Source organism: Triticum aestivum, chromosome 6B (assembly GCF_018294505.1).
Source record: "Triticum aestivum cultivar Chinese Spring chromosome 6B, IWGSC CS RefSeq v2.1, whole genome shotgun sequence".
Lineage (NCBI taxonomy): Eukaryota > Viridiplantae > Streptophyta > Magnoliopsida > Poales > Poaceae > Triticum > Triticum aestivum.
The window spans coordinates 493,139,528-493,211,616 of record NC_057810.1 but is presented as its reverse complement, the minus strand read 5'-3'; the positions used below and the strand labels follow the sequence as shown (position 1 = coordinate 493,211,616).

Here is a 72,089-nt window from a genome sequence, read left to right as displayed (position 1 = left end):
AAAAATAAAGCAAAAAACAACAAAAACTAAATAATGCAGAAAACAGAACAAAAAACTAAAAAAAATAGCAAAAATAAGTATTTTGTTGTAAGTAGAAACAAAATAAAATAAATAAAGCAACAAAGAAAACAAAAAAAGAGTTTTCAGATTTGAAAACTAATGGCACTAACAGAAAGTTTATAATTTTTCTAAAACTAAAAGCAAAAAGAATTAAAAAATAAAGCAAAAGACCAAAAGAAAAATAAACCAAAACCAAAATAAACTAAATAAAGCAACAAATAAAACAAAAAAAAATGCCACCTACTGGGCCCCCATGGCCTGAATATGACTAGAAACCCTATGGGCCAGGATTCAGGCCCGTGGAAGGCCCAGTAGGCCCACAGGCACAGATGGCAGAGTTAGGCCCGAAAGCCTGCTTTAGAGAGGAGCTCGAGAGGGGAGCCGCATCGCACCTTATAAACTGGTGCGGCTCCCTCTCAACTAGCGAGGTGGGACTAAACATTTGGCGCGGGGCAGCACAAGGCCTTTGGTCCCGGTTGGTGGCACCAACCGGGACTAATGCCCCCCTTTAGTCCCGGTTGGTGCCACCAACTGAGTCCAAAGGCCGCCGCTTCCCGCCCTTTGGGCTGCTGAAAATTGGCCTTTGCTCCCGGTTGTTGGCACCAACCGGGGCTAAAGGGGGGCATTAGTCCCGGTTGGTGCCACCAACCGGGACTAATGCTCAGTGTATATAAACAACACTTGTGAAAATTTTCAGTTTCATCGCGCATTTGCCCCCCGACGATGCCGCTAGGCTGCCCCGCCGCCGTCGCCGTCGCCCGTGCCCCCGAGCCCACGCCGTCGCCGGCCGCGCCCTCGAGCCCAGACGCCATCGCCACCCCGCGCCGCCCCGACACCGTCGCCACCCCGCGCCGCCCCGACGCCGTCGCCGCGGGCCACCCCGGCCACGCCGTCCCGACGCCGTCGCCGCCCCGCCTCTGCCTCGCCGTCGCATCTGCCTCGCCGTCGCCTCTGCCTCGCCCCGCGCCGCTTTGGTCAGGGCCGGCACCGCCCCCCTCTTCCCCCTTTTTTTTGAAAATATAGTTTTTTTCCTGATTATGTGTGTATATGTATGAGTATATATGTATATGTGTATATCTGTTTATATTTCTTTTTTTTAGATTTTTTTGTTTTTTGCATTTTTGTAAAAATGTATATATGTTCTCTGTGTATATATATGTTTTCTGTTCATAGATTTTTATTTGAACATTATTTAAAAAAAACAAGCAATACAAGAAGAAGAAAAAGAATGAGAGGAAAAAGGAAAAAAGAAGAGGAAGAAAGGAGAAGAAGAGGGGATAGGAAGAAGAGGAGAAATAAATAAGAAGAAGAAAAAAGAAGAAAAAGAAGAGGATAAGAAGAAAAGAATAGAGGAGAAGAAGAAAAAATAGAATTTTTTTCTATTTTTTCTTCTTCTCCTCTATTCTTTTCTTCTTCTCCTCTTTTTTTTCTTCTTTTTTTCTTCTTCTTCTTCCTTCTTCTTTCTTCCTCTTTTCTTCCTTTTCCTTATTTTCCTTTCTCGAGGGATAAGAAGAAAAGAAGAGGAGAAGAAGAAAGAAAGGAATAGAGGAGAAAGAAGAAACTTTGACACGAGGGGGGGGTACCGATACCCCCTCCCCGATAACATTATTTTCCCATGTATATGTATGTTGCGTCGTTGTCGATATAACGAGGGTGTCGAGGATCGCCGAGGGGTCGAGGGTCGGGAACTAGGGTAGAGGGTCGAGGGTCGTTAAGGGGTCAAGGGTCGAAGGTTTCAGGGTCGAGGGTTCCTATAGTGTCAAAGTATTGAAGAAATCCAATAGCTTGTGGGCGTCGATGCCCACGTCGATGCCCACGTCGATGCCCACGTCGATGCCCACGTCATTTCTGATATCAAGTAATTGTTTTCTTTGTATGGCAGGGCTTGGAGAAAATTCACCAAAAAAGCTCCGGGACTACCGAAGAAGCTGCAATTTAGGCACCCGAAAGTAAGTACTATATAGTAGCATATTCCAGGCATCTCCTAGTGATTCAAGCGCTAGTTTCATCAATACCATTTAGCATTCTTGCTAATTATCAGTTTGATTGACCTCTATTTCTTGTAAAGTGGTTGTGGCAGGAACAAGGGAATGATTTCTGTGGATACTACATTCGCGAGTCCATCCGCCACACGACCTGTGAGCGGGGCTACTCCGACAAACAATATGAAGTGCGTAAATAACAATATTCACAATTTTATTTTATTACCATCATTTGTGTTGAGTTTCATTCATTCATATATATATATATGTATTGACCCCCTTCTTAAAATTAGATGTTTCGGATGCGGGATGAACTCCTAGCACCAGATCGCATGCGAGCAATTCAAGAGGAATTGGCGGCATTCTTTCTTGACCACGTGATCGCTGAAGACGGAGAATACTATGTGGACCACGCGTCCGTATTTTAGGAGATTATATATTTGTAAAAGATAATTATTGTATATATGTAGCCAGTAGTGTCGGATAGATATACGAGAACTTGTTTGTTCGACCAATCTCTCGGAGAAGGAGAGGTGGTCGATATCACTTCTCTCTATATGCATATATGTTCATGACGATCTTCTGTTTGCTTACTAGCTAGCTAGCGTGTCTAGCTAGTCCTCTCTATACGTATGTATGTATGGTACGTAGCGTCGACCAAGCACGGACAAAAGAGAGGACACTTCTCTCTATTAATTAGCTAGCTATAGCACAATATATGAAACACCTAAATTAACCCCCCAAAACCCCCCAAACCCCCCCCCCCTTTCAAAAAAAAAACAAAAACCACAGCCACATAAACGCTGACGCGTGGATGCCTATTGGTCCCGGTTGGTGCCACCAACCGGGACCAAAGGCCCTCCTGCCTGGGCTCAGGGGACAGGCCACGTGGAGGCCCTTTTGTCCCGGTTCTGGATTGAACCGGGACTAAAGGGGTCAGGGCATTAGTACCGACCCTTTAGTCCCGGTTCATGAACCGGGACTAAAGGCCCTCACCAACCGGGACAATAGGCCCTTTTTCTACTAGTGAAAATAGTTTATAAACCATAGTGAAGTTGGAATACAGTAGTTTTAGAACCAAAATAAATAAAGAATGAGTTCATTACAGTACCTTATGTTGTGGTTTTGTTTTCTTTCACTAACAGAGCTTATAAGATTTCCTGTTGAGTTTTGTGTTGTGAAGTTTTCATGTTTTGGGTAAAGCTTTTATGGACTATGGAATAAAGGGTGGCAAGAGCCTAAGCTTGGGGATGCCCAAGGCACCCCAAGATATTCAAGGATAGCCAAAAGCCTAAGCTTGGGGATGCCCCGGGAAGGCATCCCCTCTTTCGTCTTCGTTCATTGGTAACTTTACTTGGAGCTATTTTTTTATTCGCCACATGATATGTGTTTTGCTTGGAGCGTTGTGTATTATATTAATCTTTGATTTTTAGTTTACCACAATCATCCTTGTTGTACACACCTTTTGGGAGAAGCCTGTTTGATTAGAATTTGCTAGAATACTCTATGTGCTTCACTTATATCTTTTGAGCTTGATAGTTTTTGCTCTAGTGCTTCACTTATATCTTTTAGAGCATGGTGGTGTCTTAATTTTGAAGAAATTATTAGTCTCTCATGCTTCACTTATATTATTTTGAGAGTCTTTTAGAACAGCATGGTATTTACTATAGTTACAAAGTTGGTCCTAGAATGATGAGCATCCAAGTTGGGTATAATAAAAACTATCATAGAAAGTGAATCGGATGCTATGATCAATTTGATGCTTGATAATTGTTTTGAGATATGGAGGTAGTGATATTAAAGTTATGCTAGTTGGGTGATTATGAATTTATAGAATGCTTGTGTTGAAGTTTGTGATTCCCGTAGCATGCACGTATGGTGAACCGTTTTGTGATGAAGTTGGAGCACAATTTTATTTATTGAGTGTCTTCCTTATGAGTGGCAGTCGGGGACGAGCGATAGTCTTTTCCTACCAATCTATCCCCCTAGGAGCATGCGCGTAGTACTTTGGTTTTTGATGACTTTTAGATTTTTGCAACAAGTACATGAGTTCTTTTGACTAATGTTGAGTCCATGGATTATACGCACCCTTTCACCCTTTCATCATTGCTAGCCTTTCTTGTGCCATGCAACTTTCACCGGTACCATACACCCACCATTTACCTTCCTCAAAACAGCCACCATACCTACCTATTATGGCATTTCCATAGCCATTCTGAGATATATTGCCATGCAACTTTCCACCGTTCCGTTCATATGACACGCATTACTTTTGTCATATTGCTCTTTGCATGATCATGTAGTTGACATCATATTTGTGGCAAGGCCACCTTCATAATTTTCATACATGTCGCTCTTGATTCATTGCATATCCCAGTACACCGCCGGAGGCATTCATATAGAGTCATACCTTGTTCTAGCTTTGAGTTGTAAATCCATAAAAGTGTGATGATTTTCATTATTAGAGCATTGTCCTAGTGAGGAAAGGATGATGAAGACTATGATTCCCCCACAAGTCGGGATGAGACTTCGGACTTTACAAAAAGAAAAAAAGAGAAAGAAAAAAAGAAAGGCCAAAAAAAAGGAAGGCCAAATAAAAAAAGAAAGAAAAAAAGAAAGAAAAGAAAAAAAATAAAATGAGAGAAAAAGAGAGAAGGGACAATGCTACTATCTCTTTTTCTACACTTGTGCTTCAAAATAGCACCATGATCTTCATGATAGAGTCTCATATGTTGTCACTTTCATATACTAGTGGGAATTTTTCATTATAGAACTTGGCTTGTATATTCCAATGATGGGCTTCCTCAAAATGCCCTAGGTCTTCGTGAGCAAGCAAGTTGGATGCACACCCACTTAGTTTCTTTTGTTGAGCTTTCATATATTTATAGCTCTAGTGCATCCGTTGCATGGCAATCCCTACTCACTCACATTGATATCTATTAATGGGCATCTCCATAGCCCGTTGATACGCCTAGTTGATGTGAGACTATCTTCTCCTTTTTTGTCTTATCCACAACCACCATTCTATTCCACATATAGTGCTATGTCCATGGCTCACGCTCATGTATTGCATGAAAGTTGAAAGAGTTTGAGATTATTAAAGTATGAAACAATTGCTTGGCTTGTCATTGGGGTTGTGCATGATTAAATACTTTGTGTGATGAAGATAGAGCAACAACCAGACTATATGATTTTGTAGGGATAACTTTCTTTGGCCATGTTATTTTGAGAAGACATGATTACTTTGATTAGTATGCTTGAAGTATTACTATTTCTTATGTCAATATGAACTTTTATTTTGTATCATTTGGGTCTGAACATTCATGCCACAATAAAGAAAATTACATTATAAATTATGCTACGTAGCATTCCACATCAAAAATTTCTTTTTTATCATTTACCTACTCGAGGACGAGCAGGAATTAAGCTTGGGGATGCTTGATGAGCGCAATGAGCGTATTATGAAGTTCACTGATACGTCTCCAACGTATCTATAATTTTTTATTGTTCCATGCTATTATATTACCCCTTTTGGATGTTTATGCGCTTTATTTTACACATTTATATCATTCTTGGGACTAACCTACTAACCGGAGGCCCAGCCCATATTGTTGTTTTTTTGCCTATTTCAGTATTTTGAAGAAAAGGAATATCAAACGGAGTCCAAACGGAATGAAACCTTCGGGAGCGTGATTTTTGGAACGAACGTGATCCAGAGGACTATGAGTGCAAGTCAAGAAGCAGCTGAGGCTCCCGCGAGATAGGAGGGCGCCCCCCCTATAGGGCGCACCCCCTGTCTCGTGGGCCCCTCGGGCGGCCACCGACGTACTTCTTCCTCCTATATATACCTACGTACCCCTAAAACATCCAGGGGGCAGACGAAACACAATTTCCACCATCGTAACCTTCTGTATCCGTGAGACCTCATCTTGGAGCCTTCGCCGGCACTCTGCCAGAGGGGGAATCGACCATGGAGGGCTTCTACATCAACATCCTTGCCCCTCCGATGAGTTGTGAGTAGTTTACCACAGACCTACGGGTCCATAGTTATTAGCTAGATGGCTTCTTCTCTCTTTTTGGATCTCAATACAATGTTCTCCCCCTCTCTTATGGAGATCTATTCGATGTAAACTCTTTTTGCGGTGTGTTTGTCGAGATCCGATGAATTGTGGGTTTATGATCAAGTTTATCTATGAATAATATTTGAATCTTTTCTGAATTCTTTTATGTATGATTGAGTTATCTTTGCAAGTCTCTTCGAATTATCAGTTTGGTTTGGCCTACTAGATTGATCTTTCTTGTCATGGGGGAAGTGCTTAGCTTTGGGTTCAATCTTGCGGTGTCCTTACCCAGTGACAGAAAGGGTTGCAAGGCACGTATTGTATTGTTGCCATCAAGGATAACAAGATGGGGTTTATATCATATTGCTTGAGTTTATCCCTCTACATCATGTCATCTTGCTTAATGCGTTACTCTGTTCTTATGAACTTAATACTCTAGATGCAGGCAGGAGTCGGTCGATGTGTGGAGTAATACTAGTAGATGCAGGCAAGAGTCGGTCTACTTGTTACGGACGTGATGCCTATATACATGATCATGCCTAGATAATCTCATAACTATTCGCTTTTCTATCAATTGCTCGACAGTAATTTGTTCACCCACCGTAATACTTATGCTATCTTGAGAGAAGCCACTAGTGAAACCTATGGCCCCCGAGTCTCTCTCTTATCATATTTGCTTCCAATTTACTTTTATTTGCATCTTTACTTTTTGCATCTATATTATAAAATACCAAAAATATATTTATCTTATCTTACTATCTTTATTAGATCTCACTTTTGCAAGTGGCCGTGAAGGGATTGACAACCCTTTATCGCGTTGGTTTTGAGTTCTCAGTTTGTTTGTGTAGGTGTGTGGGACTTTTGAGGAGCCTCATACTGGATTGATACCTTGGTTCTCAAAAACTGATGGAAATACTTACACTACTATTGCTGCATCACCCTATCCTCTTCGAGGAAAACCAACACAAGCTCAAGACGTAGCATCCACTGACCATATTTTTACAAATATACAGTGACAGACAGTGTATTTATCTTGTTTGAAATTAAGCCATATTAACCGGAGAGGAGGCAGTATGGACTAGCATTACTTTGTTGTGTCCCGTCAACTTGCCGAACGAGGAGAAGGTTGCAGGACGGGAGAAGCTTGCGCGCGGTGGCTCACAGGACAAGGAGAAACTTTTGACTAATGCAAGCTCTCCGTCGCTCAGACGATGGACGTGCAACAGTTAATTCGGTGTCAGATTGCCAGAAGCATACACTATACTACTAGTGCTATTATTGTTCGACTTCTCGAATAGGCGAACAGCCAAGCGCAAAGTTTACTAGTACTAGTACTACTACTATAGTCTATAAAGGTACGTACTATACTAGTACTAGGAACCGGATGGAGGAGCGTCTGCACTCTTATTATAATTTTAAAATGTAATAAAGCAATCTTCAACACATTTGGTTCTCATCGAGGGTTCTCGCATGTGATAATGGAAGTTGATTGCATGGAACACTCGCCACAATTCTCGCTTAATTCTGTCTCATATCATGTTACGAATAGTAGCGCTCGGTAATATTTCCTCTTTTTTTGTTATTCAGCATGTAAACAGGTCAGCAAACCTTGCAGCGCATCTTCGTGCGAACCGTGCTTGCTGCACTTTGAATGTGGTTGAGAGCTGGCTTGATTAAACACCTCGCTTCCTACTTCTTTTTTTATGGGGTACCTCGCTTCCTAGTGACCAGTGTCTTGGCTGATCGTCCTAAGAATGCTTATATATGAATAAAGCTCTCTCATTTACCCACAAAAAAGATTAAGCCATATTAACCGGAAAGGAGGGAGTATGGACTAGCACTACTTTTTGGTGTGTCCCATCAACTCGCAGAACAAGGAGAAGCTTGCAGAACAAGGTGAAGCTCGCTTACGCCTTTTGACTAATGCAACCTACCCTCGGTGGACATGCATCAGTCCATTCGGTGTCAGATTGTCAGAGGCATACACTGTAGTACCCAACATGCAGAGTACCATCATTGTTCGACTTCACGAAGAGGCAAAGAGCCAAGCGCAGTAGTACGAGTAGTACTACTACTAGAACCGCATGGTGGAGCGTCTGTACTCTTATTTTTTCATCTCTGATAAAGTACACGTTTATTCCGGAGAAGGGCGGAAAACGGCAGCCCAACATGTAATGAATGATATCGATCAACCAACCATGCTCGAATATATCTTGGCCTCCGTGCGAGCCCGTCTGTGTGTTCTCGCTCCTCGTCTCTCTCAAGGAACGGCGAGTTGGCTCTTTCCGTCAATTGAGGTCGGTTTGCTCACACTCTTGTCCCACATGTCAGTGATATGCCAAGAGGAGGTGCGTTAACCGACTGGCCATACGCGTACTTGGTTTTGCACCTTCATACTACTCCTCCCTCCGTCATAGTTTAGAGGGCGCGCTTCATTATGATGCATTTCTCTCAATGTGTTTCCACCACCAGAGAGACTTTAGACGCGTTTGGTTTAATGCTCAATTAATTAGGGCGTGGTAACCATAATCAAGTCCACAATTTTCTCTCCATGTACTCTGTACTACTCCCTCCGTTCCTAAATATAAGTCTTTATAGAGATTTCAACTAGTGACTACATACGGAGCAAAATGAGTGAATCTACACTCTAAAATATGTCTATATACATCCGTATGTGGTAGTACATTTGAATCTCTAAAAAGACTTACATTTAGGAAAGGAGGGAGTACTACGGAGTGGAGTAAGTGCATGCATGTGTGTACCCGGGGTGGAAGCACTGCATGCATGTGTGTAGGCATTATTCCCTCTAGTAATAGACGCCGTGCTATAACTACCAATGCTATTTTTCAGGCTGATCGCTAGTTGCCTTGGTCCCACGGATTTTTTTTCTTTTTTCTGAAGCGCGCTGTATAAACAGTGACGGATGGAGTAGTATGAGCGGATTCAAAGAAGAGCGTATTGATGGTTGCTTCTTCAGAGCAACTTATAGTGGGAAAGGTGGGGCTTATGATTTGACTGCTCATTACTTACTATTAATGCGGCTCAATGACCGGACTGAGTCTCCCATGCGGTTGTGCACTACCCCCTCGGTTCTTAAATATACTCCGGAGTATTTGTCTTTCTAGAGATTTCAATGAGTGACTACTCAAATATTTGTCTTTTTAGAGATTTCAAATGGACTGGCACATACGGATGTATATAGACATATTTTAGAGTGTAGATTCACTCATTTTGCTCCATATGTAGTCACTTGTTGAAATCTCTAGAAAGACAAATAGAATATTTAGGAACGGAGAGAGTACACATACGAAGTAAAATGAGTGAATCTACACTCTAAAATATGCCCATTTGAAATTTGTAAAAAAAACAAATATTTAGGAATGAAGGAGTATAACTTTGTACATGGTACATGGACCGGGATGATGAAGAGGCTTCTGGCAATGCTATCAAGCTTCCATTGTTTACATAATTGACGTACTATACAAATAATTTTCCAGCGACATGAAATAGTACAATGGTGTGAGCTTTCAGCTTTTGTTTCGGGTGTCCTGCCATCGATGCTCTTTCGGAAACAATAAAAAACTAACTTCCTTGCTAATGCGTGTCAATTATTAGCAGATCAGAGCTAATAATTACATCACAACTGAAGACAGAGTTGTGAGAAGGTGTTAAATTAAAATTGATCCATGCTTTCATTGGCAGCAACGTCCCCCCAGCTCTGTCTAAATCAACAAGGCATGTTGGGAAAAAAAAGTAGATGTCTGGAGCATGCAACATTCCGATCATTTTGTGCAGTTCCACTAAAATAGAGTTGAGCGTCCCTGTTCCAAAGATATTAAGTGTGATTACGATAATAGAGGACTCCTGATGAAACAATAAACACATAAATAGAAGCCGGTCACCTTTGCAGTCTCTCTTAAGACTAACTAGTTGGAGAAGATTAGGCTCGGAGTTGGATGAGGAGGATAGAGCAAAACCAATCTCCCTTTATGCAGTCGCACTGAAATGTAGAGACGTTGCCCGTGTGACATTTTAGTACAACTGCACAAAACACTCTTAAGAAAAAAGTGATTTGTGCAGTTCACCAAAAGGTCGCAATAGCAACGAGGTGAAATGGATAGCCCTGTTTGCAAAAAAGAGGTAAAAAGGAAACAATTACTAGCCAATAATAGTTGATGACACATGCGACGACAAAAAAGAAGCATATTCCTTGTCCTAAGGGAAGATAACAACACGGTTGTGTTTGTCTAAAACGGTGTGAGGACGAGAATGCTGTAGGGGAACGTTGCATAAAATAAAAAAAAATCCTACGTTCACCAAGATCAATCTATGAGTTCATCCAGCAACGATAGAGGGGAGTGCATCTACATACCCTTGTAGATCGCGAGCGGAAGCGTTCACGAGAACGGGGTTGAGGGAGTCGTTCATGTCGTGATCCAAATCACCAGAGATCCTAGCACCGAACGGATGGCACCTCCGTGTTCAACACACGAACTGTCAGCGTGACGTCTCCTCCTTCTTGATCCAGCAAGGGGGGAAGGAGAGGTTGAGGAAGATCCAGCAGCACAACGGCGTGGTGGTGGATGTAGCAGGGATCCGGCAGGGCTTCGCCAAGCGTCTGCGGGAGGAGGAGGTGTAGCAAGGGGGAAGGGAGGCGCCAAGGTGCAGGGTCCGGCTGCCCTCCCTCCCCCCCTCTTTATATAGGGTCCCCAGTGGGGGCGCCAGCCCTAGGAGATGGGATCTCCTAGGGGGGCGGCGGCCAAGGGGGGAACTTGCCCCCCAAGGCAAGTGGAGGCGCCCCCTCCCCTAGGGTTCCCAACCCTAGGCGCAGGGGGGGCCAAGGGGGGGGCGCACCAGCCCACCAGGGGCTGGTTCCCTCCCCACTTCAGCCCACGGGGCCCTCCGAGATAGGTGGCCCCACCCGGTGGACCCCCGGGACCCTTCCGGTGGTCCCGGTACAATACCGGTGACCCCCGAAACTTTCTCGATGGCCGAAATAGCACTTCCTATATATAATTCTTCACCTCCGGACCATTCCGGAACTCCTCGTGATGTATGGGATCTCATCCGGGACTCCGAACAACTTTCGGTTTGCTGCATACTAATATCTCTACAACCCTAGCGTCACCGAACCTTAAGTGTGTAGACCCTACGGGTTCGGGAGATATGCAGACATGACCGAGACGCCTCTTCGGTCTATAACCAACAGTGGGATCTGGATACCCATGTTGTCTCCCACATACTCCTCGATGATCTCATCGGATGAACCACGATGTCGAGGATTCAATCAATCTCGTATACAATTCCCTTTGTCAATCGGTACGTTACTTGCCCGAGACTCGATCGTCGGTATCCCAATACCTCGTTCAGTCTCGTTACCGGCAAGTCACTTTACTCGTACCGTAATGCATGATCCCGTGACCAGACACTTGGTCACATTGAGATCATTATGATGATGCATTACCGAGTGGGCCCAGAGATACCTCTCCGTCATACGGAGTGACAAATCCCAGTCTCGATTCATCCCAACCCAACAGACACTTTCGGAGATACCCGTAGTGTACCTTTATAGTCACCCAGTTACGTTGTGACGTTTGGCACACCCAAAGCACTCCTACGGTGTCCGGGAGTTGCACAATCTCATGGTCTAAGGAAACGATACTTGACACTTAGAAAAGCTCTAGCTAAACGAACTACACGATCTTTGAGCTATGCTTAGGATTGGGTCTTGTCCATCACATCATTCTCCTAATGACGTGATCCCGTTATCAACGACATCCAATGTCCATAGTCAGGAAACCATGACTATCTGTTGATCAACGAGCTAGTCAACTAGAGGCTTACTAGGGACATGTTGTGGTCTATGTATTCACACGTGTATTACGATTTCCGGATAATACAGTTATAGCATGAATAATAGACAATTATCATGAACAAAGAAATATAATAATAACCATTTATTATTGCCTCTAGGGCATATTTCCAACAAATGCAATATGGAAAGTACGCCGGACGAGCTACGTTTTGGGCAAAGAACTATGGAAGATCCACATGCAGCAACGTGGGAAGACGGGCAGTGGAGCAAGGCCGGAGGGATACCTGGAGGTCGTCGAGATGTAACTAGGTGAGCAGCGGCGGGCGGAATCTGCGAGCAGGTGGCATAGGCCCTGCCGCGCCAGAGCTTGGTCAGAGAGAATGGTGTGTACCGCATATCAGGGCGTGTTGCCTCGGCGCCGTTGAACGGAGAAATGATGCACTTCCTCCCTTTCCCCCGGCGGACGAGATGCGGCCGGATCAGTGACCAACGGTGAGAGAGAGAGAGAGAGAGGCCACCGCACTCCCTTTCCCCCGACAGACGGGATGCGGCCGGATCAGTGACCAACGATGAGAGAGAGAGGCCACCGCGGCCTTGTGTCAGATACTCTGAAGAGCGACAAACTAGGTAGGCAGGCTCCATTGTATATAGTGAGCGGACTACCTTTTTCTCCATAAAAATTGTTTTATATTCTGTGTACGTACCATTGAGCGCTATAACTTTATTTAAAAATAATGTGGCAACACGTCAAGTTGAACTTTGTTTCGTGCACGCGTGGTACACGACCTCCCTAGGTAAACAACCACTACAGGCATTCAAATTAGCACATGGGCTGCCATTTCGTAAAGAAATGAGCTCCACCGTGTACCTGCGTGGGTGTGGCTGGGCACGAAGCGTGAGTACGTGCATGGTGCACCTATTCTCTTCTTGTATACGTACACCACCTACGTGGGGTTGTGTGAGAGAGATACAAACCTAGAGAGATATAGTGTGTGGGTTCTTGAGAGTTTTTTTGGGGGGGTCAATCAAAAAATATAACATATGCAATGTCTGTGAAATAGAGTCCTGGATAGAAGATAGTGGAGGTATCATTGGCTTGAGGTGTCCATAGAATCGAAGAGAGGAATGATGTGTGTGTGTGTGTGCGCGCGCGATCGATAAAGAGTGCCATCGAATTTGTGTGTGCCCACGTCAAAGATATAGAGTGGCTGGCCTACTGGAATGTGAGAGGGGACATGTGCAGTTTGTCTCTGTGGCATGGCTACCTACCTGTAGCTCTCGACTATCGGTGTGTGGTGGGGGAAGAGGGAGGCCCAATTAACTATAGAGGTACAATGGCTGGTATATGTGTGGAGGAGGAGAGAGGCCTACCTCATGTATTAAGGAGATCGATTTGCCTCATGTATTAAGGGAGATCGATCGGCATACATGCATATGTGCAGGAGAGGAATAAGGTTGGGAGAGAGACAGAGCTAGAGTTTTGGAGGGGGTGGTAGTGGAGTTGCTTCTAACAAATGGTGGGATAGGCTTGCTAGACAAACGGAGGGCTCGCCCGCAATATCAATAAGAGAGGAGATATCTGCTTGTTGTCTGTGCACGTGCGTGTGAGAGACGGGTCAGGAGGCATGCACGAATGATGAAGGGAGACGATATGGATGTGGTAAGCAGACGTAACTACACAGGAAGATCAATCACCCTTCGTTAGAGAAAATAGAGACATAACTTGTGAGGTACGTCGATCGATGGGGGGGGGTAGTTAAAGTCGATCTAGGTATATGTTGGGAGATCGATCGGTATACATGCATGTGTGTGTTAGAAGCAAATGAGGCACGAGGAGAAGGATAGAGAGAGAGGGATGCATGTAGGAGGTGGTACGAGAGGCATACTATATCGAGGGGGGAGGAGTGTGCGAGTACGAGAACGATGAAAAGAGTGGTGGGAGTGAGGCATGGACGGTGACAAGAGAAGAGGGGAAGCTTGTGTTTGTGCTAGGCACACCTGGCTAGAGAGGCATATCAATTGATGTGTGCCGTAAAGAAGAAGCTGGGGGGCCTACACACACCGTGGGTGAACGACCTAAAGTGAAAGACGAATTTGCGCGATGGAGCTAGAGAATGCTAAGGGAGGGTGAGAGGGATGCGGGCGTGTGCATGCACAAGAGAAAGTTAGCGCTAGCTACAAAGATAAGAGGGTTGTGTGGGTGTAGAAGACGAATAGGGATCATATATACTTCATTATAAAAAGCAAATTTGGATATTTGAAGAATTTATCATAATGTTTTAAACCGACGCATGTGTGAACATATATAACAGTGATACACATGGTGTGTTTATGAACATGTTATACTACATTTAATATATTTTATCTCTACTCTTATAAAAAACGGAGTTGTTGATGATGGTGTGCCTGCCATCCTGCATTATAGGCCGTCCGATTTATATCTGGCGGATAGCAAGGAAACTATGATGGTTGAAGTTGGCAACAATCATGATTGTAGATTCTTATTGAAATAGAGAAACGAATTCAAATTTAGTTCGAATTGCAGCGGTAGTATAGACATTTGGAATGCACTAAAATGTTGGTATGAGTAAGTTACATGCATTATACATCAAGCGAAAAAAATTAATCGGACATAACATGGATTCATACTCCCTCCTTCCATCTATGTAGGGCGTAATGAGATTTTTAAGACCGCCTTTGACTATTGACAAGATTAATAGTACATGACATGCACAATGTGAAAATTATATCATTGAAAGAACCTTTCACAGACGAATTTAACGGCGTGCTTTGTGTAAGTTGCATGTCATATATCATTGCTCTAATATTTTGTCAAAGCTAGCATCGAAAAACGCATTAGGCCCTATATAGATGGAAGGAGGGAGTAGCTTTGAATAGCATTTGTATAGTAAAACGGGGCAAGACTCTCTCTTTGTGTGGTGTGAATAGTTTTTTTCCTTTTCTTTTTGGTTGAGGGAAGTGCGAATTGATTCGGTGCGTACAAGTACAATATTACTACATGTTAGGCTTGTCCCTAAAATTCAACCCGCGTCTTGTTATATCCCGAAAATTCAGATATCGTGCTCCCAAAACTGGCGCCTTCACAACCCGCGCCTTGCTATCCCGAAATTACAACGCGCGCGAAAACTCCCTCCAGGTGCCAAATCCCGACACGCGAAATCCCCCTTCTAACCCTGAGCCGCAAGGGCCGCTAGTTCAAATCGGTGGGGGGTACTTTTGTAACACACCCTACATTTTGGACAAGCGCGTCCCTAAGTCATGCTTCACCCCCTCCCATCGCCCCCTTTTTGCCATTCGAAATCCCAGGCCGCCATAACCTCTCCGCTCCAGCCGCGAAACCCCACCCTCCTCCGTCTGCCACGTCACCGCTGCCCAGCCGGAGCCTCTTCCCTGATGACGTCGTGCACCGCAACAGCTCAACGTCCCTCGTCCACTTTCCCGGATGAGGATCCGTCGTCCATCTCGCTGTCCCACCGGTTCAGCCACCCCGTCCTCCACCTCCAAGGAGCTGCTCCGACGATCGCCTCGTCTATTGCGGCTGCTCCATCCCCACAGCGCCGCCTTAACCTGCTCCACCGGAACCGCAGCATCCTCACCGACTCCTCGGACGAAGCCGAGGCCTACTCGGCACCACCAAAGAGGTTGTACACTCATCGCATCGCACCTTCTCCTTAACTCGACCTCCCGACGCTGATGGTGCTCCATCCCGCACCCCCATGGAGCGGCTACCTTGAAGCCGGCGCCGCCGGCGACATCTCCACGATGGCTCTCCCCCAGTGCGAGGCCCCTTCGGCAGCGGCATCCATACCATCCGGATCTGATGCTGCTGCTGCTCCGGCTCTCGCTCGATCGCTCGCTCGCCCAGCTGCTGCTGTTGCTCTCCCCCTCGCTCGTGCTATTGCTCTGCTCCGATTAAGCCACACTTCAGTTGACTGGATCGACTTTTGGGTCAGTCGAATTTCAGGGGTTGGGGGGAGGGCTCGCCGGAGTTAAGGAAGAACCACCCACAGCGGGGACGGGGGCTCGCCAGAGAGGTACCCCAGTATCTATCTTAGGGTTCAGGGTGGGGGGCGGGGGGCCTAGAGGGCTGGCCGGGGCGGCGGTGGCGAGTTGTTTTGGGGCGGCGAGGCGGCGCTGGGGCCGGCGGTTCAGCCGGTGGTGGCTGGCAGCTCAGGGGGGTGCAGGTTGAAGATGAACTGCAGGCCCTCCCTAAACTACATGTCAAGTGCCTCTCTGCTACCATTGCGTTCAGTTTCGACAGTAGCATTCAGATTCCACAGTAAATTTCAATTCCGACAGTTAAGTTCAGAGTCAACATTTTTTACCTCATTTGTTGTAGTCAGGTGGTTTTTGGTGATGTTAATTTTACATCCATTTTACATCATCTATTGGAGATGCTATTAGAATCCCACTTGAGATTGACGATGTCTGTCTTGTGCTGCTTCAGCCTTGACATCTTACGGCTCACCGGAGCTGCTCCAACGACAGAACAATCCATCACAACAAAGCAGTGCCCTGGATGCCGTCTATAGATTCCTCAGATCTTCCTCCACACCTCCGACAACCACCTCTGCCTCAACTGCTTCAGCGACCAACCCAATGATGCTAAGGTCGACACGGCTACGGCAAAGAGGTTGTACACTTGTTGCATCACTTATTACTATACATTCACGTCGATCCATTAGGGCTATTTTGGTTCAATGGAAAAACGTCGATCCACTGGTTGTTACCATCACTCTAAATTTCTGCATGCTCTCCTTACATAATCTCACCATATTTTTTTGTATGCATGTCAGATATTGTACACAGTCATGCTGAACATGTAGAGAAAGAGAGAAGAGTTTTGCGCGGCAATACAATGGCATGCAGACATCGCTCCATGGTGGGTTCAATGGCAAACCCTCCCCACCCCTCTCTAGATTGTAATCCAGAGGAAGATATTTGTTCTGAGGCAGATTCAGACGCCGCTGACCACTCCTATTTACCCCCCAAGGTGTTTGCTCTACCTTGGCATGATGATGTTAGTCATATCATGCATATGTTGCCTTGTAGTGCCTACTTTTGACATATATGTCATCTGCTTAGTTTAGACATGTTCTGTAATGCCACCTGTTTAGTTTCTATATCATATATGGGAATTATGCAGTCTCATGTCTTTTAGCCAGCCATAATATATGTGAAATGTGCAATGCCATCCTGTTTAACCAGGCATCATATATTTGAATGATATCTTGCCCATCCTTTTCTTCATTACATTTCCATTTGTCGACAATGTTTGTACATTAAACTACTCTTCCTGTGAATCAGCCATTTGGGTGGGAGATGGAAAAATCTGGAGTGAAAACAAGGCCTTCGGAGCAGACAGTGCTACCTGTCGAAGCAGATCTCTTGTTGGGTCCCGATAGCTCCTCAGAGACGGATTCAGAGACAGATAACCAGTCCTATTCCTCCACTGAGGTGTATGCTCTAACTTGGCACGGTTATACTGCTCATATCATGTATATGGTGTCTTGCATTGCATAGTTTAGACATCATATACACAATATTCAACAGCATGTTCTTAGTTCAGACATCATATCGAATGCCCTCTATTTAGCATATAAACCACATATGTGAATTAAATGATGCGATCCTGATTACTTAGATAACATGTAGGTGAATTATGTCATGCGATCTTGTTTAGTTATTCATCATATCTTTGAATTATGTTATGCTATGCTATCTAGTTTAGATAGACATCATATATGTGAAATTATGTCATGCTATCCGTTTTAGTTAAACAATATACATGTCAACTATTTCATGCCCTCTTTTTTCCACACTATCTATTGCATCTGTCTATCATATAATGTATATAAATTCAACTATGTTTCCTGTTTATCAACCATTTGAATTGGAGCGGGTGATGCCAGTATCTAGCGGAATAAAAACACGGTCTTCAAATAAAACAGTGCTACCTATTGGTGGAGATAGCACCCCAGTTGTACATGCACAAGAACCAGCCCTCTACACATAACCCAAACTCTCACAGATTGTACCCCTACTGCGATGGACAGAGAACCAGCTTCACCCAATCTAACCCCAACCCCAGCCGATAGTAACCCAGTTCCTGTTGACACAGCACCATCTCCACCACAGAGCTCCCAAACAAGAACAGTTAGTAAGGCAGCTCCAGTGCCCAAAGGGCCAGTACTATCACGGCGAACCCCAACTCCACCAGTTAGTACTCCTATTCCTGTGGAGGAAGCACAACCAGCTAGTCATAGTTTAGCATCTATCGCATTTGATGTTGTTAAATCGTATGTGCATATCTTCCCATCTTGGAAATATTATACTGAAGATGAAGGAAAATGCCAGTTGCAGGTGTTTGTCCAGGAGTTATGTGTAAGTAATGTTATTCATGGCAATTACTTTGCTTCGTCCCATACATCCTACCTCCATGATGGTTATAATACATCAAATTTTCCCATTTTTCTCTATAGAGAAGGACCGATTTGGAAACTCAGGATGAGGTAACCTGTGCTAATACCTCTGCTATCTTCAAGAATGCTTGGTGGCAGTATCGGAATTACCTGAAGAAAACGTACTTCACCGGCAAAGAAACTCATCAAATTCCCTTACGTTCTCCCGAGACACATTTACTGGACGATGACTGGGAACGCCTTATTCTATACTGGTCCCAAACCAAGAATGTGGTAAGGTCTATGGGCTCATTTTCTATTTTTAAGTATTATATTATTGCGTCTTGCTGTACTCTGTTCATGTAGAACAAGTGCCTAAACCTGAAGAACAACTGTTCTAATTTAAGATTCCATTGCTATCATAGTTCAAAAAAGCACTAGGCGTTAATTGTGCGTTTTGCCACCGCCTTGCGCTTTACTGACCAAAGCGCATGCTTATGCGCAGTTATGCACAGATTATGCGTAGTTATGCACAATGCGTTTTGCAAACGCCTAGAGCCTAGGCACACTTAGGTGCTCGCTTAGGCGCGCCTTTTTTAACTATGATTGCTTTGCTCTTGTATCATTGTATTTACTCATACAAATTTATTTTTAAATTGAAGGATCCAATCGAAACTCCAATGGCACTGCAGGTATGTTCATGCATATTTCTTTAACAGGTTTGCTCTTATCAATAGCTCTGTTGATTTCAATTTCAATTGTGTATACAGTTGACTTTCATATCATGCACATTACTAGCATCAAAACAGAGCCAATAGTGTTGTTGTACATGTAGACCCGTGGTACCCATCTGAAATCTTGTTGTGTTGTGTAGTTTCCCACGCTTTGTATTCTTTCACTACTGCTTTGTCTTGAACTGATATGATTTGAACCGTGTCTCTATTTTGATTTGGCAAGACAATGCAGTGACCATAGGACATAGATATATGTTTGTTTGATGCTTTTATTATGTACTAGTACTTGGCAATAGAAGACTTGGTAGTTTAATCCTGTCCACCTTACTAATGAACTGGTTCACCGAAATGAGTTTCATATACTAGTGCATGCTAAACTTCTTATGTGTCTGCTTGTTTCTTCTTTTAGAATGCTGACAGAATATTGGGGAAGAGTGCCTTATTAAGCAATGGTAAAGGAAGTAATGCAGATAAGGTTCAGGATAATGACACATCCTTGTTGGTCTCCAACAAAGCTGATAAAACAGCTAAGGAAGACTATCTTGAAGACAGCGAGACAACCCCAAAGTCCTGTCTTGGTTTAGTGTTTGAGTTACTGGCCACTACGCTTGCACAAGCTATTCAAACTCACTGTCTGAATCAGTTTGGTTTCTTGAGTCTCAACTACAAGCTGAAAGACATCGATCAGATGTGCTGCGACAAGAAGCGAAAGGACTGCGGAAGTCCCTGGAGCATTCAGATGCATACTTTCTGGTGCAACAGCAAGCGTTGGAGGATTTTAGCGCCAAACAGGACAAAGCTAATCAGCTTCCCAAGCTTATTGCCAGCATGGTGGATACCCAGGATAACGTTTCTTGAGCTCTTCTGAAGTTGTTTCAGTTATGCTCTTGTTTTGCTGCCGCGTTTATTTGCACTAGTGGCCAATTTTGACGGCCAGTGTATGTAATGTGCTGCTTTGTTCCCTATATTTGCACTGGTGGCAAACTTTGATGCCCAATGGATGTAATATGTGTAATAGCGGTAATAGGCTAGCGTTAATTGCTTGCTTATTTATTTCCTTATTGTCTTGTTTAGTTGTTTTCTTGTAGTCACTGCAGTTCTTTTTCTGTTTTTTTCTAGTGGCCACAATAGCCTATTTTTGGTAACTAGGCCAAAATAATCATGGCAACACACGGACTGTTGTAACCATGGGCCTCCTGCAGGCCGTATGATCCATGGGCCTTCGTCCGACCGTAGGATCCATTGGCCTTCTATATGGGTCGTAGGATCCATCGGCCTTCTATACGGGCCTTAGGGTCCATGGGCCTTCTACAGGCCGTAGGGTCCATGGGCCTTCTACGGGCCGTACGATCCATGGGCCTTCTACGGGCCGTACTATCCATGGGCCTCATACGGGCCGTAGGATCCATGGGCCTTCTACGAGGCGTATCATCATTTCGCCAATCATGGGTCGTACTATTCATGGACCATAACGGGCCATTAATAGGCCGTATTTGATAACTCTATGAAAACAGCCCAACGGGTTTTTTGACACGAAAACGGCCCAACGTATTGACGGTCCGCAAATGGGCCGACTATAACGACGGGTTGAATTTGGCCCACAAGCAGGAAATGACAGTAACAGCCGTATGTAACCGAATGCTGCAAATGAGCCCAAGAATCAATGGGCCCTGAGAAGGCCGAAAGATAACTTGGGCTGGAAACGGCCCAATGGAATAATGGGTCGTTAATGGGTATAAAGTGATACATTGTTCATTACGGGCCAGTTTCACCATGGGCCGTTAATGGGCCAAGAGTTACAAAGGTCCTCATATGGTCCGAAAGAAGTCATGGGCCACACATGGGTCGGAAGTTAAAATGGGCTGAATCATATTGGATGGCCCAGATGACGCTACTGGGCCTAATTCAGATAGGGCGTAATGGGCCCTGGGTTAGCGGGCTGTAAATGGGCTATATGCGAACAGGCCGTTAACAGGCTTTCCCTGGGCCGACCCGCCACCTTTTGACCAAGTCAAACGGGCCGGCCTTTTCATAGGAATGGGCCTCTGTTGGGTCGTGCCATGTGTCGCCGTATCATAGGTGCCTTCGGTCCAATGAGCGGATGACATCTGTCCCAACGGTGAGCCGACACGTGTTTCCTCCAGCCAATGATGATTTTACATGTGGAAAATCCCCATTGGTCGGGGCTGTTAACGGGTTATCGGATCCAAAACCTGACCCGATAGCTTAACGGCGTTCCGTTACGGTGGATGCCATGTGTCGGTCACCCTTGACAAAAGCACTTCTATGATGCGCGATTTATCTTCATGGAAGTGGACACTTCCATGATGATAATTTTGGTAATGTCATGGAACACTTTTACGACAGCACAGGTATGACTATCTTGATTCTGTCATAAAATCGTCATGGACGTACATGCATGAAAAAAAATGCGACCTACTGTGACAAACACGTTTCATCACGGAAGTGTATTTTTTTGTAGTGCTAAGCTTGGGGATGCCCCGGAAGGCATCCCCTCTTTCTTCAACAAGTATCGGTATGTTATCGTATTCGTTTCGTTCATGCGATATGTGCAAGTCTTGGAGCGTCTTTTGCATTTAGTTTTCACTTTTCTTTTATGCACCATGCTGGTATGAGATAGTAATTGGTTGATTTATAGAATGCTCATTGCACTTCACTTATATCTTTTGAGTATGGCTTTAAAGAATGCTTCATGTGCTTCACTTATATCATTTGAAGTTTGGATTGCCTGTTTCTCTTCACATAGAAAACCGTCATTTGGAGAATGCTGTTTTGCTTCACTTATATTTGTTAGAGCGTGGGCATATCTTTTGTAGAAAGAATTAAACTCTCTTGCTTCACTTATATCTATTTAGAGAGATGACAGGAATTGGTCATTCACATGGTTAGTCATAAAATCCTACATAAACTTGTAGATCACTGAATATGATATGTGTGATTCCTTGCAATAGTTTTGCGATATAAAGGTGGTGATATTAGAGTTATGCTAGTGGGTGGTTGTGGATTGTAGAGACACTTGTGTTGAGGTTTGCAAGTTCCATAGCATGCACGTATGGTAACCGTTGTGTGACAAATTTGAAGCATGGGGTGTTTCTTTGATTGTCTTCCTTATGAGTGGCGGTCGGGGACGAGCGATGGTCTTTTCCTACCAATCTACCCCCCTAGGGGCATGCGTAGTAATACTTTGCTTTGAGGGCTAATAAACTTTTGCAATAAGTACATGAGTTCTTTCTGACTAATGTGAGTCCATGGATTATACGCACTTTTACCTTTCCATCATTGCTAGCCTCTTCGGTACCGTGCATTGCCCTTTCTCACCTTCAGAGTTGGTGCAAACTTCACCGGTGCATCCAAATCCCCGTGATACGATACGCTCTATCACACATAAGCCTCCTTATATCTTCCTCAAAACAGCCACCATACCTACCTATCATGGCATTCCATAGCCATTCCGGGATATATTGCCATGCAACTTCCATCATCATCATATACATGACTTGAGCATTCACTGTCATATTGCTTTGCATGATCGTAAGATAGCTAGCATGATGTTTTCATGGCTTGTCCGTTTTTTGATGTCAATGCTATGCTAGATCATTGCACATCCCGGTACACCGCCGGAAACATTCATATAGAGTCATATCTTTGTTCCAGTATCGAGTTGTAATATTGAGTTGTAAGTAAATAAAAGTGTGATGATCATCATTATAGAGAATTGCCCCATGAAAAAAAGGCCAAAGAAGCCTAAATAAAAAAAGGGGGCCAAAGAAGCCCACCAAAAAAAGAGAAAAAGAAAAAGGGGCAATGTTACTATCCTTTTACCACACTTGTGCTTCAGAGTAGCACCATGTTCTTCATATAGAGAGGCTCCTATGTTAACACTTTCATATACTAGTGGGAATTTTCATTATAGAACTTGGCTTGTATATTCCAACGATGGGCTTCCTCAAATGTCCTAGGTCTTCATGAGCAAGCAAGTTGGATGCACACCCACTTAGTTTTCAGTTTGAGCTTTCATACACTTATAGCTCTAGTGCATCTGTTGCATGGCAATCCCTACTCCTCGCATTGACATCAATTGACGGGCATCTCCATAGCCCGTTGATTAGCCGCGCCGATGTGAGACTTTCTCCCTTTTTGTCTTCTCCACATAAACCCCCACCATCATATTCTATTCCACCTATAGTGCTATATCCATGGCTTGCGCTCATGTATTGCGAGAGGGTTGAAAAAGCTGAAGCGCGTTAAAAAGTATGAACCAATTGCTCGGCTTGCCATCGGGGTTATGCATGATGGGAGCATTTTGTGTGACGAAAATGAAGCATGGCTAAACTATATGATTTTGTAGGGATAAGCTTGCTTTGGCCATGTTGTTTTGAAAAGACGTGATTGCTTTATTAGTACGCTCGAAGTATTATTGTTTTTTATGTCAAATAATAGAATATTGCTTTGAATCACTCGTGTCTTAATATTCATGCCATGATTAGACATATAATGAAGATTATGCTAGGTAGCATTCCACATCAAAAATTATCCTTTTATCATTTACCTACTCGAGGACGAGCAGGAATTAAGCTTGGGGATGCTGATATGTCTCTGTCGTATCTATAATTTTTTATTGTTCCATGCCAATATTATTCAACTTTCATATACTTTTGGCAACTTTTTATACTATTTTTGGGACTAACATATTGATCCAGTGCCCAGTGCCAGTTTCTGTTTGTTGCATGTTTTATGTTTTGAAGAAACCCCATATCAAACAGAGTCCAAATGGGATAAAAACGGACGGAGAATTATTTTGGTATATTTGTGATTTTGGGAGGAAGAATCAACGCGAGACGGTGCCTGAGGGGGGCACGAGACAGGGGGGCACGCCCCAGGGAGGCAGGCGCACCCTAGACTCTCGTAGGCACCCCGTAAGGCGGTGGACGCTCTTCTTTTGCCGCAAGAAAGCTAATTTTATGAGAAAAATCTGGGCAAAAGATTCACCCCAATCGGAGTTACGGATCACCGGATATAAAAGAAATGGTGAAGGGGAAGAATCCGAGAACGCAGAAACAGATAGAGACAAAGAGATAGATCCAATCTCGGAGGGGCTCTCGCCCCTCCCACGCCATGGGATCCAAGGACCAGAGGGGAAACCCTTCTCCCATCTAGGGAGGAGGTCAAGGAAGAATAAGAAGAAGGGGGCCTCTCTCCCCCTTGCTTCCGGTGGCACCGGAGCGCTGCGGGGGGCCATCATCATCACCGCGATCTTCACCAACACCTCCGCCATCTTCACCAACATCTCCATCACCTTCCCACATATATATTCAGCGGTCCACTCTCCCGCAACCCGCTGTACCCTCTACTTGAACATGGTGCTTTATGCTTCATATTATTATCCAATGATGTGTTGCCATCCTATGATGACTGAGTAGATTTTCGTTGTCCTACCGGTGATTGATGAATTGCTATGATTGGTTTAATTTGCTTGTGGTTATGTTGCTATTCTATTGTGCCCTCCATGTCGCGCAAGCATGAGGGATCCCCACTGTAGGGTGTTCCAATACGTTCATGATTCGCTTATAGTGGGTTGCTTGAGTGACAGAAGCATAAACCCGAGTAAGGGGGTTGTGGCATATGGGATAAAGGGGACTTGATGCTTTAATGCTATGGTTGGGTTTTACCTTAATGATCTTTAGTAGTTGCGGATGCTTGCTAGAGTTCCAATCATAAGTTCATATGATCCAAGAAGAGAAAGTATGTTAGCTTATGCCTCTCCCACATAGAACATGCTATCGGTCTAGTAAAGTAATCAATTGCTTTGGGGCAATTTCACAACTCCTACCACCACTTTTCCACGCTCGCTATATTTACTTTATTGCTTCTTTATCTAAACAGCCCCTACTTTTTATTTATGTGCTCTTTATTATCTTGCAAACCTATCCAACAACACCTACAAAGTACTTATAGTTTCATACTTGTTCTAGGTAAAGCGAACGCTAAGCATGCGTAGAGTTGTATCGGTGGTCAATAGAACTTGAGGGAATATTTGTTCTACCTTTAGCTCCTCGTTGGGTTCGACACTATTAATTATCAAAAGAGGCTACAATTGATCCCGTATACTTGCGGGTTATCAACTCTCACCTGGGTTGGCCTGGTATCTGCTTGTTAGGCTTATTGCAAAAGCAACATCGGGCCTTGTACATATCATGGCATACATTATGGATTCGATTGACGAGGCATACGGAATCCTACTCATCCTGCTTCGCTCATAAGATGTCGAAGGACTATGAGTATCGCTTAGCCTTATACCATCTGAGAGTGGCAAGAACCCTTTCTTCGCCTCACTCATGTTGAACCGCTTCAACACTTTATCTATGTACGTGCTCTGGCTCAAGCCGAGCAGCCTCCTCAATCTATCTCTATAGATCTTAATGCCTAAAATATAGACTGCCTCACCATGGTCCTTCATCGAAACTTCCCATTCAATGACTCCTTGACCGACTTCAGCATCGAAACATCATTTCCGATCAGTAGTATGTCATCCACATACAAGATCAAAAATACTACCGAGCTCCCACTTAACTTCTTGTATAAAGAAGTGTCCTCTTCGCTTTTGATGAAACCGAGACCAGTGACGATCTCATCAAAATGAATATTCCAGCTCCGAGATGCTTGCCTCAACCCATAAATGGATCTCTTGAGCTTGCATACCTTACTAGTGCTAGTCGGATCGACAAAACCCTCGGGCTGTATCATATACACGTCCTCGGTTAAATTTCCGTGAAGGAAAGCCGTTTTGACATCCATCTGCCATATCTCATAATCGAAATATGCAGCTATAGCTAGTACAATCCTCACCGACTTCAGCATCACTACCGGTGAGTAAGTCTCGTCGTAGTTAATTCCTTGAACTTGTCCATAACCCTTAGCGACAAGCCGAGCTTTGTGGATCTGAACATTTCCATCCACATCGGTTTTATTCTTAAAGACCCATTTGCAACCAATGGTCGTTACGCCAGGCGGCGGATCAACCAAGTCCCAGACTTGATTCTCATCCATGGACTTTAACTCGGATCTCATGGCCTCCAGCCATGCCTCGGAATCTGGGCTCACCACCGCTTCCGCATATGTGGCCGGTTCGTCGCTTTCTAGCAACAACACATCACACACTCTGCTCAATCTTTCTGACCTCCGTGGTTCAGGTGCCGCTTCCACTACGGGTTCCCTGATTGACTCTGGTATGATCTCATCACTAGTCGAGCCGTCCCCGAGTGGTCCTCGAATTTCTTCGAGTCAGACCGTCCTCCCACTAGCCTCCCGACTGAGAAACTCTTTCTCAAGAAAGACCTTGTTCCGAGCAACAAACACTTTGTTCTCTTCCCGGTTGTAGAAGTTGTATCCCAAGGTTTCCCTCGGATATCCCATGAATATGCATTTATCCGACTTGGGTGTAAGCTTGTCTGACATAAGTCGCTTGACAAATGCTTCACAACCCCAAATCTTTAGAAAAGACAAACTAGGACTCTTCCCGGTGCACATCTCATGTGGTGTCTTGTCTACAGATTTTGATGGTACCCTGTTAAGTGTGAAAGCTGCAGCTTCTAGAGCGTATCCCCAGAATGACAAGGGTAAATCCGATTTGCTCATCATTGACTGGACCATGTCTAACAAGGTCCTATTCCTCCGTTCTGACACGCCGTTTCTCTGTGGCGTACCCGGAGGTGTGAGATGAGGAACTATACCTCAGCTTTTCAGATGATCATCAAACTCCTGGCTCATGTACTCACCTCCATGATCAGATCGCAGAAGCTTTATAGTCTTGCCGAGCTGATTATCAACCTCGTTCTGAAACTCTTTGAAATTTTCAAAAGTTTCTGACTTGTGCCTCATCAAATAGATATATCCATATCTACTCAAGTCGTCAGTAAAAGTCACGAAGTACTGATAGCCACCTTTGGCAGTTGTGCTCATTGGACCACACACATCACTGTGTATAAGCTCCAACAGCTCGGACGCCCTCTCGCAACTCTTTGCGAAAGGAGACTTAGTCATCATGCCGAGCAAGCATGATTCGCATGTCTCGAACGACTGAAAGTCGACGAAGTTAGGAGCCCATCATCATGGAGCTTCTTCATGCATTTCAGACTAATGTGTCCAAGCCGGCAATGCTAGAAGTATGTCGGATTTATCTCATTAGGCTTATGCCTCTTGACATTCACGTTATAGACCGGTTCCTGTTCTAGATTCAATATAAACAGCCCATCAACAGTGGGTGCATAGCCGTGGAACATACCATTCAAAAATATTGAACAACCATTGTCCTTTAAATTGAATTCATAACCTTGACTCATCAAACATGAGGCAGAAACAATGTTCTGACTAAGTGCGGGAATGTAATAACAATTATTCACTTCCATAATGAATCCGGAAGGAAGCTGGAGCTGCATCGTGCCGACCTCCAACGCAGCAACTCTTGCTTTGTTGCCGACCCTGATGTCAATCTCCCCTTGTGCCACACGCCTAGTTCTTACCAGCCCCTGCATCGAGTTGCAAATATGAACAACTGATCCGGTATCAAATACCCAAGAGCTACTAGGTATGTCAGCAAGGTAAATGTCTATAAAATATGCAACAAGTGTACCTTTGCCCGAAGAAGCATTTCTAGCCTTCTTGCCATGCTCTGCAAGCCACTTGCTACAGTTCCTCTTCCAGTGACCGGTCTCCTTGCAGTGATAGCAAACGGTCTTCGAGTTCGGTCCAGACTTCGGCGCAGCGGCGGAGGTTACTGTCTCCGGTGCCCTTTGCCTTAGCCTTTTTCTTGGACCAACTCTTCTTGAACTTAGCCGATATCTACACCATCAACACTTGATGCGTGCCTTTCTTAATATCCTGCTCTGCCACTTTGAGCATCCCATGCAGTTCAGTGAGCTTCTTATCCATGCCACGCATATGATAGTTCAAGATGAACATCCCATAGCTGGGAGGAAGAGAACCCAGAACTGCATCCGTAGCAAGCTCATCCAAGAGCGGTAAGCCCAACCGATCCAAAGCTTGCATATATCCGATCATCTTGATCACATGTGGGCTCAGTGGATCACCTTCCTTCAGCTTGCAATCCATCAAGGATCGCCAGACGTTGAACCTTTCAGTCCTAGCCTGTGTCTAGAACATGCTCTTGAGACCGGTCATATCGTAAGCCTCAACATTTTCGAAATGCTGTTGCAAATCGGGCTCCATACAAGCCAGCATCAGACAGCTGATCTCCGTTGATTCATCAACGAGTTTCTGGTAGGCATTCTTAGTTGTGTTACTAGCATTATCGGCAGGTTCCTCTGGAAGTGGATCCTCTAGAACATGTTCCTTTTTATCGTGCTTGAGAACAATTCTCATATTTCTATACCAGGTGGTAAAGTTTGTTCCATTCACTTTATCCTTTTCCAGAATTGATTTCAATGCAAAGTTGGGTTGAGCAGGTGGTGCCATTGATCTACACCAGAAAATATGAAATCACTAAGCAATGTGTTTATGTAGAGTAATTCTAGCCTAAACAGAAATACTCCCACTAAAGTCAGCATCCCTCCGCAAACTCTCAGTGATTCAGGATCTAACTAGCGCATGCGACTAGTGAGCTTTAGCATCACTACTAGCCAACATACCTATCCGGTAAGCAACTCCTTGCTAATCTTATCTCTATACGACTCCTGTCGGTCGGAAAGGTATCTCATACCCCGGCTCCCAACCTTCTTTGCCACAAGGCCCAAAACCGTTTTGATAGCCTTGTCAAGTTAACCTGATGCAGTGCATGTCCGTGTCTGACACGAACCCTTCAGTTCAAGGACACCCAGCAGCACCCCAATTTTATGAGCCCACTACTAGATGTACTTGACATGCGAAGGTGCAACATCGGGGATGGCAATTCGCTTGATATTCATGAGGGATCATTCTACCATTATAACATGCATAGAAACAAAGAAGCATAACAATCACAAATAAACTCATATTGTGAAATAGTATGGCTCCTTCATGGATGTTCTTCTAGGTCGGCTCCGACTCCGATGACCATCTAGGAACTCCATCTTGTTTGTCATGCCGGGACACCAAGCCACCAACCTGATCTCTATTATCCAACTACTACAACTAGTAATGAATTTTACATAGAGTCACAAGTCAACACACAGGTTGTTATACACTATAATGACAACACTTTGGCTCCTGCCGGCTGACAAACATGACACGCAGGCCATGTATAAAATACACACATGCATCACATACACATGAGCCATACTATTCACATCAAACATGCAAAACAAAGTTATGCATAGAATCACATTCTACCGGTTTGTGTGTCTGGTACGAAATACACGGCGCTACGCACACGGCGGTCCCGCTAGCTGGTTAGCGTGCGGGGTTCGAAGGGGCAGCGCCCGACGTTTTCGGAAATCACAGATCACATCTGAACTCTGATCACGCTGAATTCTTTGATTTAACCGATCTTATCGATCATCGCGAGTACGATTCGGGTTTACGTTTCACTGTTAACCCCGATGGAGGATGACCGACCGGTAGGGGTAGATCGTGCCACGACCTCATCGATCCCGATTGACAGAAAACATAGCCTCAACGATCCCCATGTGCAGTTGATCACATCAACCATGCACATAGCCGATCTCATAAACAACAGCAGATCTCTCATCTGCCGCCTCCACATATCTAATATGCATACGAACTGAATCCAAATCCTATAGCAGAGGCTCTGATACCACTGTTGGGTTCTACAGTAGGGTGCATCGACTGCAAATTAAAATTTTCCTACGCGCAGAACAATAGGAACATGCTACGGGAGTGGATCACAGATTGTTACCACTAGACGCGCAGTGTCATGCAGCGGAAGAAGAGTTGGGGCAGCGCGTCTGCGTGGATCGTCTCCTCCTCGTCCGATCTCCCTCGAACAGCCGGTCGTCCAATCCCACGTACAAGTTCACCGGAGCGGCGCAAGTGCACCGCCTCTAACGGTATCTGCGTGTGCAGGAGGAACACCGTGCGGCGGACTGCTAGGTCTGATCACATAGTCGGCGGCGAGTGGAGGTGGCTATTCGCAACACATGCAAACCCTAGTGACAGCGCCAAAGCGATCAACTGAATAAGTGTGCCGCACCTCCATTAGTTTATAGGCATCCATCACGGGCTCAACACTTGGGCCTTGGACAGATCCTAAAGCCCAAAGTCTACTCGGTCGCATTCCAAGTCCAGCTCGGATCATATCCAACCAGTGTCCTCCGAGCCGACCTCGTAGGTTCCTTCCCTTAAGCGCGTGACCCCTTAGGTTCAAGTCTGCTTGGTCACAGTCCGGATCACCTCCGACCTGCACGGTTGGTAGCGGCCTCTAGCAAGGCGTGCCGACCACCAAGCAGACTATGAAGCTGGTTAGGCTAACCTGTACAACATGTCCCACTTCTGTTCCCTTTGTCACACGATATATGTTGTCAGGCTCAAGGCGAGACTCTCATCCTTGTGCTAGCCCGACCTCTTTCTCGTTCCAGCGATACCGACCACAAACTGGATTATCTCATAATCCTTGTCGCATGGCCATGCTTATCCTGGTCGGATCACACGAGGGGCCCAGAGTATATCTCTCCTGATCGGAGGGGCAAATCCCATCTTGCTCGACCATGTCTCGCAGCATGGGACTGGACAAGCCCGAAACCTACCTTTGTAACTACCCAGTCACGGAGTAGCATTTGGTCGGCCCAAAGCAGGTCTGTCACCATCCCGAGTACATGCGTCAGCTCAGGTCTTAGGATATAGAATGTATGTTGTACTAGAGACTCACAAATGACATATCGTCGCGTCTCATAGTTGGGTCTGTCCAACTCGGACCTTATCTCGACTCGGATCTGACTACGTCGAATCCGACCAGACCTTTCCAAGTCCATATTATCCGGTTAGCATCCAATGCTCCATGGCTAGTGAGACTGAGCCATAGACTGTGTCATATGCTAGTCTAGTCCGACGTGTGCCCACATGTCACTTGCGACTAGGGACAATTTAGGATGTATCATACAACACAAGATCTCACAGACAAGTCACGTACTTGCCAACAAGTATCATTGATTACATCCAAGGACTATCTTTATTCATAAGCACATAGGAAATATCATCATACATGATTGCCTCCAGGGCATATCTCCAACAGGTGGGACTCGGGCCATCGGATAAATGGGTCCACATGGGTCGTAAACGGGCGTAATTGGTATCGGGCCAGCATGGTAACGGGTTGTTAACAGGCCGAAAGACAGCAAAGGCTTAATTTCATCACAGGCATAACGGGTCGTTAATGGGCTAGAATATAGGATGGGCTCGAAATGGCGCAATAGGTTAGCAGGCCACAAACGGGCCGATTCTAACCACGGGCTGAATTTGGCCCATTAGGGGAATAGGCCACTAACGGGCCGGAAGTAATCGAGGGCCGGAAAGGAGCCCAAGAACGTATGGGCCGTCCGTAGGCCGAAAGCTAACACGGGCTGGAAATGGCCGATGGAAATCATGGGCTGTTAATGGCTACAGAGAAATTTACTGTTCATTATGGGCCAGAGTCACCGTGGGCCACTGAAGGGCCTAAAGATACGGAAGGCCTCATATGGGTCGAAAGACGTCGTGGGACATACATGCGCCGAAAGTGAAACATGATGGTGTTATATTCGACGGCCCACATGACGCTGTTGGGCCGATTTCGGGAGGGCCCAAACGGGTCGTGAGTTACCGGGCCGTAAAATGGGCTATATGCCAACAGACCATTAACGGGCTTTTCATGGGTCGGCCCGCTAACTTTTGACCAAGTCAAACGGGCCGACCTTTGTAAGCTAAATGGGCTAGTGTTGGGCCTTCGCACGTGTCGACATATCATAGGCGCCTATCTGGCAAGTTGACACGTGTTTCCTTTGGCCAATGAGATTTTTACACGTGGAAAATCACCATTGGTCCGGGCTATTAACGGGTTATCAAATCAAAAACTGGACTCAATAGCTTAACGGCGACCCATTATGGTGTATGCCACATGTCGGTCACCCTTGACGAAAGCACTTCTATGACGCGTGATTTATCGTCATGGAAGTGGACACGTCCGTGATGATAATTTTGGTAATGTCATGGAACACTTCTACGACAGCACAGGTATGACTATCTTGATTTTGTCATAAAATCGTCATGGATGTACATGCATGACAAAAAAATGACCTACTGTGACAAACACGTATCATCACGGAAGTGTATCTTTTTTTTAGTGAGTAAGTGAACAATAATTTGTTTACAAGGTCAAAAAAACAATAACTTGTTTCATAGATTCCAAATTTGTCTTCTTTGCCGAGAGCTACTTAGATGTCTAAATGAGTTGTGGAGCGTACCTCACCGCATCTACAACTGGGCATTACAAATCCGGCCCCTCAAAGGCCCGCGGACGCGCCCGGGTGCGTCCGCGGGCACTGACCGGGCACACCTCAAATTAGCAACATTGCATCCAACTCTCTCATATTTCATCCCCTAAATCCATACAAAGCATGCAAAAGTAATCCTACGTACTACCCTAACTACTCTTCGTCGTCAGAGATGTGTACAACGACGGTGCGGGGCGCCAGCTGGATGGGCGGGTAGGAGGGCTCCAGCTCATCCTGTAACACCCGCAGTGTCATGCTACAGTAATCACCTGTTAATGGTGCCATGTCATCAGGTTACTGTTGCTAATCTTCACTTGATCCAAATCACCATTCAAATTCAAATCCAATCTAAAGTCAAAAATTCTTTTTGTCAGACATGAAATCTAAAATGTTCATCTTGTGGCAAATAATCATTTGTTAATATTGGTGGTGGACCAACATTTTTGCAAGGTGTTTAAATGGCCTAAACCAATTAAAGCAGTGGCTAAAACAATAGATTAAATGGCTTTTTAATTTATAAAAATTGCTACCTTTTTCCCAAAGCCTCACAATCTTTTTGTGGCAATGCAAAATAATTATTTGGAATTGTGTTAGCCAGTGGCACAATTTTTCAAAGTCATTAGTGGCTAAAAGAAAATTTGCAGAAGCTGCTGGAGAAAGAAAAACAAAAAGGGGGGAGAAAGAAAGGGGGAGAGAGAGAGAGCAAACCCCCTCCCTGGACCGAACCCACTTGGGCCGGCCCACCTAACCCTCCCGTGCCAGCCCAGTTGCCCCCTCCCAGCGGTCTCTCTTCCCGCTGCCCTGTTCCTCGGTCTCAGACCGCAACAGGGGCGTCGCCGCCGAACCACCTCGCTGGCCACGCCGCTACAGGCGCCGCGGGGAGGATAAGGACACCAGCGACGACCCCCTGCCCCCTCCGAGAGATCTTTCCCCCTCCCCCACGAGCTGCTGCTTGCCCTGTCCGCATCTCCCATTCCCCACCGCATCCGAGCGCTGCCGTGGCCCTGCCGCCATGACGCACGCAGGCTCCGACACCGCCTCGCCCCTCCTCCGTGCCAAGAAGGACCGCCTCGACCTCCTCTTCCTCCCCGACGAATCACCTGAGCAGGAGCGCCTCTGCATCATCCCCTACGTCGCCTTCTTCCTCCTCTCCTCCGACGAGCTTCGTCGTCGATTCCGCCGCACCGAGCCCTCCTCGAGCATGCTTGAGCACATCTGCAGGAGCACTGTGAGCCTGCGCTTCTTTCCCCTCTCTCTCCCGAGCTTTTCCGAGGCCCGTAGCCCCGTTCCGTAGCTCGCCCGAAGAACCTCGCCGCCGATGAGCTCAGTGCCGTGGGCATGGTCGCCTTCACATGCGGCCGAGCGCCGCATCGTGCTCCTGGGGTTCCCAGGGGCCCAACGCGCGCGTCTGCTGCTCTCGCCGAGCCCCGTAGCCCGATCCCCGTCAACGCCCGTTCCGGCCGTCCGCCCCGCTCAACGTCGTCATCGTTGCAGCCCGCCGTCGTCCGAGCTAAGCTCGCAGTTGCATGCGCCGCTCCTCCCGCGTCCGAACGAGCCCGCCCGCGCTTGAAACGGCCCCCTGTGGCATTTTTTCGGCGAAGTCCAGCGAGCCCCGCCACTGTTTTGGTCGCCGGCGGCAAAACCCTGACACCGCCGACGTGGCACACCCGGGGCCACCCCCTCGGTCGCTGACCCGTGGGCCCCTGGGGCCCGGCTGTCCTGTCGACTTCGGTCAACTATTGACTGGGCAGGCCCCAGCCACTGACGTGCGGGCCCCACCGCTTATTCCTCTAACTAAAATGTTTTATTAATTAAAACTAATTAGTTAGCTAATTAGTCTATGGCAAGTGGGGTCCAGTAGCTAACTAACCTAGATTAGTTAGTTTATTACACTGTTAGACTAACAGAGGCTGACATGTGGGTCCCACTGGACCCACAGGCCTGGTTTGACCTGGTCAGCAGCCCTGCTGACTGCTGATGTCAGTGTGACGTCATGCTGACACAATAAACCCTTCTGTTAATTTATTTAATTCCAGAAAATGTTTAAAACTTTGAAAATTCATAAAAATTAAACCGTAACTCCGATGAAAATGTTTTCTACATGAAAGTTGCTCAGAAAAATCCAACGAATCCGGATACGCGGTCCGTTCATCTGTCACATGCCCCTAGCATGCTGAACATGGAACTTTCCCCCTCTGGTCATCTGTCTAACACAGGTCCGGAACCTGGAAAACATTCCCGGTTGACTTCCCCCCTCGCCGGTATCGTGTAGCACCGCGTTAGAACACGTCTAGCTCTGCCTGTTGTCCTGTTATGCTATGTTTGCTATATATTTACTGTTTCTTCCCCCTCTTCTCTCCGGTAGACCCCGAGACCGATGTTGCCCCTATGATCGACTACGTCGACGACGACCCCTCCTTGCCAGAGCAACCAGGCAAGCCCTCCCCCCCCCTTTGATCATCCCGATATCGCCCATTCCATTCTCTCATGCTTGCATTAGATTTTGCTATTGTTATTGTTTGCTCCTATTCTGATGCATAGCCTACTTTTGTAACCTGCTTATTGTTACCTTACCTGCTTTCCTAAACTGCTTAGTATAGGTTGGTTAGTGATCCATCAGTGACCCCCTCCCCACCTTGTCCTTGTTGCCCCTGCTTCGTCATTGAAGACCCAATCAACGGGATCGAAGACCAGGCCCCGGCACCGCACATCACTTTCCCCTTGGTTGCTCGACACTACTGGGTTACTATCGAGTGCCGAGGGTGAGACCTCTACAGCACTTTTGATGTTAACCCTGTAGTGTAGCTATTCGGTCGTGGTCATCGGGGGTGATTCCGCCTTAACCACTTCCGATACGACTCTGTCGTGCAACCCCTCAAGAGTGAACCTCGGGGGTGATTCCTCTTACGTTCACCTTGATGATTACATCGAGTGGAATTCACCAAGGGTGATTCCTTGGGTTTTCCCCTTGATGTTTGGACACACAGATACTTGGACCTTACAACTGTTACTTGAAAAGGCGGGTCGACCCTGAGGGGTACCCGCGAGTGATGTGGAGACGGGTTGACCTGGAGGGTACCCGAGAGTTGAATACGAGGCATGGCCGGGCGTTCTTAGCCCTTGCCGCAAGTCCTCGAGACGGGGCAACGGGGTCACATCTTTCATGAGTCTCTACTTGTTACCGTGCGTTCCTAATCCACTACGATTTGGATATTTGATCCGAGGGGCCTCTGGCCTGATAGCACTAACCATCACGTGGGCATAGTATGGGCATTCTACGTCGTATGCATCAGCCGAAGCTTATTAGACGTCAGCGACTGAGCGGCGCGCGCCGGATTGGACTGGTAAGCTCCTATCTTTTTTTAAGGAGGTAGCTAGGTCTGCTCATCGGCCGCCCACGCAACATGCAGGAGTTCCCGGGGAGATGGCCCATGACCCCTGGGGGCATAGGTTTAGTCCGGCGTGCTGGCCTCTCTATTAAGCCTAGGTCGGGTTGCGGCGTATTGTTTGGCCGAGGCCGGGCATGACCCAGGAATGTGTGTCCGACAGGAGTTAATCGAGCGTGGTGGGTAAGTTGGTGCACCCCTGCAGGGAAGAAAACATCTACCGATAGCCTGTCCTACGGTAACGGACACTCGGAGTTGTATCCCGATCGATACAACTAGAACTGGATACTTGTGATGAGAAATGGATTGTGATGATAACTGGATAGTATGGCTCTGGGATTGCTTTCTCGCAGGGAGTCAAGAAAGGATCTCCGGCCGAGGTTGATAACACTACTACTACTTTACTTTAAGATACTCTACTCCCTCCTGTTGCTGCAAGATGGTGGTTTCCAGAAGATACTAGTCTTCGATAGGACTAGGCCTTCTCTCTATTCTGGCATTTCTGCAGCCCAGTCCACATATACAGCCTTCCTTTGATAATTTTGCATATGTAGTGTAGACCTTGCTTGCGAGTACTTTGGATGAGTACTCACGGTTGCTTTTCTCCCCCTTTTCCCCCTTTCTTCTTCTTTCCGGTTAATGCAACCAGATGTCGGAGCCCAGGAGCCAGATGCCACCGCCGGTGCCTACTACTGCGTGGAGACCACTAACGACCAGGAGTATTTAGGAGGCTCCCAGGCAGGAGGCCTTGCCTTTTCGATCGTAGATGCCTTTGTGCTAGCCTTCTTAAGGCAAACTTGTCTAACTTATGTATGTACTCAGATATTGTTGCTTCCGCTGACTCTTGTGTATTCGAGCTTATGTATTTGAGCCCTCGAGGCCCCTGGCTTGTAATATAAAGCTTGTATTATTTTAATTTGTGTCTAGAGTTGTGTTGTGATATCTTCCCGTGAGTCCTTGATCTTGATCGTACACATTTGCGTGTATGATTAGTGTACGATTGAATCGAGGGAGTCACATATCCTCCTCCTGCTCGACCTCATCCATGTAGGCGAACATCTCAGTCTCCTCCGCGGCTTCTTGCGTCTCCATCTCCTGCTGGCGACGGCGTCTTACCTCCGCAGCCGACTCCGATCGGAGGGAATTGAGGATGTCCTGCTGCTCCGCTTGCAGATCCTTGTCGCCAGCGTCCCCTACATCCTCCTCCTCCGGCTCATCCTCCTCCTCCTCCTCGCCGTCCTCCTCCTCCTCCGGATCCACTGCATCCGGAGGTAGCCCCGCGGCGATCCAGGCTACGCGCCTAGCCCGGATCTGCTCAAGGAGCTTGAGCTAGCGCTCTAGCATCAGAAAGGGCTCGCTCCTCACCCGACGGCGTGGGGGCATGGCTACTAAGCGGACGGGGTGGAGTGGAAAGTGGCGGCGGTGGCGGACAGGAGGAGGAAAATGTGGATAGATGGTAGGGTTTCGATGCTGTCGGTCGACTTAAATAGCAGTGCAACGCACTACGCGGCCCGTCGGAGCTGCGCCATGTGGCGCCACCGGTCCGACGGAGGAGACGAGCTTCAGACCATCGGGTTTGAGGGCGTTTCCGGCTGGGACCTGTCGGCGTTCTGGGAACGGGGGTCCCCAGACTTGCCTGCATGCGGCCTGCGGCGTGGCTCAAAGGAGGCCCAGCACAGCCCATCTTCATCAACACAAGCTCAAGACCCTCGCGAGGGGCCAAGCCTCGTGGGGCGGACGACAAGGAGCTTCCTCAGGCACGGCCTCGTCAGGCTGGCTCATGAGGAGGCAGAGAGTTCAAGGCGGGGTACCTTGCGAGGTGCCCATGACGCAAGCCATGACGACCAAGGGCGCGAGTCGGGCGCCAGCCCGCGCAGTGTCCTCCTTTCCTCTTTGGTGCAAAGGGAGCAAGCGCAGGCGAGAGCATCAAGCAAAGGCGTCCATTTCGGTGCAACAAGACCAAGACCAGCCCAACGGCCGAAAGGAAGTCATTGTGGAGCCCAAGCCGGCGTCACCACCAGAGCCTTTGACAGGCGAGGACCAACTTTAGTCAGGATAAGTGTACCCGTTGTTCCCCTTCAAAATGGCCAATTGTTGGCGCCCTTCCCGCTCAATATTTGGGAAGAGGCCCAGGGCCTTTGCCTATAAATAGGACTAGCCACCCCCAAGGTAGAGGCATCTTCTTGATCCTCACCAAGAAACTAGTAGATAGAGCGGTTGAACTCCTCCTAGCTGTTCGTCGCACCAGCCAAGAACAGACCCTCGCGAGGTTGTTCTGCCTTGTATTGTTCATCATCAAGCCCAAGAGGCAATCCACCACACCACACACTGGAGTAGGGTATTACACCACAATGGTGGCCTGAACCAGTATAAATCTTGTGTCTCTTGTGCTGTTCTATTTGGTAGTTTAGGTCCTAGCGATTCGGCGAGGAGCGAGCCGGCAGAGGGTTGAATCTCCGCGCGAACCCCAGTGTTCGAACCAAAAGGGTCTGCCGGAACCCAAAATCCGACATTTGGCGCGCCAGGTAGGGGTGCGCCGGGATCCACCTTCTGCCGCTTCGCGCCCCATCGCATCGTCACCACCATGTCCGGCGACCAGGCGGGCAACCCTGATCCTTGGGCGGCTTGGCCCGCCCGCGCAGAGCCGCTCGCCCCGGGCGACCCCATGCCCCAGGCAGCTCGCGGTCCGCAGGGTGCTGCGGGTCGTGGGCAACGCGGACATGCCTCGACGGCTCTAATGCCATGGCAGACGCGGTTGGCAGCAAGGGCCTCCAACCACGCCGCGGCCACGACGCCGTACACCCGCCGAGAGCAGGCGAACTCAAGGGCCGCGCTCACGGTGGCCCGAGAGCTGCTGCAGTGCAGACTGATGGAAGGCGGCCGTGACATGCTGCTAGAGCGGGTGACGGAGCTCCTGGGCTTCGCCGCCTCGGGGGCTCACCCCTTCTGCACTTCGCTCTCGCCTCAGGCCCAGGGCGGCCCGCGCGGGGGCCCCGCGTGCAACCGCGGGCTCCAAAGCTACTCCAACACCAGCGAAGCTGTCAGCACAGGGCCGGCGGCAGCACCGACTCCGCTCCCCGCCAGCAAAGAGGGACTCGTCGCGACCCACGGCCCCTGTGGGCCGCCGCGCTGCCATCACCAGGCTGGCACGTCAAGCAGAGTTGCATGGCACGCGGAGCCCTACGGCGCATCCTTCGGGGTAACGGCCACGGAAGAGTACGTGCCCCACATGATGGATCAAGGGCACCCGCGCGAGGGCGAACAAGGCTTGCTCCTCAGCCCAAGCTGGGGGGACGAGGCGCCAGAAGCTGAGCTCTTCCAGGAACCCCGGGACGTCCTCGCCGGCCACGCTGGGAGCAACGATTATCGGGTATCACTAATCCCTCAGGAGCAGGCATACACTAATCATGGGTCGCAGGAGGTGCAGGTCGCCACAGCGAGTAGCTGCCCCGCTCCAGCAGTCCCTTACCCCTCAGGAGGAGGGCGTCGGGGGCTGCAGGAAAGGGGCCGAGATCCGACATCACCACCACGGCATTCGGAGCAAGGCGTTCCCAGGAGGTAGGCCCTCCGCTGGGGAGGTGCCTCAAGGCCTGCCCCTGGCGGAGGACCCGTGGTCGTCGGGGGAACCGCTGGCGACCGCTCTACCCCATCGGCGGCGTCCTGGTTTCCGGTCGTCGTTGATGGCACTAGAGTGTGGCGCAAGGCGGGGCCCTCGTCTGGCGATATGAAGCAAGGCCGGTACCTGTGAAGAAGGCCCAGTGCATGTGAAGCTCGCCGCCCCGTGACACTCTCACGTAATAATGAGTGGGGTTGTACATGCCCCGGAGTCTTAGGGGTGCCGGCCTCAGGCCTTGGGGCTCCCTCCCACGCCCAGTGGCAGCACTTAGCTCCGCGCTGGTGAGAAGACGTCCAAGACTAGACTAGGTGCCGGACGCGGCCTTTTGTTTGCTTTCATTGCTTTTCCCTTGGTCGCTGCTTTCCCCCGCTGGATTTAAGTTGAACTCGAATTTGAGATTGGCGTGTGTTGGGGAAGGGGTGCTTAGTCTCGTTCGAGCAATCTCTCGCGTTTCGGTTACAATCTCGCCTCAGCTGCCTCCCCTCGTGAGCCCCTCGCAAGCCGGATCTGGCCTAGCTTGCGTGCAGCCCAGACTGCCGCCGTCATGCCCCCTCCGGAGGTTTTTTCACTGCAGATCCTACGGATTCGATCAGGAGGCGTTCGAGGCACCACAGCCTCCCACAAATTATCTCAGGACCTGCGCAGGACGAAGGTAAACTAACCAGCCGGCTCATCACCTAGCCAACCACTTGGCACGGGCCTATGGGCAACGTAGCATTGACCAGTGCGCTAAAACATTGGTTTTACATGAGGGGCACCCCCTCCCAAAATGCTCTCACAACCATCGGGACAAAAGCCTGAGTTCTATTCATGCAGGATAAGGAAACAGGAATGGTGTGCTATCAGTCAGATAAATCCCCCAATGCATCCTCAGGAGCGCCACCCGAGCTATCGCTGGCGCCGCTGGCCTCGCCATCGCCCTCCGCATTGCCGCCAGCGGCGTCAGGGCCGTTCACCACGCCGCCCTCGTCGGCGGCCACAATCACGCCGTTGTTGTCTGAAGCGACGGCCCTGACAAGGGCGTCCACGTTGTCTTCCACCCAATACGCCAAGTCGTCTTGGATGGCCTGGGGGACTGGGGCGATGGCAGCGTCAAAGTCAAAATGAGGATCCATATTCCGGAGATGGCTGAAGACGCGGGAAAAGGCGTGCCCGAGCAAGGCTCGGCTCCTCTCCTCCACCAACCTGTTGGCACGAACCGACCGTGCCTCCAGCTGCGTCACGATGTCGGTGAAGAACTGAAGGTTGCTGGCGTAGTTAATGGCACGCGGCTCACCGACGGCCGCCTCGCAGATGTTACCTAAGGCCGTGTTGGCCCTCTCCCGAAGCGTGGTGAGCATGGGGGCGTGCTCGTGTTCCAAGAGCCGCCGCTGACGCATCTCATCCGCATTCTGACGGGCGACGGCCTCAACCTCAACCACCTGTTGGCGAAGAAGAAGCACCTCGGCGCGGGAGGGAGTTGACTCCCCCTGCGCCGCCTCGAGTGCGGCCTGTAAGGCATCAACCCGCCGCGTCGCTTCCTCCAGCCTGGTCCTTAGGACGGTGGTCCTACCTTCGGCCTCGGTCCAGACCAACTCCAGCCTCTCCGAGAACTCACGCTCGAGATTCAGGCGCGCCGTCGCCACCTGATGTCCGACCTCCTCCGAGACACAGGCTTCCCGCGCTGCAACGTTGTCCTCCGCCCGTGTCACCCAGTGCTCCCTCGTCTCCAGGCGCTCGTGCTCGCGCGCGCGTTCGACGGCTTCCAGCATCAACGCCTCCTCACGCTTCTAGAGCTCCGCTGGGTCGCCGGAGGCCACCTTCATCGACGCAAGGGCCGCCTCGCGCAGCTTCGCCTGCTCCTCCGGTGAGCGGCACCAGGCCAAGAGTTCCTGTGCCCGCTCCTCCGTGGCCTCTCGCCGCCGGTCAGCTTCCCGGGCTTCTTCGACGGCCTGGGAACGGGCCTCCCGAGAGGCCGCCAGCGACGCCTTGGCCTCCTCATCATCAAGATCGCGCCGACGGTGCGCGAGGGCGGCAGCCGCCTCCAGCTCGCGCCTCTCCGCAACCAGCCGAAGGCCCTCAGCCTCAAGGCGCGCATCCTCATCAGCGAGTTCCTCACCAAGCAGGCTCACAGCGTCAGCCGCCCTCCGGAGGAACCCTTGGCGAAGGGCGCGACGCTCCCCGGCGCGCTCAAGTACGTCCTCCACACCATCATCCGCCCCAAGTGAGCGTTGTGGGGCGCGGATCAGCATTCCCCCTCGGGCAGGGGGCTGGGGGCTGGCGCCCTTGGGACGGTCGGGCGCACCCTGCCAGAAGCCCGACCTAAAGCCAGTCCATCCCCGGGTGAAGAGCGCAGGGAGTACCTCAACCAATCACGATCCACCACCAGGCGAGAGGCCCACGACAGGCTGGCTATGCCACGAGAAGGCTAGCGGAGGAAGACCGCGGAGAGCTCGAGGCCGCGTTGTGCTTCGGGATGACTCGTCTCGCCAACCGGCCTCGCCACAAGGGCCCGGCTACTCGGGATGATTGAAGATGACGGAGGAGGTGGGGGCGAGGGGGATGGCTCCTCATCCACCTCCATGAGCTCGGAAGGAAAGGCCCTGCGAAGCAAGGATCAGGAAAGGCAACAGAAGAATCAGGAGCTAGGAAGGGAGAAGGCTTACTCATTAATGGCGTAGTACTTCCTACGCTTCAGCAGGCGGCAAGGGTAGTCATCGCCCAGGGCCTCCCTCCTCTTCCGTAGGGCCTCAAAGTCCACGCGGAAGCGACCCAAGAGTTGAGCGCAGGGGTCAGCTTGCGACGAGGAGGAAGCATCGAGGAGACTCGCGTCGGGGGCATCCGCCTGATGCGCCCTGCCGGTCGCCTCACCAAGAAGAGCGGCTGGGGCCTCGGGAGCCTCAGCCGCAGGCACTGCGAGCGGCCGCTCGCCACCCTCTACTGCGGCAGCACGGGCCTCGGGGGCTGCTCCCTCATGAGCGCCGCCCAGTGCTGTCACCTCGGCGAGGGCACCCTTGGCCTCCGGAGGCTCATGCCTCCCTGCCCTGCCACTTGAGGAAGAGTCGCCCCGGGCGGCTGCGAGGGCCACCACCACCACTGGGTTCTCGCGAGGCCCCTGGAGGCCAGCAGGGCGCGGCCCCCATTTGTCGAAGATGGGCATCTGGCTCACAAAGTCGCCTCTGTTCGAGCAGAGGTACAGCAAGGCCCCCCCTTAACGAATGTCGCCGGGGGAAGGATCCCCAGTCAAGACCAAGAGCACCTTCCTCAGAGCTTCAGGCATCAGGTCCTCTTCCTGGAGCCGCATACGGTCCCCATGACCGCTGAAGGCCCACATTCGATGAGAGTGGCGCTGGAGAGGGGCGATGCGGCGTAGCAAGAACTCCTTCACCACCTTGGGCGCCGTCACGCCAAGCTTCCTCAGGAACTCGAAGCGGTGCCAGACGAAGGCGAGCCGGGAGCTCGCGAGCGTCTCCTGGCCCCAGCCTGAGTTGGGGATAGCAGGCGAAGATGGCTTCGTCAGCAGGGGGCTGGGCACCCCTACGTCCACATACAGCCACCGCTCGCGAAACCCAGGCGCGGACGGAGGAAGACTGAAGTCAATTCCAGAAGCCGCTGTCTCAGGCGCAGCGATGAAGCTCACGCACCCCGAACATTGGGTGGGGTCAACAAGGCGCAGAGAGAAGAAGTGGCGCAGCAAGGCAACCGAAGGAAGGATGCCCGTCATTGCCTCGCAAACGAAGGAAAATACCGCGAGAAGGGTGATGGACTCAGGACCCAGGTGCATCATATGGATCTGATAATGGGAAAGCACGGCGTTGAAGAAATCAGAGAAGGGGGAACCAGTCCCGCCCACAGGGCGTCGGCGAAATACCGGACCTTGGTGGGAATCCTGTCAACGGAGAAGCGAGCGCGGGCCAGGCCGTCGTCCTCCCACACTCATTGAAAATGGTGGCCAGGGCTGAGCGGACCTTGCCCAGGCCTTCTTGATTGATTATGACCGGCCAATCGACGGCGGGGCCCGCCGTCGACGACGAGCGAGGCGGCGGCACGGGCTTCTTCCCTTTTCCCTTCCTCGGTGGAGCCATGACGACAGGAAAGGGATGGGGGAAGGTCCGAGATTGGATTGGATACGGAAGCTGGAGTTCGAGAGAAGGAAGGACAGGGAGCGCTCAAGCAGCAGAAAGGGAGCGGCTGTGTGCGGCAGCAAGTCCGCCTAGCAAGGCACGAAATAAGGAGGCGTGGGGGAACAGTGCCGCCCACGTCCAATCAACCGCCACGCGGCGCCCAAGGCCGCAGGCTGTTAGGGCCCGCGACGCTTCGCACTTGCCCTTTCGCCTCTCTGCTCGGCCAAGTTCGGGCGCGCCGTGGGCCCGGGGGCAACTGTCGGCGTTCTGGGAACGGGGGTCCCCAGACTTGCCTGCCTGCAGCCTGCGGCGTGGCTCAAAGGAGGCCCAGCACAGCCTATCTTCATCAACACAAGCTCAAGACCCTCGCGAGGGGCCAAGCCTCGCGGGGCAGACGACAAGGAGCTTCCTCAGGCATGGCCTCGTCAGGCTGGCTCATGAGGAGGCGAAGAGTTCAAGGCGGGGTACCTCGGGAGGTGCCCATGACGCAAGCCATGACGACCAAGGGCGCCAGTCGGGCGCCAGCCCGCGCAGTGTCCTCCTTTCCTCTTTGGTGCAAAGGGAGCAAGCGCAGGCGAGAGCATCAAGCAAAGGCGTCCATTTCGGTGCAACAAGACCAAGACCAGCCCAACGGCCGGAAGAAAGTCATTGTGGAGCCCAAGCCGGCGTCACCACCAGAGCCTTTGACAGGCGAGGACCAACTTTAGTCAGGATAAGTGTACCCGCTGTTCCCCTTCAAAATGGCCAATTGTTGGCGCCCTTCCCGCTCAATATTTGGGAAGAGACCCAGGGCCTTTGCCTATAAATAGGACTAGCCACCCCCAAGGTAGAGGCATCTTCTTGATCCTCACCGAGAAACCAGTAGATAGAGCGGTTGAACTCCTCCTAGCTGTTCGTCGCACCAACCAAGAACAGACCCTCGCGAGGCTGTTCTGCCTTGTATTGTTCATCATCAAGCCCAAGAGGCAATTCACCACACCACACACTAGAGTAGGGTATTACACCACAATGGTGGCCTGAACCAGTATAAATCTTGTGTCTCTTGTGCTGTTCTGTTTGGTAGTTTAGGTCCTAGCGATTCGGCGAGGAGCGAGCCGGCAGAGGGTTGAATCTCCGCGCGCACCCCAGTGTTCGAACCTCAAGGGTCTGCCGGAACCCGAAATCCGACAGGACCCCTTCGTCAGTCCGACATGGTGGGCGTGCCCGGGCGCCCTCATATCCGCCATATATTTGGGTTGAATATGGGGGTGCGGGTCAGCCCGGGGCGTTTGAAGGACCTGTCTGGGTCAAAAAATCGTGACCGGATGGCTTGTCCGGTCGCTTGAGACGGGTTTGAGGGGTCCGATTGTAGATGCTCTCACGCACCTAAGCATCTTCCATGCAAAAAAAAATCAGGTTTAAAAAAGTTTTCCGGTATATTTTTTAAAATTTGTTATTCACCATGGGAGCAGATGAGCTCGGAGCCAAATAGACACCCTCATAAAGATAGTTCTTTGTTTCAGCTGGCAATTGCACTGATCATTTGATTTCATTATACTAAAACATAATCACATAAAAATCATTTTGTATGTTTACAATGAGGAGTATCTAAAAAAATATTTTTTTAATAAATTTTATCGGTTCAATAGCGGCACCTCCCTTGGGAATAGGAAGTACGTAGTACTAAATTCGAACTTAATCCATTTCAAATCCAATCGAATCAAATCCGCGCAAACTACTTGCACATAAATGTGCCACTATCCTACGTTATCCACTGTCGTCCCGTCCTATGCCATTGTGCTAATCTTTCGGGGCCGAAGACAATAACTACAGTAAACAATTGGACCCAAACGGCAATGTTTGTTATACGGTCAGTAGGTAAGCGACCTACCGTATGGCCGTGTATCAATACCGGGGCAGGGGGGGCGGTGGACCGATTCTCTTCTTTAAAAGGCCTCCGAAAAATCTCCCCGTTTCCTCCCAGCGCTCCTCCCCTTCCATTCGAGGAAATCTTTTGTCGCGGGGTTCGATTCGCCTCTCGATTCAGGCCCAGGTTTTCCCATCAATTTGGGTTCCATTCTCGCGAAAGTTGGGAATTCGGAGCATTTTCTGGTCGATTTGAGGCCAGCGGGGGTCGGAAGGTGCGACCCTTTGATCGAATCGGCCGCGCAAATGCTTGTATTCGGCTGTAATTTGGCTCCGCATGTGTGATTCTTGATTTGTGCTCGCCCTGGTAGAAAGCCAATTGGCGGTTTCTTGGCTCCAATCCTACCTTCGCTCGGCAAATCTGAAGCGCCGGGTGCTACGTCTGCAAGGAAGGCTGCCATAATCCGCGCAGTTTGGTCTTAGATGGGGACGGGATCGAGCATCCTTGGCGCGGATGCCGATTGGGGTGAGACGTCTCTCGGCGACATGCCGGAGAGCTGCGTGGCGGCGGTGCTGCTCAACCTTGACCCGCCGGAGATCTGCCAAGTAGCCTGCCTCAACCGCGCCTTCCGGGGCGCCGCATCTGCGGACTGCGTCTGGGCCGGCAAGCTGCCCGCTAACTACCGGTACCTTGCGGCCCTCGCAGCTGCCGCTGATGATGAGGGCGATGGCGACGGAGACGGCAATGTCAAGCCCTGCTCCCCTATATCTACTAAGAAGGGGATTTACGCCCGCCTGTGCCGACCTACTCCATTTGATGCCGGTACAAAGGTAGAACTATAATCTTTTATGGCAGCTTGTATTATTATGTCATGTACGTAGATGATTAATTGAACAGATATATCGGCTAATACTGGAAACTGGAGAGGATTTCTGTTTCCTTTTTTGTTCATGTCTGATTGGTTTAGCTGTAGTTCTTGCTTGAAATGAATTGTTCTGCTTAAAAGGCAACCATGCTGTCAATGGCAGGAATTCTGGATCGAGAAGAACAAGGGAGGTCTTTGTATGTCCATCTCCTCAAAAGCGATGGCTATCACAGGTATAGATGACCGAAGATATTGGAGCCACCTTGTCACAGAGGAATCAAGGTAATTTCTTCCTCTTGCTGACCTTTATACATTTTTTCTCTGAGATGTGAATTCCAATAGTTGCCATTGAAGAAACCATCTCAGCAGTTGGTTTTCTGATTCAGGTTTAAAGCCGTATGCACTGGAGTATCGCTGATATATTCTTTCTTAACTCCTAAAGAACCTATTTTGCATGCTGTTTTTTACTTCATTGCTGGGTTGTTTTGCTTAATCCTATTTAACTAATGTATACTCTTTAATGTGATTATATAATGCTGTTATACTCTGTAGCTGGTTAGGCTATTGCATAGTTTCATGGTATACTTAGTTGATAAGAGCCAATTTTCCAAATTAGGAAAATCATTTTGAAGTCAGCAGTTAACCTCAAAATGCCTAAATGTTGCTAATTTTGCAGGCTACTTGATTCCAGTCATTGGATGTTAACCTTGTATTAGCATAAACTAGAGTGAAATATGCAACACTACTAATTCAGGAGATAGTGATCAGTGAGAAGTAAAACATTTCCTCTGACACAGATCTATTATGATATATTAAGAGACATTAAAATGAGTGTTCATATTTGCTCTGTGGGGCTGGAAATTCCCGTATTAATCAGCTAAAAAAGAGAACAACATACTATAAAAAGAAATTCCCACATTAACCGACTACAAACAGAGATAGATCAACAGAAGAGGTTCTCTGAAAGGAAAAGATATATTGGAAAATATATGGTGGCCTGGTGGGAATAGAATTATTTTATGAAATAACCTTCTTGCCTTGAGCGTATGGGATATGGAGAGTGAATAATCTGAGTGAGACATGGTCACACATTAGAGGGGGACATTTTGATGCATAGATAAGGTATTTAAAGGCATATTTTACTTTTGCATTTAAAAATTTGAATACACGTATAGTGCCTTAAAAGAGTATTTATGTTTTCCCTTTGTCTCAAAGTTATTTAATTTTGATGTACATTGTAGTAATTTGTGTTGCTTTGTACTGGCATTACTTTTTTCATAAGTGAGGTATTCGTCAAGTACGTTTCTAATCATATCCTGGAGTGTACCTAGTATTCCATTATAAAGCATTTGTATGTATTGATGTTTTCTTGCATATAGTCAGCCATATACTGGGTTTAGGGTTATCAGCTTCAGAGATTGTGACTTATGAAACGCTTGATTACAAGTTCTACTATCAGGTTATTAGTCTTGTTATTTTTTCTACATTTCCTAGTCCTTCGATCATTTCATCCTTCATGTTATATTTTTTCCTACATATTCTGGTAAATGGAGGTTTGCTGAGTTTCTTCCGTGTGCTATTTCAGATTCCATAGTGTTGCCTATCTTCAGCAAATTTGGTGGCTTGAAGTGGGTGGGGAGCTTGATTTCTGCTTCCCTGCAGGTTCATACAGCCTGTTTTTCCGTCTTCACCTGGGTCGAGCGCACAGACGCATGGGTCGTCGGGTTTGTGGAACTGAGCTCATTCATGGGTGGGATGCCAGACCCACGCGGTTCCAGCTCTCAACATCGGACGAACAGCAGGCTACATCGGAGTATTATCTAGATGGACCGGGAAGCTGGATTCTCTACCACGTGGGTGATTTTGTCATCTCGAACTCGGATGAGCTGACCAGCCTGAAGTATTCAATGATGCAGATTGACTGCACCCATACGAAAGGTGGTTTGTGCGTTGATTCAGTTGCGATATATCCGAAAGGGTATCGGCGCGAGAACATGAACACGGTCTACATGTGATGAGATTTTGCAGAGTGGCTGCAGTGCTGCAGCGACACGAGGCAATTCAGAGGGAGATGGCTAGTATTTTTCCTGTCCATTCTTATCTGAAGGTCCTTGTATATATCATTTTCTTTCTTCTTCCTTTCTGATGAGAGTTTTGCATTTTGTTCTGTATTCTTTGTAGTGATAGTTACACAGCTAGGGAGGTAGGGGAGATCTAGAAGCAGGTTAACTTGACATGTTATTTGCGGAGTGCACAGTACTAGTCGTGTAATAAGCGGTCAATACCATCTTCATCTGTAACTTTCATCAGCATACTGATGTTTGGCGAGCTGGGTGTTCCTCCGCGTCGCCCTATGATTATAACTAATTTTATCTTCTTGGCCATTTGGGTTTGTTTTCATGCATCAGCTTGAATGTATGAGAATGATACTATCGGGCTGATGTTGATGTGCTCGGAGCGCCGGTGCCTAACCTTGGGATCGGGGACATTTTTGCCATCAAATTTGTTGAATACATATCTAAATTGGATGCTAAATCTGAAAAAAAAAACGATTGGTTGCTTCCACTTTCTCACCTGGGCAGCAGATGCCTGTAATTTCATACTACTACTTTATTTTTTACTAAACACAGAACAAACATATACTCACATACACATACATACACTCATTCCGGTTAACAAACGCACGCACAGCCTACCACTAGCAGCCAAACATTCCACCGGAACGAAATAACCCGTTCCATGGGGCATGCTACACCATGGCAGTTTTGAGAGGATTATGATCATCAAAAACAATCTCAAACTCTTCAAGTCAGATTATGCTACACACAACAGGGCTCTCAGATCAAGATCTTGGAGCTCACATAACCACAAACTAGGGCTGCAGGCACACATAAAATTGCGATGACATTAACTAGAGGTAGGATGAAACGAAATACATCGGAGTTGCTGATCACGGCACAATCAAGATTTAAGATGCTGGAACAGCTCAGGCAGATGGGCATTCGTGAGCTTGGTCCGTTTAGTTATCTCGCGTTGCTTCTTCTTAGGCTTAGCCTTGGGTTTCACACCATGGATCTGGGCTGCTGCTCGTCGTTTGGTGGTGTCGGTCATCGGCTTCATGCCGTTCTTCTGGAGCTCCTTTTCGATATCAAACATATCACGTGGTAACTCAATCCCACGGAAGAGCTCCTTCAGGTCATCATCAACCTTGATCTTCACTTTTGGATCATTAGGGTAAACAATGTCCTCCTGTGAATCCATGTTTGACAACAGCCAAACTTCACCTGCTGCCTTCAGAGCCTAGAAGCCAACAATATGGGTTATAAAGATCTACGCAATGTATAACATATGTGTAGTAGTGTACACAAATCATGGCACTCAAGATTACCCATCATAAAGAAACATATGTACAGAAACACATGCACTCTAAAATTAAAATTTAGCTTTGCTCACACTCATGCTTTAATACTTCAATAGGCACCACATATTTAACAAAATTTAAGGGCGATTAAACTCGTATGAAACCAAAACAGGCAATAGATATGCTACCAGACCAAAAGAAAGCCATATGAAACAACTCTTATTTACGGAGCCCTCTTGTTGTTCAGAGCTTGCAGGACTGATTTGTGCCCTCTTACAGAATTACTTGGAAACTTCCTACATAAACAAATATTCTCATGATGTCAACACAACTCATGGTACCTCAAAACTGTCCAGGAGGACTGACAGCATTTCAACAAGGCATGACATTGGTAATTTTACCAGGTCTAGATGCTAAGAAACATGAGTGACCACTAAACCTCCCATCGTGGTACTCTGAAGTCCAGAGTTAAAATGAGAAGTATTAAGTACCATTGGGTGAAACAACAAATATCCAAGTAGATTGGGGATAAACCAAGCTTTAGGCACATGGCTGCAAGATTGATTGAAACATTACAAAGTCTGGGTACCATAAACAGTTAACCAAGAAACCACAAAGTATATCACCTTCAGGAGAATTAGGGTCACATATTCTCACCTGCAAATCTTCCAATACACTTGGGTATGCATCCTTCACTTCCACAACAGCAAGACCCTCCTGGTGACACCTTATCAAATCAAGTAGTTGATCTTTCCCCTCCAGATCATGCTTGGACTGCACAAGTTCCAACAACCAAATAACACTGACACCTCTTAACTAATTCAACTTCAAACAGAAAGATAAGTCTATGGACATAACACATTTCTGATGTTTTGTTCAGTAATACAATTAAAAGTATCTTCATATCAATTACAAAAAGAATATTATATATGAAGTAAGAAGCACTTAGAAGATTCAAGCTACGTAAAAGCATAACTAGTAAGTAGCAATTACCTTGTATGAGAAACGCCTCCCATCATAGTGTACTTTGAGGTTATTCCTCAGACTGTCAAAGACAGCCTTATTACCATTGATATCAACGTAAGTTGCATCATTTATCTGCTCTGCTGTAAAAGCTTGTCTTGTCTGCAGTAAAATATCGATTCCAGGAGTGAGACACAGCACTGCAGTTTATAAAGAAGGTTCACATAATGCTCTTGGTGAAGATATTTACAACTTCTAAAGCCAAAGAATATTAATGCGCACAAAGCAAACCATGGTAGAAAATTGTTATAATACTGTTCATATTTGCTTTTTATACTTCGAAAAACTGTAGGCGTAGGGAAGGCCCCGACAGTAGAATTTTATTAAGAACATAAATATTTACAAGAATAAATATACGACAGCTACATACAGAAGAGAGAGGAGCGGACGGGCTTAGCCCAGATCATCAAGCCAGCCTATAAGGGGAATGTTAGGCTCCTACTCCATAGTTCATTCTGAAAGGAAAAAGGGAAAGGCCCCACTTCAAGAGGAAGGGCAAAGCGCCTAAACTACGGTCCATTGTCAAAGATTTTACAGTTTCTCTGTTTTCAAATGCTCCAAACAGAGAAAGCCTCCATGAAGAAGGGTTTGCTGAAGGACCCCCTGGGTAAAACAATCATGTTCTCCATCCCCAGATCACTATCCAAATGTAGATTGATCGGCACCCAACACTCCATGCTCAAGTGGCAATTCAAGAAGAGGTGATCTCTGGTATCAAGGTGGCCATCCTCGCAGAGCACATAGTTAACAATTGTTCCTGACCTGGAAATTCCGTCTCTGCAACACGCCCTTATTATTGAGACTGTCATTAAGCAGAAACCAAACAAATGCCTTAATCTTGGAGGTGCATTTAGAGTTCCAGAACCGGTTTGAGAAAAATAAGGGCCTGAATATGATCGAAAGAGAACCTATAGGTTTTGGAGGCAGAGAAAGATGACCCCCACTTATAAATCCAAATGTCAACTCCAGTGTTATTAGGGTTATGCTGGAGAATCATCTACCTGAATTCATGGAATTCATCAAAAGCTTGCAAGAGAATCCTGAGAGAAAAGACGTCACTGACCGAGGCCAGAAAAGAAGGTGGAATAAATTATCAGCCTAAACCCTAAATATTAATTAATTCCACATGGAGAATCATAACAATTACTGGCATATAAACTCAACTAGCAGAATACTTCTTTTAGAATGCATTACCATGATGATTTGCAGGATCAACGAAAGAATTTGCAACGCCTTAACAGGGGAAGAAATTTGCCAGTTTACATTAGAGTGGGGAACAAATAATGTTCTAGCTTAGCAAGAAGTACCTTGTAAAGCAGTTCAATGACAAGTTTGATCTGTGCCCCAACAGGAGATTTCCTAATTGAATTAATATGTTGCAGCCTTTCTGTATCGTTTGAAAATTTAATAGGTTGTGCAGGCCTTGCTGGAGCAGATGGAGCATTAATCGGTTGGGCCCTGTGCTTTGGTTTTGTGGTTGAAGCTTGGCTTGCAGCTATGCTGGCCAAAGATGACTGGCACCTCTCCTGCTGCTGCTTAAATCTGGAGAGGCTGTCCTTCAGATCCATCTACAAATGGCATGCTCATAAGCAATTAGTGTAAAAATCATGAATGCAGACACCTGAACAGGAAAAAAAAACCTGTCTACTATGCTCTTCTCTACAAAGTAAAGCAACTAGACATATGCTATCAAACACTTAAATCTGGTATGAGGTGATACAATCTGAGTTGGTAAAGGCAAACTCTTGATGCTCTTACATAAATGCAACTAGAAATGTATCATTGCTGAGGTTTTGTGCAGCTATTTACACCAAATAATTATTATTTATTAACGCATTGCAGTTCCACATCATTATCTGGTGATGCGCAACAGAAGTCACGCCAGTTGCGGACCCTCTTGTTGACCGGAGAGGCATTGCACATTGCAGTACTGGCTTCACCTTTTGTAGCATTGACCCAGCCAGGCGCAGCGCAGGCCACCACGAGTCTGCGAAAGCTGAAGGAAGAGAAACCAGTCGCACCTTCCCTGTTTTTGCTGAGTGCAAGTGAATAAGCATCCCTGTTGTCTCATGTCCCCCTTCATCATCCATACTATGGATGACTTAATGCATTATCCATTGCTTCTCAGAGTTGAGATTCAACGGGGCATGAGAAATGTGCACGTGATGACTGGGTGATGCTGACCAAACTAGTTATATATATTTAGCTGTGTACCTTTTGTATTTTCCCCGTTCTATAAGGGGCTTTTTGCATATTGTACCACACATATACTGGCCTATGGCCACCTGGGAATACAAGTTGCATATTTCCTAACATGGTATTAGAGCCCTAGTTTTTTTTTTCTCTCCGGACGAGCAACTTGTGCTTGGTCCCATCTTGTGCCGCTGCCTCCTCCTCTTGGACGACTGATGCTGCTCCCGCCGCTGCTGCCTGGCCACCGCCGTTCTCCACTGGCGCCGCCACCCCTCTAGGTCCCCCATCCGCCGGCTCGACTTTGCCCGCCCGCGCCGGCTCCCAATCCGTCGTCCTAGTCCGCTCCAGCTGCTTCACCCGCCACGCATCACGCACAAATCTTGCTAGGGTTGCACCGCCACGCCTCAACGCCTCTCTTTCCCTCGCCACCCAGCCATGCACGATCACACCGGTGCTCCGTCGGTCGCGCTTCGTGTGCTCCAGCCAAACCTGCATCGCTGCTGCCACACGCTAGTGCAGCGGGAGAAATAGAAGCGAAGGGCAGAGGGTTTGGCGCTCGCTTGTGGAGGGGTCACCAACGCGCCAGCCTCAGTGCTACTCCGTTAGCCGCCGTCCACGTCAAGGGCCGCCGAACAACACACCCCGTGTCTCCTTCAATCCCACATCGCTGCGCCTTGAGGGCAAGGTTGGTCGCTCCATGGTGGCTGCGAGTGCTCACGGCGGGAGGAGCTACGCGTCGACCTCCCGAGCCCCGTTGAAGCTCGCACATGATCAGGAGGAACCCCACCTAGATCTAGAGGAGAGCCTTGACCTTGGCGACGACGCGAACACGTTGGTGGATGTGGACGAGGGCAGAAGGCAGCAGCGAGGAGCAGGAGAAGGTGGCGATGGCGACGAAGGCTGCTCTTTGCTCGGGAGGGAAGAGGATGAAGACCACAGCCTGAAATTTCCATCGGGACACAAATTTTGTGGATGGAGCGCACTCCAAAAATGGGCTTGCAGACTGCAAATATGGAGGCTGGAGGGGCAAGCATGGAGGGCGCTTCAAAAATTATGGCAATGAGTGTGGAATGACGAATCTACTAGAGGAACCTTTTGGCCAAAAACTCCAAACTGATGGTAAATATGGAGTTCAGACTGTTTTGACAATTTTGCTAGAGTTGCTCTAACAAGTAAAGAAAATAATTCAAATGTCAAGAGAGAGAGAGAGAGAGCCGTACCATTTGGTACAACTAATCCTTCCCCTGCTTCTCTTATTTTCAGCATCCATACAAGAAACCAACTCTAAAGACCGCTTGTAAGTGCCACACAGCAACCTTATTTTAAGACCATGTACAACTACCAACAAGAACATAGCAACCTTTTCTTCTACGGTAACATGTACACCGTCACAGAAGCCACACTTCTCACGCAATATGGTGCACAAGTCATGGAAGTTTTACTTAGTTAAACACAATGCATCATAGCAAGACACTTCGGAACCATCATACATCTCTTTGGGCAAATACTTCCTAAGATTATGCCTTTGCTCATCGTCACTAAAGCTGCCTAAATTATCCCCTCCCCTTTGTGTGCTGAGATATGCTAGCGCAAGAACACCTAATTCAAAGTACAATTTTGTCAACACAATTCTTCTCCTGCTGCTACTTTTATTTTCAGCATCCATGCAAGAAACCATCTCTAATTGACCTGACATGATTCTGCTACTATCTGCTTGCAAGATGTTGTGTACACACAAAAAAACATGCATGGCATACAACAAGACGGCGGTAGATTCTTTGTCGCAAGTTTGGATGAAGAATTACCTTCAAACTGCAAGAAGAACACCACTGCAATCAGCTGGAAGAGCAGGACAACCAGCAGTGCACAATCGGATAGAACAACAGGACAATCTAAAAAACCAGCAGCAGAGGATTAGGGTTCATGTCGAGCTGCTCCAATGGAGAAGGTTGTAAGAGGAAGGGGCGACGGGGAAAGGGATGGATATGGGGCTCAGGAGGAGGTCACAGGAATGGGAGGAGGATGGGGAGGTGGCAGGCGGCGGATGCCCGGGACGACGGCGGCGTCGAGCAGCCCGCCACCGCCACGGAGGCCGAGATGCGGGGCAGCGGGGAGGGGGGCGGGTCCAGGAGAGAGCGGGAACGGGGAGATGACTGCGGCGCGGGATGTTGGAAAGCGTACGGAGAGAGACGGAGGGCACTGACCTGCTCGCCGCCGGGAGTCTCTCCGTCGCGCTTTTGGATAGAAGGACTGAAGGACGCACGGGGTGGAGCGCCAGGCCGCCAGCCAATTGCACAAAACCGAGGCCGCGGGCGCGCAGTTTTTTCTTCTTTTTTTTTTAGGCAACCGCGGGCGCGCAAGGTAGTTTCGATACAGCTTTGGTATTGGTGGCCCCGATATTCAGAACTGAATTCCACAGCCACATTGTTTTGAACTAGAGCCAAAGCACTCTTTGCCACGTTGTTTTTCATTTGTGGGTTAGGACATCTCCTAAAACCTAAACCGGGCACCGCTTGTCCGTCTGCGGACCGGTGGAGACCAATTTGTTGACATCATGCGGGAGCTGGCCATCCAACCGTAGCAGTATAACTATATTTCAACAAATTGGACAAAAAATATCAAACACGACGGATTTTGGTTTTGTCCACCCATTCACCGGATTTTGTCAATTTTTCTTACGCCACTTTAGATTTTGATATTTCACTTTTGCCACTCTTAGTTGTTGACAATTATCACAATTGTCATTCTGTGGCAAAAGCAAAATAATTTTATTTCACTTGTGCCACTCTTAGCTTTTGACAATATATCATAATTGCCACTGAAATTTTTGATTTTGCCATGAAATGGCAATTGTGATAATTGTCAAAGCTAAGAGTGGCAAAAGAGAAATGTTAAAATTGGTTCAAAAATAAGTAAATTAAGGTGATTAATTATTATGTGAGGAAGGTTGGAAAAAGGGGTGGTGAGAAAAAATGAAACATGAAACCGTACATTCCATTTAATTAGTATAATATAGAGATGGAGATGTACTTCCTCTATAACTTTTTATAAGATGTTCTTAGAGTCTATGACGGTGTCAAAAACATCTGATATTAAGCAAAGGGAGTAGGTTATTGTAGTCGGATGTTTATTTTTGGTTTATTCTACATTAGCTTGGGTTATAATTTTGTTCTTGCGGTGCTTTCTTCGTTTGTAAATGTATATCATGTTGAAGACGGTGTTTGTTATGAGAGGAGAGTGGAGTTGATCGGTGCATGTTTTTTTTTTTTGAGAACTGGTTAGTGCATGGTTGTGCTACCCTTAAACGTTTCTGCCTCACCGTAAGTTTTTCATGGTTTTGTGAGCCCTTGGGAGCTCCTATTCCAGTTAAAATTATGAAATTGCTGTTATAACACTCAAAAGGGCAAGCCCACAAAGCTCTCACTTGTTTAGCTTTTCATCCGCTCGGTCCACTGCTAGCTCAGAAGAAAAGAAAAAAGGCATGTCTCTTTTTCCTACAAATGTTTGTTAAATCAAAATACGTTCATGGATATTTAAAAAAATTGTTGCAAACTAAAAAACCATATTATAAAATTTAAAAACATTTAATTTCAAAAAAAGTTCACAAATTTGGAAAAAAATGGAAAATTCAAAATTGTTCACAAACTTTTGAAATGCTCATGAAATTTAAAAATATTCATGAATTTTTTTAAATGCTTGCCGATTTCCAAAAAAACATGATTTTTCTAAAATATTTAGGAATTTTAATAAAGGTTCAGGAATTCTAATAAATGTCCATGTATTAAAATGTGAAAATGACAATTAAAGTTAAAAAGATAAGAAGAACAGGAAAAAAAGATATAGAAAATAAAAAACAAACAAGGGTATAAGAAAGAAAGGAAAATATTAAAATTGGTAGAGAAAACATATAAAAGAAAGAAAAATAGAAAACTAGGAATGCCTTCTAGAACCTTCTCAAAATCGAGAATACCAATTAGCCTAATACACCTATATAGATCTATAAGCTTATAGGCGGGGCCCTCGGTGACCCGCACAGCCCGCGATGCACCATAGCTCGTGACGCACCAGGAGGCTCCAAATCTAGGAAGCTTAGTATTTGGATAGATTTCGACCTACATCCAAATAGTCATTGTTGTGGAAATTTACTTGACAATAGATACTAGAGTATGCATGGAGGAGTGTGGGGACTACCGGATGAACAGATGTGTTCTAGGGTGGAACCCTAAGTGGAGATATTTCACGAATTGGAGGGGAAATCCCCAAGAACAAGAAGAACACAAATGGGAATCACAAGAGGAACACTCAAGAACAAGCCCAAATCACACATCCACTAGACTCAAATCCACACAAGATTCACAAAAGGTACATAAACAACAAGAGAAACATGGGTACATGATAAAGTTCATCTCAAATCCCAAAGGGAGATGAGGTCTTGAGATCTAAAGAGATCCTTCCCTGTATGCGGTCTTGAATCCACTAGGGATCTTCTCCTATGAGGTCTTCATCTCCATGGGAGAAGGTAGATAGGAGCAAAACTCTCAAGATCATATCATGTACTTTGCTAACCCTAACATATGGTCTAGGTATGAAATATATAGGTAGGTGGAGGAAGGGGGCGAAGTGGAGGTGAAAGCACAAGTGCTCCCTAGGTAGTTTTGGTAATTAATGTCAACATATCTCTTGTTGGACTAACACTTTTATCTAGTATATTTCAGATAAGTTCAACAGTGGAGTGGCATGGACTAAAGGACGTGGGAACTCCTTCAAGATGCTAAGGACAAAGGATTGGCTCAAGCTACAAGCTCAAGACTCTTCATCTTACATTTTTAGTGGTCCAAGATCACATTGAGTCTATAGGAAAAGCCAATACTATCAAGGAGATATGAGGTGTTGCTTAATGAGCCTCTTGCTTCATGTGCTTAGTGATATGCTCCAAAACCCTCAGCTACTTTCCCACTTCCACAAATGACCTAAACCCAAAGCCAAAATCGGTCACATCGATTCTTCCTATCCGGCGCCACCGATTCCAAAAGTCATAGCCACTGCCACAAACCCTAAGCAAATCGGTCTTACCGATAGGGATCTCGGTCTCACCGAGATGGGATTGTAATCTCTCTGTGTATGTCCATTATCAAAATCGGTCTCACCGAGTTTGAGCAATCGGTACTACCGAGATTACAATGCAAACTCTCTGGAAACTTATTACCAAAATCGGCTCCACCAAGTTTGAGTAATCGGTCCCACCGAGTTTGCCTGACCAACTCTCTGGAAAGCCTTTTACCAAAATCGGTCTCACCGAGTTTGTGTAATCGGTCTTACCGAGATTATGTTATGCCCTAACCCTAACCGAATCGGTCTCACCGAGTTGCATTTCGGTCCCACCGAAAATCCTAACGGTCACATTATTTGCTAAATCGGTCTGACCGAGTTTAACGATTCGGTCCCACCGAGTTTGGTAGATTGTGTGTAACGGTTAGATTTTGTGTGGAGGCTATATATACCCCTCCACCTCCTCTTCATTCGTGGAGAGAGCCATCAGAACGAACCTACACTTCCAGCATACATTTTCTGAGAGAGAACTACCTACTCATGTGTTGAGGCCAAGATATTCCATTCCTACCATATGAATCTTGATCTCTAGCCTTCCCAAGTTGCTTTCCACTCAAATCTTCTTTCCACCAGATCCAAAACCTATGAGAGAGAGTTGAGTGTTGGGGAGACTATCATTTGAAGCACAAGAGCAAGGAGTTCATCATCAACGCACCATTTGTTACTTCTTGGAGAGTGGTGTCTCCTAGATTGGCTAGGTGTCACTTGGGAGCCTCCGACAAGATTGTGGAGTTGAACCAAGGAGTTTGTAAGGGCAAGGAGATCGCCTACTTCGTGAAGATCTACCGCTAGTGAGGCAAGTCCTTCGTGGGCGACGGCCATGGTGGGATAGACAAGGTTGCTTCTTCGTGGACCCTTCGTGGGTGGAGCCCTCCGTGGACTCGCGCAGCCGTTACCCTTCGTGGGTTGAAGTCTCCATCAACGTGGATGTACGATAGCACCACCTATCGGAACCACGCCAAAAACATCCGTGTCTCCAATTGCGTTTGAATCCTCCAAACCCTTCCCTTTACTTTCTTGCAAGTTGCATGCTTTACTTTCCGCTGCCCATATACTCTTTGCATGCTTGCTTCATATGTATTGTGAATGTTAAACTTGTGCCTAAACTCCACTTAAACTCAAAGAAACTTAAAAACTGCAACTTTGGTACTTAGTGTCTAATCACCCCCCCTCTAGACACCTCTTCTCAAGGTCCTACAAGTGGTATCAGAGCATTGGTCTCCATTGCTTTGGTTTAATCACCATTGGAGGAAGATGGATGAGTCTACTATTGGGAGTATTAGACATAGAGTGCCTATTCTTGATGGGGAGTATTTTCATGAGTGGAAAAATGAGTTGCTTGTTATTTTCAATCAATATCATTTTAACAAGTACATTGCTAGCCCTTGTGCACCTTATGTTGATCCTATGCATCCTACCCATGATGAGTCAATTGACATGATTAGGAATCTTAGAACTGTCGATCTTATCATTAGAGGATTGCCTAGAAACTTGCTTGGATGTTTGCCTACTTTTAAGTGTGCCTACACCATATGGAAATTTCTCGAGGAATGATTTCCAGATTATTCCTTGAAAAATCTTGATGAAATTCTCCATAAGTCTATTGCCTTGAGTAAGATGAATACTAGTGATCCTATGTTTGGTGATCGTCTATTTGAGCTTACAAACCTTATGCGTGCCAAAGGAAATGTTGGTATTATTAGTGATATTATTTCCGAAGCTATAAAAATTCATAAGCAAGATTATTGTCAAACTCATTCTAATGAATCACCCTCTCTAGGACTTGATCCACCACATGACGATGTTGAACATGGATACTATGATGAGGATGATGATAGTGACTTCGATCTTGATGATGCAATGAGACACTTTGGTCTTATGGCAAATCTTCGGGGATATATGTCAGGAGGAAAGGAATGGGTTCTTGATAGTGGATGTACCGATCACATGACCGGAGATAAAGACATGTTTCGTGAGCTTGCTGATAATGATAGTCCTCGAAAGTATGTCACTTTCGGTGACAACTCAAAGGGTAAGGTGGTTGGCCTCGGTAAGGTGGCCATATCACATGATAGCTCCATACAAAATGTCATGCTCGTTGAATCTCTTGGTTACAACTTACTTTCAGTATCTAGACTTGCTGATTTCGGTTTCAATGTTCTATTTACTGAAGTAGATTGCCAAGTGTTTCGTCGAGATAATCATAAAATGGTCTTTACCGGTGTGCGTAGAGGTGATCTATACATTGTTGATTTCACTAAAAAGGCTCAACCTAAAACTTGCTTCATTGCTAAATCCTCAAAAGGTTGGTTATGGCATAGACGATTAGGTCATGTTGGTATGCGAAACCTTGACAAGCTTATTAAAGGAAATCATATCCTTGGAGTTAACGATGTCATATTTGATAAGGATAGACTTTGCAGCGCTTGTCAGGCAGGTAAACAGGTTGGAGGAAGGCATCCCGTGAAGAACATCATGACTACAAGGAGGCCACTCGAGCTACTTCACATGGATCTCTTTGGTCCCAACTCTTACAAGAGTCTCGGTGGAAATTCTTTTGGTCTAGTTATAGTTGATGATTTTTCAAGATTTACGTGGGTGTTCTTTCTCGATGATAAATCGCAGGTCCAAAAGATCTTCAAAAACTTCGCTAGGAAGGCCCAAAATCAATTTGAAGTGAAGATCAAGAAGGTTCGCAGCGACAACGGAACGGAGTTCAAGAACGCAAATGTGGACACCTTTCTTGACGAAGAAGGGATTTCACACGAGTTCTCGGCTACGTACACACCTCAACAAAACGGAGTTGTTGAGAGGAAGAACCGGACGCTCATCGAAATGGCGAGAACGATGCTTGATGAGTACAAGACGCCGAAGCACTTTTGGGCAGAAGCGGTTGAGACAGCTTGTCATGCAACAAATCGCTTGTATCTTCACAAGCTACTCGGCAAGACGGCATACGAGCTCCTCACCGGTAACAAACCCCAAGTTGGATACTTTCGAGTATTCGGCTCAAAGTGCTACATTCTTGATAAGCATCGTCGCTCTAAATTTGCTCCTAAATCTCATGAAGGTTTCCTACTAGGTTATGGCTCAAACTCTCACACTTACCGTGTCTACAACAATTTCACCCGAAAGGTTGAAGAGACGGTAGATGTGAAGTTTGATGAATCTAACGGCTCGCAAGTAGAGCAATTGCCAATTGATGTAGGTGACAAAGATCCTTCGGAAGCAATTCAAGACTTGGCTATTGGCAAGGTTCGTCCAACGGAGGTGAAGGAGAGTACCTCGTCCGTCCAAGTGGAAGCTTCTACTTCACAACAAGGTGAACCAAGAGTTGATACGGAAGCATCCACAAGTGGGACACACCAAGATGAAGAAAACGAGGAAGTGCATCAAGATGAACGTCAACAACCTCCTTCTCCACCACGACAAGAGAACGACAATGCCAACAATGAAGAAGGCCAAGAAGAAGAAGAACAAGATGAAGAAGATGTTCAACGAAGACCCAAGCAAAAGCTTTCACGAGTTCGAGCAAGAATTGCTAAAGATCATCCCGTCGAGCAAATCTACAATGACATTCAAACCGGGAGAATCACTCGCTCTAAAACTCGTTTAGCTAACTTTTGTGAAAACTATTCTTTCATCTCTAGCATTGAACCTATGAAGGTTGAAGAAGCATTGGAAGATCCGGATTGGATAAATGCTATGCATGAAGAGCTACATAACTTTGAGAGGAATCAAGTTTGGACATTGGTTGAGAAGCCCGACAACAACCACAACGTCATCGGTACCAAATGGGTGTTTCGCAACAAGCAAGATGAAGATGGACAAGTAGTTCGCAACAAAGCACGTCTCGTCGCCCAAGGCTACACACAAGTCGAAGGTATGGACTATGGTGAGACTTACGCCCCCGTTGCTAGACTTGAGTCCATTCGCATCTTACTTGCCTATGCTAATCATCATGATATCACCTTGTACCAAATGGACATTAAAAGTGCTTTTCTAAATGGTGAAATAGAGGAGGAAGTTTATGTTAAGCAACCTCCCGGCTTTGTCAATCCTAAGAAACCCAATCATGTTTACAAACTTCACAAAGCTCTTTATGGTCTTAAACAAGCTCCTAGAGCTTGGTATAAATGCTTGACCAAGTTCCTTATTGAAAAAGGCTTTGAAATTGGGAAAATTGATTCTACTCTTTTTACTAAAAGGGTTAATGGAGAACTATTTGTGTGCCAAATTTATGTTGATGATATCATATTTGGTTCAACTAACCCTCATTTTAGTGAAAAGTTTGGGAAGCTAATGTCGGAGAAGTTTGAGATGTCTATGATGAGTGAACTCAAATTCTTCCTTGGGTTGCAAATCAAGCAAACTAAGGAAGGTACCTTTGTTTCTCAAACGAAGTACACCAAGGACTTATTCAAGAAGTTCAATATGCAAGAATGCAAAGGTATGTCTACACCCATGCCTACTAGTGGACATAATGACTTGACCAAAGATGGTGAACCGGTTGATCAAAAGGTTTATCGCTCTATGATCGGTTCATTGTTATATCTATGTGCTTCACGTCCCGATATCATGCTAAGTGTGTGCATGTGTGCACGATATCAAGCTGCTCCTAAGGAATGTCATCTTAAGGCCGTGAAAAGGATAGTGAGATACTTAATCCATACACCAAACTTTGGCATTTGGTATCCTAAGAGGGCCTCTTTCGATCTTGTTGGCTATTCCGACTCGGACTATGCCGGAGACAAGGTTGATAGAAAGTCCACTTCGGGTACTTGTCAATTTCTTGGTAGATCTCTTGTGTCTTGGTCCTCCAAGAAACAAAACTCGGTATCCTTATCCACTGCCGAAGCTGAATATATTGCCGCTGGTTCATGTTGTGCTCAATTACTTTGGATGACCCAAACTCTTAAAGATTATGGGATATATGTGAGACATGTTCCATTGCTTTGTGACAATGAAAGTGCTATCAAAATTGGTCATAATCCTGTGCAACATTCTCGAACTAAGCATATTGAAGTTCGTCATCATTTCATTCGAGATCATGTTGCTAAGGGTGACATTGATCTTAAGCATGTTCGCACCGAAAAGCAATTAGCGGATATATTCACTAAACCTCTTGATGAGAAAGTGTTTTGCAGGTTAAGAGGAGAATTGAACATCATTGATGCTTCAAACTTGGAGTAGAAACTCCATTGGATACATGCAAGACATGAGCTTATGACTAATCCTTGATATTTCTCTTATGATGAAAATCTTATGTCTTGGATATATTTGTATCTTGCATGTTATCTAACCCATGTAGGTACTTGGTGGAATCAAATTCCATGAGATTGTAATCTACTCATATCTTGAGCAATCTCTACATCACCAAGTCTCTACACTATGGTGGTTGAAGACAAGGAAGCACGAAACCACTCAAACATATCCTTTGACAAATTCTATGTTGAGCTTCATGATTGTCATTTTTGGATACACAAGTGCTCTTCCTTGCAAGAACTAACCCATGTAGGTAGATGGACTAAAATTCCAAGTGGTGCTCCAAATTCTTGATGAGCTACATCAACCTTGAGCAACCCACACAAGTTCAACTACATGGACAACACCACCAACCAAGGTATGTTATTCCATCTTAGAGAAGCTTTACTCCAAGTCATGAGCTAAAGCAACTCGACAAGATGTGAATACATCAAGATGCTTAAACGAAAAATGGCAACCCCATTTTGAGCTTAAACGATGAGTATGACCTATGATCAAGTGATCTCACTTGACTCCTAAGTCAATATACTCTAACATAGGTGACTTTGTCGCCGACCATCTCTAGATGAAGTTCTCTTGTGTTCTTTTCTGTGTTTTTGCATTTGTCTCATGCATATTTGTTTCCCCTTTCAAAAAAAACTTCATCTAGATTTTCTTTCTGTTTGCTCTGCATTTTCTGCATTCCAATTCATTGCACATCTTTCAGTAAATTCCTTGCAAATCTTTGTGAGATCTTACTAGTCTAGTGAGCTGAGGTGACAAGTGTTTTCTCTGCGATGAACTCGGTTTCACCGATTTGTTATTTTCGGCCCAACCGAATCTTTTCGGTACGACCGAAGCATACCACTCGGTGCCACCGATTTCATAACAGGAAAAACAGTTTGCCACATAATTCTGTGTTTCTTCTGATCCAGCTCCACTCAATGAATCTTGTCCTCTACAAGCATCACATTTTTATCATTGCTTTGTTCTGTGTCTCAAGGACCAAACCCATTCGACAGATTCCAGAAGACCCTTCTTGGAAATTGATGTCAAAGGGGGAGAGAGAGAACATCAAAGCTTATCATTTGAGAAGAGAGAGAGCATCAAACTTATCACCTTCCTTCTTAAGGGGGGAGAGAGAGACCTTCTAGGGGGAGAGACCCTCAAAAGGAAGAGAGAGATCTCCAGGGGGAGAGAATACTTAAGTAGAAAATATTTCTCAAGGATCCCAGATGCTTGGTGTTCAAGAGGAGAGATGTCCACATGTCTTCTTGAGGGGAGAGACATGTTCATATGTTCTGTCGTGCCTATTTGCATTAGCATGCATCAGCTCTGATCATCATTTATATCTTTCAGCTCTGTTTTCTTTCAGCTTTGATTTTCTGTTCCCTATCTTCTCCCAATATCCCATGTTAGATTCAGGGGGAGCAAGACATCAAAGGGAAAGAGATCATTTAAATTCATTGCATATCTTCACTCTTGGGGACATGTCAAATTCAATGTGGTACTTAGTACTCACTCTCTACATGTCATCCCAGTCTTGGTATTCTTGTGGTTTCTTTTGTTTGCCTTGGTTAGTAGATGCATCTGTGTTATCTAACTTTGTTTACGCAGGTTCATTCCATCCTAAGCCAACTCAAGACCACAAGGTAAGTATATGCATCACAATCATGTGTATGAGGAATTCTTGCTGATGTACATATTGTTTGCAAGAAGAACTCATGAGCATGAAGGTATTTTCTTTAACATCCTTTGCTCTAATGCATATGGCCAAGATACATGTAACACATTGCCTTCTCTATCATGTTTATGCTCTCACATGCTTCTATGTTCCATATTCACATGATTGCATACATGTAGGGGGAGCCTATGCTTGTTACATGTCTTTCCAAAGCTTTACTTGCTATTATTTATATCTTTTATCTAAAGCTTTGATGTATGTTGCCATCAATTACCAAAAAGGGGGAGATTGAAAGCACAAGTGCTCCATAGGTGGTTTTGGTAATTAATGTCAACATATCTCTTGTTGGACTAACACTTTTATCTAGTATGTTTCAGATAAGTTCAACAATGGAGTGGCATGGACTAAAGGATGTGGGAACTCCTTCAAGATGCTAAGGACAAAGGATTGGCTCAAGCTTCAAGCTCAAGACTCTTCATTTTACATTTTAGTGGTCCAAGATCACATTGAGTCTATAGGAAAAGCCAATACTATCAAGGAGGGATGAGGTGTTGCTTGATGAGCCTCTTGCTTCATGTGCTTAGTGATATGCTCCAAAACCCTCAGCTACTTTCCCACTTCCACAAATGACCTAAACCCAAAGCCAAAATCGGTCACACCGATTCTTCCTATCCGGCGCCACCGATTCCAAAGTCATAGCCACTGCCACAAACCCTAAGCAAATCGGTCTTACCGATAGGGATCTCGGTCTCACCGAGATGGGATTGTAATCTCTCTGTGTATGTCCATTATCAAAATCGGTCTCACCGAGTTTGAGCAATCGGTACTACCGAGATTACAATGCAAACTCTCTAGAAACTTATTACCAAAATCGGTTCCATCGAGTTTGAGTAATCGGTCCCACCGAGTTTGCCTGACCAACTCTCTGGAAAGCTTATTACCAAATCGGTCTCACCGAGTTTGTGTAATCGGTCTTACCGAGATTACGTTATGCCCTAACCCTAACCAATCGGTCTCACCGAGTTGCATTTCGGTCCCACCGAAAACCCTAACGGTCACATTATTTGCTAAATCGGTCTGACCGAGTTTAACGATTCGGTCCCACCGAGTTTGGTAGATTGTGTGTAACGGTTAGATTTTGTGTGGAGGCTATATATACCCCTCCACCTCCTCTTCATTCGTGGAGAGAGCCATCAGACTGAACCTACACTTCCAGCATACATTTTCTGAGAGAGAACTACCTACTCATGTGTTGAGGCCAAGATATTCCATTCCTACCATATGAATCTTGATCTCTAGCCTTCCCCAAGTTGCTTTCCACTCAAATCTTCTTTCCACCAGATCCAAAACCTATGAGAGAGAGTTGAGTGTTGGGGAGACTATCATTTGAAGCACAAGAGCAAGGAGTTCATCATCAACGCACCATTTGTTACTTCTTGGAGAGTGGTGTCTCCTAGATTGGCTAGGTGTCACTTGGGAGCCTCCGACAAGATTGTCGAGTTGAACCAAGGAGTTTGTAAGGGCAAGGAGATCGCCTACTTCGTGAAGATCTACCGCTAGTGAGGCAAGTCCTTCGTGGGCGATGGCCATGGTGGGATAGACAAGGTTGCTTCTTCGTGGACCCTTCATGGGTGGAGCCCTCCGTGGACTCGCGCAACCGTTACCCTTCGTGGGTTGAAGTCTCCATCAATGTGGATGTACGATAGCACCACCTATCGGAACCACACCAAAAACATCCGTGTCTCCAATTGCGTTTAAATCCTCCAAACCCTTCCCTTTACTTTCTTGCAAGTTGCATGCTTTACTTTCCGCTGCCCATATACTCTTTGCATGCTTGCTTGATATGTATTGTGAATGTTAAACTTGTGCCTAAACTCCACTTAAACTCAAAGAAACTTAAAAACTGCAACTTTGGTACTTAGTGTCTAATCACCCCCCCCTCTAGACACCTCTTCTCAAGGTCCTACAGGAGGCCCAACAGATGAATTTCGGCCGTCTATCCTTATGGTCCAGTGCGCACGGGGTAAGTTGGGCCCGTGCGCACGGGGGTCTCATGGGCACGGTACAAGCCCGTGCGCACGAGGTGCTACAGCGTCAGCTCCCTGTGTATCCCGTGGGCACGGGGTCTCGGGGGCCCGTGTGCATGGGGTCGCCTGGGACTTGCATACTTGTTCCCTTTGGACTCCTTCTTCTTCCTAGTGGATGCTCCTCGTCTCCCTTGATGTGGTCAACCTCGATGATGGTGTACATGTACTCTTGATCTTGGACTCCTCCTCGATGAATGTGTAGCTCCGCTCACACCTATGTATGCACACGAGAGAGGGGTCAAGTAGTATACCATCCTTGAAGGATACAAATGGACACGTGGAAAGGAGATGATTCACCTTTATGTATGTGAAGTAGATGTGGCACGTGGAACTTGCCAAATGGACTCTTAACATGGTGATGCCGTAGGATGCTCCGCATCATCCCCTCCCCCTTGGGAAAGATGCATCCTCGGATCAAGAACCAAATCACCATGGGAAAGAGATGGCGTCATCGTGTTGAAGTGGATGATCACCAAGTATTCATCATGTGGGAGCTTGAAATGGGAACTCTCCAATGTCGCAACGTTTTGTAATTCCTTCAAAAGGAGCAAAGACAACAAACACTTGGAAAAACAAATGTGGTTAGCGTTAGTGAAAAACCAAGCATTCAAGAGGTGATTCACCCAACAAGTGCCGTCATCAAGCATAGCATGTGGTTTGACAAAGAAGTGTGGCATGGCATTTAAGCATATAGATTGAGCACAATCAAGGACATCATGGAAACAAGCATGCAAATGAGAGGTAGAGATGCAAAGATGTGTGACAAGAGAGTAAGCATCTACCTCAAGGGCATAGCAAGAATGCATAATGGTCTATGGTAGGCATAGGAATCATTCACAACACCAAATATAGCGAAATGTCTAAACAAATGGGGCAAGTGCAAGACAATCCAAGCATAATGTCCATCGGGTGTAGTGAAGATATCGTGGCACCCAACACAATGGAAAGAGCAATTGTTCAACATGTGTGAGGCAATCAAGTCAATTATGTGACAATCAAAGGTGCAAGGCATACGTGAAGAAAAGACATTGTTGCACCCAAACATATGATAGTAGCAAATAATGAACAAGTTGGATGCAACATACACAAGGCATATATGTCATGAGGCATAGCAACGTGGAAATCATGAACGAAAGCACTATTTCTAACATGTGTGCAATCGAGTGGTCCAAGATGACCAAAAAGTCTCATGGTGGAAGAATCACAAGTACTATGATCCACAATATCCATGCTCATGGTTTTGTGTTTCTCGAAAGAGAATGATATTACCTCGAAAGCATGTCCTTGTGCATCCTTCACAATACCGAAGCACAAGCAAAAGCGGTGCAGAAGCAAGTCGTGGTCGAAAGTATGAGGCTCGCTCTCAAGAGCTCGAATGGTCAACTCACGTGAAGTACACTGCAAAAAAAATACACTTCTGTGATGATACAAGTTTGTCACAATAGGTCACGTTTTCTATCATGTATGTACACCCATGACGATTTTATGACACAAGATAGTCATACCTGTGCTGTCGTAGAAGTGTTCCATGACAATACCAAAATTATCATCACTGAAGTGTTCACTTCCATGACGATAAATGACGTGTCATGGAAGTGCTTTCGTCAAGGGTAACTGAAAACACAAGTGCTCCCTAGGTGGTTTTGGTAATTAATGTCAACATATCTCTTGTTGGACTAACACTTTTATCTAGTATGTTTCAGATAAGTTCAACAATGGAGTGGCATGGACTAAAGGATGTGGGAACTCCTTCAAGATGCTAAGGACAAAGTATTGGCTCAAGCTTCAAGCTCAAGACCCTTCATTTTACATTTTAGTGATCCAAGATCACATTGAGTCTATAGGAAAAGCCAATACTATCAAGAAGGGATGAGGTGTTGCTTAATGAGTTTCTTGCTCCACAGTGCTTAGTGATATGCTCCAAAACCCTCAACTACTTTCCCACTTCCACACATATGACCTAAACCTAAAGTCAAACTCGGCCACACTGATTCTTTCTATCCGGCACCACCGAGTTCAGATGTCACAGCCACTGCCACAAACCCTAGGCAAATCGGTCTTACCGATAGGGATCTCGGTCTCACCGAGATGGGATTGTAATCTCTCTGTGTATGTCCATTACCAAAATCGGTCTCACCGAGTTTGAGCAATCGGTACTACCGAGATTACAATGCAAACTCTCTGGTTAACTTATTACCAAAATCGGTCCCACCGAGTTTGAGTAATCGGTCCCACCGAGTTTGCCTGACCAACTCTCTGGTTAGCTAATTACCAAAATCGGTCTCACCGAGTTTGTGTAATCGGTCTCACCGAGATTACGTTATGCCCTAACCCTAACCATATCGGTCCTACCGAGTTGCATGTCGGTCCCACCGAAAATCCTAACGGTCACTAGGTTTACTAAATCGGTCCGACCGAGTTTGTTGATTCGGTCCCACCGAGTTTGGTAAATTGTGTGTAATGGTTAGATTTTGTGTGGAGGCTATATATACCCCTCCACCTCCTCTTCATTCGTGGAGAGAGCCATCAGACTGAACCTACACTTCCAACTTACCATTTCTGAGAGAGAACTACCTACTCATGTGTTGAGGCCAAGATATTCCATTCCTACCATATGAATCTTGATCTCTAGCCTTCCCCAAGTTGCTTTCCACTCAAATCTTCTTTCCACCAGATCCAAATCCTATGAGAGAGAGTTGAGTGTTGGGGAGACTATCATTTGAAGCACAAGAGCAAGGAGTTCATCATCAACGCACCATTTGTTACTTCTTGGAGAGTGGTGTCTCCTAGATTGGCTAGGTGTCACTTGGGAGCCTCCGACAAGATTGTGGAGTTGAACCAAGGAGTTTGTAAGGGCAAGGAGATCGCCTACTTCGTGAAGATCTACCGCTAGTGAGGCAAGTCCTTCGTGGGCGACGGCCATGGTGGGATAGACAAGGTTGCTTCTTCGTGGACCCTTCGTGGGTGGAGCCCTCCGTGGACTCGCGCAACCGTTACCCTTCGTGGGTTGAAGTCTCCATCAACGTGGATGTACGATAGCACCACCTATCGGAACCACGACAAAAACATCCGTGTCTCCAATTGCGTTTGAATCCTCCAAAACCCTTCCCTTTACATTCTTGCAAGTTGCATGCTTTACTTTCCGCTGCTCATATACTCTTTGCATGCTTGCTTGTTATGTATTGTGAATGTTAAACTTGTGCCTAAACTCCACTTAAACTTAAAGAAGTTAAAAACTGCAACTTTGATACTTAGTGTCTAATCACCCCCCCTCTAGACACCTCTTCTCAAGGTCCTACAAGTGGTATCAGAGCATTGGTCTCCATTGCCTTGGTTTAATCACCATTGGAGGAAGATGGATGAGTCTACTTTGGGGAGTCTTAGACATAGAGTGCCTATACTTGATGGAGAGTATTTTCATGAGTGGAAAAATGAGATGCTTGTAATTTTCAATCAATATCATTTGAACAAGTACATTGCTAGCCCTTGTGCACCTCATGTTGATCCTATGCATCCTACTCTTGATGAGTCAATTGACATGATTAGGAATCTTAGAACTGTTAATCTTATCACTAGAGGCTTGCCTAGAAACTTAATTAGAAACTTGCCTACTCTTGAGTGTGCCTACACTATATGGAAATTTCTTGAGGAACGCTTTCCAAATTATTCCTTGAAAAATCTAGATGAAATTCTCCATAAGTCTATTGCTTTGAGTAAGATGAATACTAGTGATCCTATGTTTGGTGATCGTCTATTTGAACTTACAAACCTTATGCGTGCCAAAGGAGATGTTGGAATTATTAGTGATATTATTTCCGAAGCTATAAGAATTCATAAGCAAGATCATTGTCAAACTCACTCTAACGAATTACCCTCTCTAGGACTTGATCCACCACATGACGATGTTGAACATGGATACTATGATGAGGATGAGGATAGTGACTTCAATCTTGATGATGCAATGAGACACTTTGGTCTTATGGCAAATCTTGGGGGATATATGTCAGGAGGAAAGGAATGGGTTCTTGATAGTGGATGTACCGATCACATGACCGGAGATAAAGACATGTTTCGTGAGCTTGCTGAAAATGATGGTCCTCGAAAGTATGTCACTTTCGGTGACAACTCAAAGGGTAAGGTGGTTGGCCTCGGTAAGGTGGCCATATCACATGATAGCTCCATACAAAATGTCATGCTCGTTGAATCTCTTGGATACAACTTACTTTCAGTATCTAGACTTGCTGATTTCGGTTTCAATGTCTATTTACTGAAGTAGATTTCCAAGTGTTTCATCGAGACAATCATAAAATGGTCTTTACCAGTGTGCGTAGAGGTGATCTATACATTGTTGATTTCACTAAAAAGGCTCAACCTAAAACTTGCTTCATTGCTAAATCCTCTAAAGGTTGGTTATGGCATAGACGATTAGGTCATGTTGGTATGCGAAACCTTGACAAGCTTATTAAAGGGAAATCATATCCTTGGAGTTAATGATGTCATATTTGATAAGGATAGACTTTGCAGTGCTTGTCAAGCAGGTAAACAGGTTGGAGGAAGGCATCCCGTGAAGAACATCATGACCACAAGGAGGCCACTCGAGCTACTTCACATGGATCTTTTTGGTCCCAACTCTTACAAGAGTCTCGGTGGAAATTCTTTTGGTCTAGTTATAGTTGATGATTTTTCAAGATTTACGTGGGTGTTCTTTCTCGATGATAAATCGCAGGTCCAAAAGATCTTCAAAAACTTCGCTAGGAAGGCCCAAAATCAATTTGAAGTGAAGATCAAGAAGGTTCGCAGCGACAACGGAACGGAGTTCAAGAACGCAAATGTGGACACCTTTCTTGACGAAGAAGGGATTTCACACGAGTTCTCGGCTACGTACACACCTCAACAAAATGGAGTTGTTGAGAGGAAGAACCGGACGCTCATCGAAATGGCGAGAACGATGCTTGATGAGTACAAGACACCGAAGCACTTTTGGGCAGAAGCGGTTGAGACAGCTTGTCATGCAACAAATCGCTTGTATCTTCACAAGCTACTCGGCAAGACGGCATAC

The 72,089-nt window shown here is 46.6% G+C and overlaps 2 protein-coding genes across 3 annotated transcripts; one reads left to right on the top strand and one right to left on the bottom strand.

Annotated features, from left to right (window-relative positions):
- Positions 1-45,505: 45,505 nt before the first annotated feature.
- LOC123137642 (F-box protein PP2-A13) lies at positions 45,506-48,713 on the top strand. The gene is made up of 3 exons (XM_044557463.1): positions 45,506-46,294; positions 46,493-46,611; positions 47,915-48,713. The coding sequence occupies exons 1-3, from the start codon at positions 45,947-45,949 to the stop codon at positions 48,342-48,344; spliced, it is 897 nt and encodes a 298-aa protein (XP_044413398.1). The 5' UTR covers positions 45,506-45,946; the 3' UTR covers positions 48,345-48,713.
- Positions 48,714-49,106: 393 nt separating this feature from the next.
- LOC123137643 (uncharacterized) lies at positions 49,107-55,258 on the bottom strand. 2 transcript variants are annotated; one of them, XM_044557464.1, is made up of 6 exons: positions 55,111-55,258; positions 54,712-54,798; positions 52,021-52,281; positions 50,684-50,815; positions 50,348-50,464; positions 49,107-49,629 (listed from the first exon to the last, which is right to left on the bottom strand). In XM_044557464.1, the coding sequence occupies exons 3-6, from the start codon at positions 52,279-52,281 to the stop codon at positions 49,291-49,293; spliced, it is 849 nt and encodes a 282-aa protein (XP_044413399.1). In that variant the 5' UTR covers positions 54,712-54,798; positions 55,111-55,258; the 3' UTR covers positions 49,107-49,290. The 2 variants fall into 2 exon arrangements, with proteins under 2 accessions (XP_044413399.1, XP_044413400.1); XM_044557465.1 differs by lacking the exon at positions 54,712-54,798 and having other exon boundaries at positions 55,111-55,257.
- Positions 55,259-72,089: the final 16,831 nt, after the last annotated feature.

What these genes read in the sequence shown, in the direction of transcription:
- LOC123137642 (XM_044557463.1), top strand. Translation starts at nt 45,947, where the DNA reads ATGGGGACGGGATCGAGCATCCTTGGCGCGGATGCCGATTGGGGTGAG. An exon ending in CATTTGATGCCGGTACAAAG is followed by an intron (nt 46,295 to 46,492) that starts GTAGAACTATAA and finishes TGTCAATGGCAG; the next exon opens with GAATTCTGGATCGAGAAGAA. An exon ending in CTTGTCACAGAGGAATCAAG is followed by an intron (nt 46,612 to 47,914) that starts GTAATTTCTTCC and finishes GTGCTATTTCAG; the next exon opens with ATTCCATAGTGTTGCCTATC.
- LOC123137643 (XM_044557464.1), bottom strand. Translation starts at nt 52,281, where the DNA reads ATGGATCTGAAGGACAGCCTCTCCAGATTTAAGCAGCAGCAGGAGAGG. An exon ending in TCATTGAACTGCTTTACAAG is followed by an intron (nt 50,816 to 52,020) that starts GTACTTCTTGCT and finishes ATTTTACTGCAG; the next exon opens with ACAAGACAAGCTTTTACAGC. An exon ending in GTGTATTGGAAGATTTGCAG is followed by an intron (nt 49,630 to 50,347) that starts GTGAGAATATGT and finishes GTTGGCTTCTAG; the next exon opens with GCTCTGAAGGCAGCAGGTGA.